Source organism: Charadrius vociferus, unplaced genomic scaffold (assembly GCF_000708025.1).
Source record: "Charadrius vociferus isolate BGI_N301 unplaced genomic scaffold, ASM70802v2 scaffold282, whole genome shotgun sequence".
NCBI classification, from domain to species: Eukaryota; Metazoa; Chordata; class Aves; order Charadriiformes; family Charadriidae; genus Charadrius; species Charadrius vociferus.
Genome location: NW_009647731.1, coordinates 10246324 through 10318412, shown reverse-complemented (window position 1 = coordinate 10318412; position 72089 = coordinate 10246324).

The following is a 72089-nucleotide window of genomic DNA, read 5'->3' as shown; positions in this document are numbered from 1 at the left end:
TGATATTTAAAATCAAGCAAGTGGGATTTTTTTTTTTTCTTGCAAAGGGAATGTATTTGGAGTCAAGATTCATTTAATCACAGCCTAACTTTATAATCTTAATAAGGATCTTTGCATTTCATGTTGTATTTTCAGAAAACAGTTAAATAAAATGCACTGATGAAAGAGATTCTATTTCCGGGACTTCAGAGTTCTGCTAAAATTAACATAAAAATAAAATCAGTATCTGAATTTCAGAGTGTGAAATAATTGGCACCTAGAACCCTATCAGCTTTATGCAAAAACATGTTTTTGATCAAAGGCTCAACTACATGTTTCCTTTCCCAAATGCTTTCAGCTCAAAATCTCAAAAATTATCCAGAAACCAAGTGAGTGTGTGTGGTCTAATCCAGTTCCACTGAACTTGCTGGACATGTAAATATAAATGTTCAAAGGTAGCAGTGCAAATGATGAAGAGAGCTCTAATGGCTGCCTGCAGTCTCACTTGCTTTTGACTAAGTGTCATCAAAGGAAAAACTTACCAAGCGATCTGCTGGTTTTCCCCCAAAATGTTTTCCTTAGCCTTAAGCATTTCTCTTTTTTTTTAAGGGTCCAAAAAGTGGAGGAAACGTAGAACAGATGATTGTTTTATTCACAAATTAAACTTAATTTCTATGGTGCTGATTTTATTCCATTCCTTTCTGATGTATTCCTAGCCTCAAGTGTCCGTGGCTGCTCTGACACAGGCGCTGCGTGGCTCTGGCCCTTATCTTTCCTTTTGCGTCCTTTCTTTGAATACTTCTGCTCCTGAACGTTCGCCCAACTCCTGGAATACCTTGCTGTAACTGAGTTCACAGCTGCGGTAGATTTGCCGTCTGCCATTGTTAGAGAGAATTTTCATTAAATTTAATTGTTTGGGTTTCCTGAGGTTTCAGGAAATTTCATTTAGAGTAGAATCATAGAATCATAAAATGGTTTAGGTTGGAAGGGACCTTGAAGATCATTGAGTTCCAACCCCCTTGCCATGGGCAGGGACACCTCCCACCAGCCCAGGTTGCCCAAAGCCATGTCCAGCCTGGCCTTGAACACCTCCAGGGATGGGGCCTCAACAACCTCTCTGGGCAACCTGCACCAGTGCCTTACAACCCTCAAAGTGAAAAATTTCTTCCTCATGTTTAATCTAAACCTGCCCTCTTCCAGTTTATATCCATTCCCCCTCGTCCTATCACTACATGCCCTAGCAAAAAGTCCTTCCCCAGCTCTCCTGTAGGCCCTTTAGGGACTGGAAGGCCGCAATAAGATCTCCCCGGAGCCTTCTCTTCTCCAGGCTGAACAGCCCCAGCTCTCTCAGCCTCTCCTCATAGGAGAGGTGCTCCAGCCCTTGGATCGTCCTCATGGCCCTCCTCTGGACATGATCCAGCGGCATTTAGGGACAGCTATTAAGAGAACAGCCGTCTGGCCAGTGATGTTCCTCTTGTGTCTGGTAAGAGTAATGCTGGCAGCCTCTGTCAAGGCTTCTTTTATCCCTTCTGGGGGCAGAAATCACACCCCACTGAGCTCAGTATGTGTCTGAGGAGACCTGGAATGACAGCGGGCATCTGGTCAACATGAGAAGAGCATGTTGAGCAGAGGACAGGATGAGCTTCCTACTGCAGCATTGCTGGTGGTGCTGTGTGACTCACGCTGCCTCTGGTTGCTGGAGATCCTGGGCGTAAGAGCGACAGATTGTGTCCTCGGTCTCTTTTAAATGTGGACGAGTATTTTCCTCTTCTGTCTGCCTTTGGTAGACTTCTGTAAAGGGAAACTCAAAAACTATTTAGGAGTTGGAACCATACAGTGTAATGATGCTGGACTACAATATTGGGATTGCTTAATCCTCGGAATGAGGGATGAAATGAATCATAAAAGATTTAAAGCTTTTGTAAAAAGAAGAGAGGATTATTCTGTTACCCAGGCAACATCTCTTCCAAGTATTGGTGCTGTGAAACAATTAACTGGAATAGTCTTGAACAGGTCAATTACCGCTGCATCAACCTTGAGTGTCATAATAGTTTGTTAAATACTTTGAAACATGGCATCAGAGAAGTCATAAATAAAACAGAGAGAGGGCTAATGAATAGGAAAGAGCTCAGCCTAGTGCTACTACAAAGTCGCCAACCTCTAAATCATACCACCTTATCTAATGCTGACCGACACAGTCCTCGGCATTAAACAGTACCCAGGGAGAGTGAGTTTATAAGAATCTACATCTTTGTCGCATTTCCCACCCAGTACAAGCTAAAGCAACACTTTTTTCCTTCCCCTTTTCTTTTGTCTGTACAGTTGACAAGGTCTTGAGACAGGGTTTGTCTGTCACTCTGCATTTGTACAGTCTTGTGTGCTCAGAACTCATGGAAGTTCCGAGTTAAATTGCAACCTAGAGGCCCTACGTGAAAATAGTAAGGCAAAAGAATAACACTGTACCCATCAATCCTGTAATATCCTGTACTCTGACAACGTGAAAAATCTCCTGAGAAATACATCAGATAAACACGCATAGATCTGAAATACGGGTGTAATCACTCACAGACAGAGGGAATGAGAATCCTAATCCCAAATATCTACATCCAATGCTCATGTGATTGATTTGGACTTCAAAAATTATTTTTTTTCCTAAGAAGGGAAATCAGAATTTGCACTAACATAACCCTGAGCTTTTTTAGTGGTGACTGTTGCTAAAGTTCAGACACTGGCTCTTGTGCCCACATATCTGCTGCAGGTAAGCACTGGAGTTGTGTGCCTGAGACGCAAGGCACTGGGCAATGGATAGCCATGCCACTAAATGATCCAGAAAATGGGCAAAAGAAGAGGAACTTGGAGTATTTCAGAGCTTTGGAAATGTCCTAGCAATCTGAGAAAGCGTTTGTTTACTATTTTATTAGGTGTGTACATAAAGTAGTATTTTTTCGTAGCTAATAAGTAATTTATCTACATCGGTGCATTTTATTCTGAGGTACAAGAGAAGAGCAACAGTGCCAAGCGATGTGCAGTTGGGATTTGAAATCTATGTGAAACAATGCAGTATACTCAAGATTGATAAATCAATCAGTGCTTCTGACAAGTTTAAGGAAAAAGAAATCTCTAAGACATGCTTCATGAAAAAATCATGGAAAATGAAGTGAAGACTGATCTTAAGAACCATCTGCAACTCCATGACTACAGCTAATGAAAATGTGAACGTGGTAATTTATTGAATTTGGTAAAGTGTATATTGAGAAATAAAACTGTCCTCATATATATTGCATAGTAAATGGATGGAAAAAAGTTTAATCCATGTTATTAATGTTTGGGGTTGTACAGGGTTTTTTTTAAACTAAATTCAGAAATTCAGATGTCCAGAAACCACAGTAACCGTGTGTATCATGTAAAGTGTTATTAATTGCTGCACATCAATATTTAGGTTGGATACAGCCCACAAGTGATTCTCATGAGAGCAAAACCCTTCAGTTATTCTTATTTCACAATGTATAACATTTTTATTAAATGGTTTTCACATTCTTTGGAAAATTATATATTAAGACTTGTCTGATTCTAACGTCCAGTGAAGTTTGGCAGTTGGTCTCAAAGTATGGTCCCTCTTCAAGGCTTTAGATGGAAGACATCCAGGGAAGATCTCACTATGGTGCAGAACAACTGTGGATAGTTCAGTGTGTGGCAGCGCAATCCGCATGTGGCAAGGAAACAAACAGCCTAGCGTATCAGCCCCTTGAACCGTGATGATTCCTGTGGCACTGTGCCTCCTGCACAAACCAGGATGGGAGTTCTGTGGTCTGTCCTGGTGTATGACTGAGGGGTACTGCGGAGTTTGAGCTCCTGAACCTCTTAGAAGCTCAAGGGAAACCGAAGGTGGTTTAAGGTTGGTAAGATAATGTAATATAAAGAATCAAATAAAAGGCTGAGATGGCCTGAGAAAGATAAAGTCCCTGTTTAAACGTAAACAGCATTAGCAAGCAGACAGTGATGTTATTTAAAGTAAGATTTTGTTCACCACATTTGATGGGCCTCCAGTCCTTGTGGCAGTTACTCAGCTGTCAGTTGATACCGTGGATGACTGCTGCTGCTCCAGGTTATGGATGTAATCCCACCGGTTCTTCTGAGAGCTATCAGCGGCTTCAGGTAATAGTTTCTGATAAGGCATTACATATTCAGTCTCAGTAGCAGCAGGAAAATTCTGGAAATATGATGCACAAAGCTTGCTTTCCTTCTTACTCAGCACAGCGATGACCTGTGACTTCCCTCTAGCTGTACCATGATTTCTTTTTCCTCTGGAGTAATTATAAATTCATCATAGGCAGGAACAAAAGATGCAGTTTTTGGAACACAAGGTGTAAGTGCACCAGAGTTCCTGATCAACTTGATTTGGGATTTGTCACTTTTCCAGTTTAAATAATGCAAAGAATTGTCACCTAGGAACCAGTCTGGAGGAATCACAAAATCTTGCAGCAGTCTGGCAGAACAAAATGATGTTCTATGCAATCTGTATATTGGCAGCAGAAAAAAAAAAAAATGCAGATTTGTGACAGACAGAGAGTAATTCTACACAGCTGCTGGAATCCAAATATTAAACAAACATTATTAAAAAATCTACTTCTGAAGTTGGTTCACTGATGATGCTTTACAGGTGACTTCTGTAGCTCTGGGGCATGCAGGGGAAGGACACTGATGGGTTCCAGGGGAAGGAATAGCAAACAGCCTTTGAGGTTTGCTTTAATGGTAAAAGAGGACTTTGGAAGAGGCTCAGAAAGCAAACCGGCGTGGTGAACAGCCCAGAAGCGCGGGTCGCTGGCTACAGGAATCCGTGCGGTTTGGATGGCCTCCGCCTCAGCAGAGGGGAACGTGTCTGTCTGTGGGACGGACTGGCCAGAGCAGGTAGAAGGCAGCTCTGCAGAAACATCACATGTGTGAGAAGAGGAAAGAAGTGGAAGTCGATGGCAATTAGTTTAGATTAGAGTCTGGGAACCATGGGAAAGGGAAAAATACGTGGTCAGAGGAGTGAAGGCAGGTCACGAGGGCTTTTACTGCAATAGGGCTGAGTCCTGCCGTGGCTGGGTTTCACAGGTTAAACTGATTTCTCATGTGGCACTATGTTACTGAACAAAATCAAGTGGTTCTTAGTATTTTTTCTATGATGGCATGTTACTGTTCAGGCTTCAGATTTTAAAGAACTTATGTAAATGTTTCCTGTAAGTACCATAATTATTTGATCTGACTTTGAAATAGTGCTGAAAAAGCAAGTTTTATGATCACTGATAAAGGTAATGTAGAGGTAAAAATCCTCACAAGACCCATCACATTTGAGATATAAAGTGTCATGTTCTTATAAATGTCTGCAGGGTAGGAAATGACTGAAATACTGTATCTATTAACAGACAAATACTGTGTATCCATACATATGAAAATCATCCTCTGAAGAGTCCATTTAAGAAAAATACTGACATTGTAGGAGAGATCAGACCCCTGCCTCACCAGCTATGAATAAAATGTATTCCATCACAGTCCTGTTTGAGCTGTATATGTTGGTTAATATTCTGTGGCATCAGCAGTATTCACCTATATTTCCCCTTCAGCGATAGTAAGAGAGAGTTGTGTCTTCGCTTTATTGGTGATTTTCTAAAATGGTCACATCCTCTTCTTTAAAGAAGATTCTTTAAAAAGTAAAATTGTTCTCCCAACGCGCAGCAGATGTCAGAGAAATAATAATAGCTGTTGTTTTAGTTCATTCTCATATATGCAAGATGCAGTTTGACTGGCTTCAGCCATGTGATAAATTGACTTTAAGGCCCTCCATCCTGTGGCAATATTCGCCTACCTCATTTTGTTTACCTTTCCATTTCTGACTTTTCTCTCTTCAGCACAGAAGAAAAACAAAGGCAGATTTAAAAAAAAAAACAACAACAAACAAACAAAAAAAAAACACACAAAAAAACCCGAAAAAAACCCCACAAAAAACCCCAAACAAAACCCAAACAACAAAACCACATACACAGCCCCCCCCAAAAAAACCAAACCCAAACAAAAAACCCCAGGCCTTCAGGGGTTAGCATGAAATTCTTTTTAGGAGTTTTATCAGTTAGAGACTTCTCGTGCCTCAGAAGTATGATCTCTGTTTGAGTAGGAATTATGATGAAATGCAGGACTAAAAAATCTCTGAAATCTAGGACTTCTGGAAGGATACAGTGTTCTTCCATGCCTCATTAAGATTGCGTGAAATGACCCAATCAGTGTTGAAAAAGTTCAGAAAAGATAAACTACTTGAGAATTTATGTATTTTTTTAACTCTGCTCATTGTAGGGTCATAGAGATAACAAGGAATGCATGTGGAAACAAATTTACAGGGCCATTTATACAGGAATGCACAAATGTGTAGTGATTTTTTCAGACAAGTAATATTTGGGAGCATCTGAGAACTGTTTTTTCATGGCAAACTGATGTGGAAATAACCTTTAAAAACAACACTGTGTGAGGTAATTTAAGAAGTCAGATTTTTCCAGAGTGGAATGTGGTTGGGGAATTTGAAATCTATAGCATTAAGTGGGATTTGGTTACACGTGAAAATGTACCTCTGTCTCTTTCTTGCACAAAAATTTCAGATTGTTGCCTTGAAACTCTGCCGTAAAGGAGTTGCTGTATTCCTGTACTGCAAATACTGAGGATGATTTCAGTTTTCTGTTGTTTCTCCTCTCCAAAGTATGACCCCCATGAGATCGGGAAGGAATGAATATATTCAGTTTGAAGCCAGTTCTCTCAGGCCATATTTACAATAATATACTTGATGACTGGCAGTCTTAGTGGGACATCAGTTGTGAGAGTAAGAAACCTTCGTTTCCAAACATTGTTATATGTAGCTATTTCTTTTTTTTTTTCCTTATAAGAACAATAAACCAAATTTCACTCTAAGCCAAATCTTCAATTCTGACAGTGCTGAGTGATAACAAAAGTACTTCTTCCATTAAAATGACAGCTGAACTTTTGCTTCTGCATTGATAATTTCTGTGCCTACATCCTAGAGAAACTGCTCCTCGTGCTGCACGCTTGGGCTGGCACAAAGGAGCATCCCAATCCTGAGGTCCCTACCACCAGAGCCTTCCCATCCAGCTTCGTTTGTTTTCCTAAATTATGAAAAAGCTGACAGTGGACTGAACACAAAGCAAAACTGTTTATCTTGATCATCTTTTGATGATGTGAGGGCTGGAGCACGTCTCCTATGAGGAGAGGCTGAGAGAGCTGGGGCTGTTCAGCCTGGAGAAGAGAAGGCTCCGGGGAGACCTTATTGCGGCCTTCCAGTCCCTAAAGGGCCTACAGGAGAGCTGGGGAAGGACTTTTTACTGGGGCATGTAGTGATAGGACAAGGGGGAATGGCTTTAACCTGGAAGAGAGCAGGTTTAGATTAAACATGAGGAAGAAATTTTTCACTTTGAGGGTTGTAAGGCACTGGCACAGGTTGCCCAGAGAGGTTGTTGAGTCCCCATCCCTGGAGGTGTTCAAGGCCAGGCTGGACGTGGCCTTGGGCAACCTGGGCTGGTGAGAGGTGTCCCTCCCTGCCCATGGCAGGGGGGGTGGAACTCGATGATCTTTCAGGTCCTTTCCAACCTAAACCATTCTATGATTCTATGATTCTTCCTCTGTGGAGTAAGGGGATATTTTCACTAATTCAACAAATACGCAGTTCACTTACAGCTGTTTTCATCTCACTTTGTAATGCATTTCTCTGCAAACTTTACCAGAGCTGGCAGCTCAACAAGCCGAGCTCCACACCCAAGCTCCTAAGAAGTTACTGAAGTATTGGAGAAGAGGCAGCAGGGAAATTCAAGGGATGAAGGGCTACAAGAAGACAATGAAGCGATGCTGAGCAGCATGACTAAGAGCTCAGCTGCTCCCAAACCAGGGGAAACATGAGTCTCTGGTAAACATAATTTTCACAGCCTGTCTTCAGCTACTCTTGAAAGGCTTCCTTAATTTTATTTCCTATTCCCCTGCAAGCTGTTTCTTCCAGCAATTTTGGAATTTCTGCTATGAGAAGAGATCTGATATTCAGTTTTAATGCAAATTAAACAGCCACTTTTTCACTGACAAGATCAATAGATGTAAAACTGTGAGCCCACAGCACCTTTTCTCTGCTTATCAATTCTGTTCCATCTTTATCCTTGTATTTTCATGTTCCTTCTCTTTGTCCCTCTTTGCTACATTTTGCACATACTGGGGGATACAGAGTTTTTCATGTAGTGGATTATTGTAGATGAGTTTTCCATGATAAAACAGTTCTCTAGCTCCCTATTCTCCACAGAATTTTAAATAAAATATCCCTGATTTGGAGACAGAAGGATCAAGCTGAATCACATCCCAGATGTGCAAGTTTCAGAGCAGAAAATATAAAAAAAAATTTAAATATTTAGCATGAGATATACAGTATTAAAACCAAAGGAGATTTGAAGTCAGAGTGGTGGTATTTACAAAGCACTCTTGATTTTGATACCAAAAAATGTTTAAACTGTTAAGAAAAATTATCTCAAATAAAACCAGAAGTTCCGATATCTAGCTTTCTAACTTTTTGTAGAACGTATCTCTGAAATTTTAATATGTACTACTCAAAAGTACAGACTTGCATTGGAACGGGTGCAAAGCACATTTTACATTTAAGTTTCTTTTGCTTCATAAATATGACTATTCTGACTTTTTAAGGCTTTCTAATAATAAACCTTTTTTTGTTGTATCGAGTATAATACTGATAGCCCTTACAGCGCCATTTTGAGCCTAGTGGGAGCCACAATCCTCCTGTCCCTAGCAATCAGCCTCTCAGTGCTTACTCACCCACCAGCGGGTGCTGAGGTTTCAGCTTCAGAGAGCTCAGGTGCAAAGACCTTTCGTTCCACTGTCTCTTCAGTAGAAGGAGAGTTGCCTTCTCTCGGCAAGAGGAAAGGTGGCCGAGGTAGGTTGCCTTCCATCTCCAGGAAAGGAGAAACCTTCCAGAAAGAGATACTACCACAGGTTAATCCTCCTCTTATTTGGCCTGACCTTTCATTCACGCTATACACACAATATCGTTGAGCACACAAAGTGTGCTGCAGACATAGACCCATAAGGGGTTTGTATTTGTCAAAATTGCTTTAAGTATGAAGTCTTAAATTCCAGAAGATTTTAAGTCCCCTGACCTTCCAGGGTGTAGAAATGCTAATTGGCATGTGGAAATCAACAAATTGGATAGATGCAGATGATTTGCATGGCCAACAGTCATGGTTTCTTGCACAATTTTAAGGAATAAAGCCAGTTTTGAAACATAATCTTGTATTTTGTAGGCCTTTGTAAAGTAATTTAAACACAAGTAATCTCAAGGGCTTGATTTTTGCATGTTATCGACAAGTATGTCTAATCCATTGTGCTACAATTTACTGAGGGATAATTGCTCATTTACAGAGGGGACCCAACCCCCCCAAACACACACACACAAAAAAACCTTAGCCAGTTTTTCCCCTCTAAATGATGTCACATTTCTTCAATTTATGCTTTATTTTCCATGTTTTTAAAACTTAGAAGAACCAATTATGCGACTCAAGAAAGTATTCTTGCAACAGATGAGACTATGCTGCCACTGTGAATATTTACACTGTTCTAGCACTCTTCATATCCTTATTTATGCATTAAATGTTGGTCAGTAATTTGACAATTATTTTAGCATGATTAGAAATTACACAAGGATGGTGGCAGGGAGGAATAAGAAGAGAACCAAATAGAAACCTGATTATTACCATTGGGATCGTGTAATTAAGCGCATTCCTCATTTCATTACAAAGTTCAATGAAAAGTACAACTGCACTATTCTTAACAGTCAGGAACCTTTTTTTTTTCTTTTTTTCCAATTTTCATGTTGATCTCCTCAGTCTTCAGAAGGGCTACTGGGCAAACCGAGTTCTTGCATCTTTGATTAGGTTGAAACCAATCTGATTTGCAATTTTTCAATATCTGTTCTCTTCAGTTGAGTGAGTCACTATCTGAGACACCTCAGTCTACAACAAGATTTAGTAATAAGCAATGTCAGATTGCAGATAGGTCACAAAATACTAGTAAATGCGGGGGAGGGAGAATGATGGGATTTTGTGTGAGTAGGTCTGAAGCAGGAATAGAAGAACTGTGCTACCCATATACTGTGTTTGCCGCTTACATAAAGGAGCCTTTACTGGTCACAGCTCAGCAGTACCCCAGATAGAAAAAGTTTGCCTTTGGTTAATTGTGATTCCTCCCATGCTATGAAGTGCTAACTGCAGCGGCAATTAGTCCTGTTCATTGTTTACTGCTGATGTCCATTGGTGTTAGTGGATAGGGAAGGCATCAACAATGGACATCTGCTTTAGAAGGAAAAGGTTTATCATTTTCTAATTGAAATAGAATACAACACTGATGTGTTGTACTGCACTTAAAATTCCTCATCATACCCCTTCTAAAAGAAAGAAGAATCCCGATGCTTATTTCACTGTACGAAAAACTGTCTCACAGGAGGATGAAGAGGCTCATCCAGGTCATCCGACAAACCGGTGGCACAGCTAGGAAAAATGCGAGTCTCTCATGTCCTAGTCTGATGCCATATCCGTGTTCCCTCAAATAAAAGGATTCACAAACAGCAGGAGGCTGTGTAGCAAAAACTCCTCATTAACTGATGCATTGTGGATTTCCTATCAACTCTTCTTTGAAAATCACTGTTTAGCTGTAAGTAACCCAGGCGTTTCCCAGAAAAGTACTCCTAACACTGAAACCACTTGCAGCTACTGGGATACAAAGCACATCTGTCAAAAGAAAATCCTCATTAATAAAGTATGAGAATTCTGGCTCTTTTACAAAGCCTTAATGTGACACAAAACCCCTTCTCATCGCTTGTGATAATTTTGCCTTTGAAAAGAATGAAGTTTTCTAATGGGAGCTCACATCAGTGGCGTTACTGCAAGGATGAATTTGATCCGTTCTTTTCTCTCTTAACAGCAATGAAGAAAGCAGGTGCACTGAGAAGAAATAGTTGCAAAAGACACGTGAGAGCAAACAAGGTATTCGAGCTCTTCTGGTTTTTTGCACAGACTGTGGAAGTGGAGCCGATGCTGCGCACAGACTGGGTTGGGAACGCTCTGCCATGCACGTTCGGCCAATCGCTCTCTCAGCAAAAGGGATGTTGCCTGGAAACAGCATTTGATTCATTTGCTCATGGCTTACCAAAATGCAGCCTACGTGTTAATCTTTTTCATATTAAGTAACCTCAGCCTTCGTATTCTGCTGAAAAAGTACAACAGCAGCAAATTAATTGTTTCAGTGAAAATTTTTTGCCTTTTCAACAAAGCCTCCAAATTTCCACAACAGCAATTGGTGTGAAACTTGAGACATTTACATTTTTAATTTTCCCTTGCCATGACTGCTTTTAATTAACAAAAATTATGGTGGCAGTGACTGGCACAAATAGATGGTGGAACTAATTACTAAGATGGCACGAGTTAAGATTTAAAATGTAGATTTGATTTTGGAAAAGAACAATATTAAAAAAAAAAAAAAATCAACCCTACAGCCTTTATAAAGATCACTGATTGCACCAGTGAGATGCGCTGTCTCTTACAGGAAAGTGGATTTTGTCAGCATATTTGCATGCAATAAATACTTTGTCATATTTACTGTAGTCTTTCCCAAAGGAAATTGCTCATACATTTGCGATTCCTATCCATCTCTTTGATTAAACAATTGAACCCCCTTGTAGCTTTTCTGTTTTTACATATTTTGATCCATTTGGTCACTGTAGGGATACGTTTTCAAAGCTGTCTAGAAGTATGCAAAGACTTTTGGAATTTTGATTGTATCACCTGGAGTCCTCAAAGGTAATGACATCTTCTAATTAACAAACAGCTCCGAGTATATTAAAATGTATTCCCACAAGTTCATTGTTGAGAACAAAAAAAAATTTAGAAATTAGCTTGACTTGATTTTTGGTATGCTTTATTGCTCTCATGGTTTTATATAGTAGTTATTTTCCAAACGTCAAAGAATAGGAAAAGAAAGACCAGAAATGGGAAGCAAAGTAGAAATGGAAAGAAAAGAACAGAGAAAGGACTGAAGAATGAGATTTCAGTCACATCTAGCAGTGATAAATCAAAGGTTTCCAAAAAGCTAGGTCGAATATATCTGTTGTTTTCCCCGGCTGTATTTTACCCATAAAGTCAGCAAGTGGCTGACTATTTTTCTGTGTAATCAGCGTAAATCATTTGGGTAAAAGTCCTATTTTGTGGACTAGCCATCTGGTACTATTCCTTCATACCTTAGTGTTAAAAAAGTTTGGATATTAGAAGTCTCTTCTTTTTCTTGAGTTTAAATATATATTCTACTTACATATTTCCCATCATATGCTGCACAATGCTAATTTTATATTCATGATACTTAATTTATTTTCTATGTTCCATAGATAACGTTTTTGGTAATGACCTTTTTAACTCACTCTTAGAAATTGTTGCTTTTTTAAAGAGCAAGTAGCAGATTCCCCAAATTTCTTCTGCTTCTAGCTCATGTTTAAGGTCCATGAGGGAGGAGGGGATCTGCTTTGTCGCAGTTTCAAGCCACGGGACTTCTTAGCCCTAAGGCTGAAGACTGGATAGTCACAAGTCAGAATGATGGAGCCTCCAGACTTTGTTTTGGATGCAAACTAAACATCTCTTCTCAGCACCTGAGAAGTGGGTTTTCTTTGAAATGATGGAAAAGTAGCCAGGATAACCTTCAGGGCACGAACTAGTTTAGAAAATCTCATTCTAGTATTGTCCAAAGCACGAACGGTAAAGGCTCCCCTCTGGATTAAAGTCTATCTTTGATTAATTTCAACCAATTTATCCATTTCATTACATTGAAAAATAGAACGTTTAGGTTAACACTTAGCATTATGACAAGTTTCCCAAAAGTCAGAAATTACGCCAACAATTTCAAACTTCTGCCAATTATCTGAGATATATGCAAAAGCACTGGGTTTAATAAAAAATTCTAGTCTAGCTGTAAAACAAGGATGCAATCGGCACGCAGCAGGACTTTATGTTCTTTTGCCTTAGCGTGATTTCATATATTTATTTGGTTGCATGAAAGATAACTATCAAAACGTGACCTACTAATTTCTAACGGAAGGTAATCAATGACCTAATGGCAGGTCTCTGGCACCTCCCGAGTGTCTCACAGAGGAGCTCAGGCTCCTGATCCAGAGCGCAGCAAGTGTGCATTCATTTCTTGGCCCATTCATATATATATATCTCCTATTGCCTAATACTGGGGTATTATTTCCATGAGCAGCTCCTGAGAAGGAATTAATCAATCATACTGTGGAGATGGCACATGCATCTAAACCCATCAACAGTATAAAGCTATAACTGATAGGATTAAGCAATCGAAGGGCAATTGATCTTTCAGGTCATAGACAGGACATAGGGTAATGTACTGCAAAATCCAGAGGTTTTCTAAGTAGTTTGGTTCTCTCACAGTTCAGACTAATAAAACCAATTGGTTTTTAAGGTGAATGAGGAAAACATACTACTTATCATAATACTATCTATTATGAAAAAAAAATAATACAGAACATCTTTGTTCTTACTGTCAGTAAAAGAAAATGCCTTAGTTCCACAGACCCTAAAGGGTGCAAGAAATGAAATTGTAGGAAGAAATTATTGTCTTCTCACCAAAATGATCAGGCAGAGGAAACAACCTGCAGCTCCCTGTAACGGTACCCTGTGATTTCTTTATTAATATTACTGTTGTAATAATAATGTATAATAAATCTTCTCAGCCAGAGAGAACTTGATGAACTGATGCTTACATAGTGTAAAATGATGTTCCTCTGCTGGAATGAATGCGGCTATGCTGAGTCATATGTGAAGTGTAAATTAACTGATTATTGTGAAAGTGGAAAAGAGAAACGACAGTGGCATTTTGGACAGACAGAAATTGCTCAGATTTGAAGGCTGCTAAATTTAAGGTTCCAGCATGCGCAGACAGCAATAACCAATCTTTCTTAACCACAGCCCCCCATGAACTCGACTGATGCCTCACACGAATGAAGACACTTGATAAAATCACGCTAAATCATTTCCTCAGAGTGAGAAGGAGAGTGAAGGGTGCTGCCCCAGACCTGACCCCAATATTAATTACAGTATATTTCCCCAGAAGTCGCCCATCACAATTTCACTTCAGAAAGTGGCTGCAAATGCCTCACTCTGCCGGGCAAATAGCACTTTTGGGGTGGAGATGGTCTTTAAGGAGTGTTTATAGCCTTCTCGGGCAGGGACCACTAGGCACTACTGGAGAGCTGTAAGAAATACAAGCTTAGGAAGCTCAGGCTATCTTAAAAAAAAACACTTTTTTTTTTTTTTTTATTTGCCTAGAAAGCAAATCCCTTTCAAGGACACTTGCTCAGTGAGACATCCTCACTGCTTGCATCCTTTTCTCCTCTGCAGGAAGAGCTCATGGTGCTAATGAGGACTACAGCCAACCCTCTAACCCCCTTCAGGTAAAAACCTGAATTTCCCACTGTTGTGAGATACAGCGGAAACCTGTACCCTTCACCCCTGGAGTGGAACAGAATGGAAATTTTCCTTTTGCTTTCCAAGTGTTCCCAAACTTCCTTATTTGCCTGAAAGAATCCCCTGTGAAATAGCAGTCTTGGCACTCACATTTTTATTTGGCATTTTTTTAAACACCTGTAATAAGGATAGACATCAATTGGATTTTATCTTTAGCTAAGCCTTACCTAAATCGTGATGTTTACTGTAAGTTACAAATTAGTTTATTAAAATGTCCTTCCTTACAGGCTCTCTTAAGGCATGCAGATCTGCTCACCAGTGCAGCACTGCCATTGTCTTCACTTACGTTGCGCAAAATATTTTAGCTTTCACCACAGAGCTGAAAACCAACTCAACATGTCTGTCTGGAAAATTCAGTTAAAACATCCCAGATTCCTTCCAAGAACCCAGTTTTGTCTTCAGACTGCTGAAATCGTATTACACTGAGGAATAAATTATAGAAAGTGCTAAGAACTGCCAACAGCCAGCACCAAAACCTCGCAAGCTTCTCTTACAGCTGAAGATCTGAAACTCCTCCAAAACAATAAATAAAAAACAAGATTCCTACTGCAGATTTTGATCATCTCAGAAAACTTAACTAATTTCAAGATTCTCAGAGATGTTTTGCACTGCATTTGTATTTATTACTATTCCTGAGTAGTTGCTTCCCAGTTGCAATCCCCCCAGTAAAAATCCTCTTGGAGACATTGGTAGAATACAGAGTTTTGGTTAAGAAACTCAGTTGACCTAAATCGAAATACATTGCTATAGTTCATCGAGTTTGTTTTAGTATGCTAATAGAAATACAGCTGGTGCACAGTGCTTTTTTGTTGTTGTGATTTTTAATCAAAATCAAGCATAAGCTTTCTAACAGCATATTAGTTCCTAGTCCGTGGTGATTTGCTGAGCTTAAAATTTGGAGGAAAAAAACCCTGTATTCAGAACTGCTGCTTTTCATTTCAACAAAGGTCTCCTGTAAGACCTTCATAATTTTGTACAGCTCCAGACTGTCAGCCCTGACAGTGATTAGAGCGCGAGCAAGCCTTGCAGTGAGGACAGCCGTGCTCCCAGTGACCCCGGTGCTGTGGCAGCATGTGCCCAGGTGGTTTTATTCCTGCTTTAGCTTTTCCTCTGCCCTTTGCTACCACCTGAAACAACGGCTGGTCAAGCTGCTTTGCCTCGTTAAGTGCTCAAATCCACACCCGATTCCCAAGTTCCAATGACCTGATTTTTCCCACAGGTTAAAAGATCCTGAGTTTGCTTAGTGCCTTTGGAAAACAGACTGTCCCGACGTGGTGTGTATTTATAGGTTTTCGATACCAAGTCTGAAAAATGTTGGCTTCCTTCTTTGGCTGAAAAGTGGGTTAATTATGAGAAGCATCTGCCAATCTTGAGAGCACAATTCTGTATTCCTGGCCACGTGACATTAAAGACATAAAATCCAACAATTTAAATTAGGAAGAACATTAGGAAACAAAGTTATTTAATTGCAACAGGGATTTCAATAAAAAAACTCTTTTTTTTTTTTTTTTTTTTCCCCTGAGATGAGCTGCTGAAAGTCTCAGGACATTATTTGCGAGACACGGAGGGTAATTCAGGTGAGCTGGCTAAGATTGCCTCTCTTTGTCACTACCCGACGGCAGGTTCCCAGCCAGCAGGTAGGATGGATGGCAACCACTCCATGCTGTCTGCCTCTGGAGTTTGTCTTCTGCCACTTCTGATGATCAAAGCAATCAGTGGCCTCACTCTCCAGGACCCCACTCCGGCACTGAGGGCAGGAAATCCCCAAAAAGGCAATGGCACAGGTAACAGCGACAGACTACAGTTTCCCTTACTCAAGGTCTGTGCAAACAGGGAACACAGCGGGAAGAGATGATGCTGATAAATTATCTGTGAACACTAACGCGCACCCTACAGAGAGGTGGGCAGATGAAGCCCCCATCTCTCTCTGTTTCCTCTCTTGTGAATAGATGGCACAGTTCAAGGAACAGCTCTCTAAACCGACAACTCCGAGACTCCAGCATTTTGTCTTAGAATAGATCAGCAAAAAAGAGCAAATAGATCTTTAATTTCTCCAGAATTCCTCATAACTTTTCACCAGAAGAACAGTTGTACGTCCTCAAGCAGCACAGGCTTCTTTATTAAATTGCTTGGTTGAATTTTTGAAAAATCAATTTACTACTTTTAAAGGTGCTGCATTGACAATCTGGCCAGTGACCTCGTGAGCTTCTCTGCTCTGTCCTGTCCGAGTTTTGTGCTGGAAGCACTGGTAGATATGGGAAAAGTCTTCTGTTTAATCTCAACAAGCTGTAGACAACACATACTCAGAGTATATAGTACTAGGGGTTTTTGCTAAACAATCATCAAGGATTCAGTTTTAAAATGGTGACTCAGAATAATTTACATAATATATAGCTCTGGGCCCTCAACATAAGAAGGACAAACCTGTTGGAGCAAGCCCAGAGGAGGCCACAAAGATGATCAGAGAGTTGGACCACCTCTGCTGTGAGGACAGGCTGAGAGAGCTGGGGGTGTTCAGCCTGGAGAAGGCTCCGGGGAGACCTTATAGCCCCTTTCAGTACCTAAAGGGACTACAGGAAAGCTGGGGGGAGACTCTTGAGCAGAGGTGGGAGTGATAGGACGAGGGGCAATGGTTTTAAACTGAAAGAGGGAGATTTAGATTAGATATCAGGAAGAAATTCTTTACTGCATGGGCGGTGAGCCCCTGGTGCAGGTTGCCCCGAGAAGCTGTGGATGCCCCATCCCTGGAGGTGTTCAAGGCCAGGTTAGACGGGGCTTGGAGCAACCTGGGCTGGGGGGAGGTGTCCCTGCCCAGGGCAGGGGGGTTGGAACTCAAGGAGCTTTAACATCCCTTCCAATTCTAACCATTCTATGATTCTAATACAAATTTAGAGCCTCTAATTTCATTCCACGATGTCCAGCAAGTCCTACATGGTCTCTGGGAAACTTATTATCTGAAAACATTTGCAAATGCTTTTAAAAAGTAGAATGACGTATTTGTAGGACATCATGCATAAACATGAATGCAAAACCATATACTTCTTTGCAGAAGGGACAACATCGGCAAAAGGGTGAAAGTACCATTCAAAATACTGGCTAAAACCCATGGGTGATATACAGATATCTTGAATTTGTATCCCCTGTAATTTCGTCTCAGTCTGAATATTTAGGAGAAGTTCATTTGAAAACCAAACAGATTCAGATTCAAACTAAGCTGCAACTTTTTTATGCTTAAACATTTTTTTTTTTTATTCTATTAGCTAGGCAGCAATTCATGGGGTGGGCGGGAAGGCAGGGGTGGCAAGGGGGATTTACTGCAGCTGGCATTTCTTTATACAGTCTGCCTCAGGAGACGTCATGGTGCCCGAAATGGTAGCAGACGTGTAGAAACTGCAACTAATGTACAATATTTTGCAGGTGTGCTGTAGCAGTGCCATACTGCACGATTAACAAGTAGAGTATATGTTAACCAGCTGATTGGGATTACCCTTTCTTTAAATAATGAAAGGAGCTCTTTTGTATCTACTGAAGCAGTCCCAAAGAGTAAATACAGACAGCTCTGCTTAATTAATTTGTATCTTTTCCACCATGAGTTTTAACCTCCCTATAATAAAACGTAGTAAGATTAAACTATGCCTTAATTCTTTGTTAAAAACATATAGCATTGGTAGAAAGATGCTGAATCTTTATTTTGCAGAAGTGGGTAGTATATTTTAAAATCTCATATGGCTGCTTTTGAAACAAATTGTAGTCCCAAGAGGTTACAATGTGAAAAAAAATTAAAAATTAGCATGATAATTTTGCTAGAGGGCTATCATCATTTAGATGCTTATTCCTTTTCTAACTATTTCATTTCCTCCTTATGTGACAAGTGTTAAACATACACCTTCCTGAAGTGTGGAAGAAGGAGAGGGTGGTATTGAAAGAACAGTAAATCATTTGTGACAGAAAATGTCCTATCTTGATGCTGTGGACAAAATTAGGGTCAGTGGGAAACAAACATTCGTATGGGTAAAATTAAAACTACTTTCCGCTACCGAAAAACCATCTGTTGGAGCACTGATAGACACTTACAAAGCTTTATTGCGAAGATGATGACTTTGGCAGCATTTTAATTGCATCTGTTATCCATGGGTGTGTGTCACCTAACAAACCATGTACAATAGCTGCATGAACGTTTCTTGAAAGTCTTCATTAACTGATGACATTAAGCTAATGATAAAATAATGATCTGTGCAGGACTAATGTTTTTACTGTAATTTAATAACCCAAGAAGAGTATATTTTGGATCACTTTAGTATTTCCTTTAAATAATTTCTAAAACTCTTTGATTTTTGCTAAGCTATTTTCTTCTCCCAGAATGCCCAGCGAAAGCAAGTACCATAGCGTTTTGCCTTTCCAGCGTGCAATCCACTGCGCTTTGATAAATAGCTGGTTGTGATGACATTTATGGTGGTAAACCTTGTCCATTTTTCAAAAGCCTGAGGCTTGAAGGGACCTTCCCACGCCAGTTGGTGTGGACTTTACAAGCTGCAGTAGAGCTGGACCCCGCGAGATGCTGAGTGTCAGCAATTTCCTGAGTGTTTGGACAGGGCAACGCAAAGCTTTTACAGCATCCTGGGACTGTGGATAGGGATGGAAAAATCCTAGTGCACTCCAGAAACATGAGAATTTCACCCTACTATAATCCTTAGCTTTCCTCAGCCCTTCCAGAGGCTGCACGTGCTCCACTGATGCAAAGCCTAAGTCTTTCCGGGCTCACTCTGAAGTAAAGGTGAGCCAAGGAGAGAAGCAACCTGAGCTGCAGGGACTGAGACAAGGCAACTTCCCCAAATCTCCGCCAAGCCTATAGCTGGGCAAGGAGTAACCGACCTCATCTTCAGCATCTGCAAGTCTCCCAACTACCAACCTCTTAATACTCTCTGCCAATGCTTTTTCCTTTAAGCTTTTCCGATCTTCCTAATCCAACAGTCCTCCAACCGTCGCTTCCTTATCAACCTAGCCAAAACGTTAGACAGACAGTGTCACTATAGCTCCCGTCCATCATTTTCCCATCTCACCAGCTACCCACTTGGCAGAACAGCCTGGCCAGCTGGCATCTTTTCACATACCCAAGTTTGGCTGCAGGCTCAGCTTGTTTCAGGGCAATTTTCTACAAAATACTCCATTTATGGATTTCAGTAAAGCTCCTTGCCTTGGATGTCCTGACTCTGAGCTGTAGATAACAGTTAGTTATTAGAGCTAGATAGAATAAACCAAGCAAAATATTTTCCATGATTCGAGGCATATGCAGCAATGAATTATTCATTATACCCTTCACAAGGGTCACAGGACACTGAACGTAGCAAATAATTAAGAACACTTAAAAATAGTAACTGCAGGTTTTTTTAGGTAGACTGAGTACTTTGAATGCATTCACTGTTTGAAAAGAGTCCTTAATTGCATGAACTAACTTACACTTTAAAAAGTAACTGAGTAATCCAGACGTGTAACTTCTGGGATGGTTCACGGAGAGAATGAACATAAACGGTTTAAGACAGTCAAAGTCATTCATGCAATATAAGCCAATTTTAGCTCTTACTCAGCTTTTATTGACTCCGTGTGTTCAGTGAGCCAAAGGATGCTCTCAGCTGCCACATGGCAAAGTTATTTCACTCCACATTTCCAGTAAAGCAAAACAGGTTATTGCCATTGACTCCTGTGGGTAGTCTCTCTAATTATATGTCAGAGAAAGATGCAATAATGACCTAGAATTTGGTAGCAGATATTTATTCCTCTTCCATAGCCTGCACAAAAGCTAACTAAATTCAGCAGAAAGAATTTCCATTAAGTAATTGGCTCCATATTAGGATTTTCATATGCTCATTATCTAAATGTGCTGTTTGGAAAGTTGATTTATTGCAGGTCAGAATTTGCTTATTCTTATGTATTTGCAGCACGGTTTGTTACTTCCATACTTAAGTGAAACATATGATCATGTAACTACTGATTTCTTACAGAAACATTAACTTTTCTTAGCAGAGCCTGAACATATTGGAAAAGGAATCTCATTCCCTATGCTTCAAATCACAGGGGTGAATGAAGAACATGAACTATTTTACATTTTGTCTCAAGAGAGTTATAAATAATGAATCTTCTACCACAGGGTCACTGCTATTTCTGTTTTTGACTCTAGGATGATAGCAAACCCCATTTTTCTTCCTATATATTCTCTCTCTCTCTCTTACATCACCATCAGAAATTCAGCTTTTGCCTAAATAACAGCAATCATCCTTCCTCATATAATTCTGTTTTTTCCCCCACAGAGAAGATTTTTCTCCACAGTTTGGTGGTGACTGACTGGATCTTTGGTGCCTTTTCCTCAAGACTACTTGTTAATCCCTAAAGGCATTCTCCAGTTTCCTTTCATCTGCTACCACCTCTTTGATCTTGGGGAGTCTTTATCTGTCTTAAAGCTATAAGCCAAATTTTCAGAATTAAAGCTGAAACTGCAACGGACAGAATGGAATAAAGATGCACATTGTTAGCTCTGACCATGCTGGAGTACAGAATAAAATAAAATATAACATCTCAACCGAACAAAAACACACTGCAGAACAGGAAAACAGAAAATAATCTAAGTAGCTGAAATCACACATTACTGTAAACACTGGGTTTTCTCTGCTGTGAGCCACACTAAATACGAGCCCTTGCTGCCTGGGTGGTTTTTCTAAATAGCCCCTCTTTAAAGGTATCCAGCTATGGCAGGAAGCTGAGTCCTTAAATCTCTCTCAACAAAAATGCATCTTAAAAATTAATACCTGTATCGTAAATAAAAGGTGCTAAGAAATTTGCTTGATGGGGTGTTTTTAAAGTTAGCCACCCTTTGTCATATGATTCAGTCTGCCCTGGGACGTCTTTGTCGTTGGGAATATGAATGCTGTTGAAGTGTGATCCAGTTAATGGAAAGTTATACACTCCTTGTCATTGAGCAGGAGACATAGCAAAGTGAAGAGCAGAGGTGCAGATGAAATGAAGTACCACGGGTAAAAGACATGCAGAAGAGTTGCAGAAAGACTTGGAGAAGGAGGAGAACCCCCTGGAGCAGCAGCAGCTATAGGACAATCATTGGTGGGCTGGTAGAGCGCAGAAGACTTATGTCTTTGTGTATTGAGGCACTACTGCTTTACCTTTTCGAGCCCAGAAAAAGCCAGGACACAGTTCTGTTCATTTATGACAGTAAGGACTTAGGACAGGGGCTATACCCAAACTCTCCAGTTTGCCAATGACATTACCAGTCCCTAAAGAGGGCCTGCAGGAGAGCTGGGGGAGGGCTTTTTACAAGGGCATGTAGTGATAGGACGAGGGGGAATGGCTTCAAACTGGAAGAAAGTAGATTTAGATTAGATATTAAGAAGAAATTTCTCACTTTGAGGGAGGTGAGCCCCTGGCGCAGGTTGCCCAGAGAAGCTGTGGCTGCCCTATCCCTGGAGGTGTTCAAGGCCAGGTTGGATGGGGCTTGGAGCAACCTGGGCTGGGGGGAGGTGTCCCTGCCCATGGCAGGGGGGTTGGAACTGGATGATCTTCAAAGCCCCTTCCAACCTAAACCATTCTATGATTTCTCTTGTTCTGTCATTTTGGGAGAGAGGAAGCTGGTGAGCTTTTTTCACTATTTTAGTGGAAAATCCATGTGCATATCTATATGCTGTGTTAGTCTATCCTCTCACCAGGCTGGTTTCTGTCCTCTTTACAGAAGCGCCAGGCTGGATGTTCTCTTCTTCCTCTGTGCAGGAGGAAAGTCCTATGTGGAGAGAAACCCACTGCAGAATAGCACGATGAAGCTGAACCTGGTGCCTGCGTGACCTCCTGGGCCCCTCTAGATGTGTGCCCTTCCCTCCTCAGGTTTTTTAATGTTTCCAAACTGGCTGCCTTTTTACACAGTCTGAAAATCTATATTTATAGCTACTCACAGAGAAGTCAGTTACTTCTCAGACTCCATAATAAATTGCCTTAGTTAATAACATTTTTCACAAGAATTATAGACTCCAATTTAATAGAGTTATAAAAGTATAACTTGAACTCTGTTGATTTCATTGTGAAGCAGAGAGATTTGGAAAGATTTAAGAACTGATAAGATTTTTTTGGACTGTAACGAACAATATTTTTTTAATCAACTTCTTATGTTTGGCGGATTAAAAGAATATAAGTGTTCTTCAGTCATACATTTCTGAGTATGCATGGACTGCAAAATAGTAATATAAAACCATAGAGAATGATAAACTAGACAAAGGCAGTGAAAAATATAGGTTAATGGGTTCTGATTACATTTTGTAATATGACCATTCTAAAATGAGATGTTCTAGCAAAATCAATCCTTGCGGCTCACTATGAAAGTGTTTAATATGAGGAAGCAAAACTTGTGAAGGTGCTGACCAGTTCTTAGCAATATCCATGCGACTATAATAAATTACACAAAGTTATTCATGCAGGAAATTACTCAGATTGTTACGGATCTCAGTTCTCCAGAATGTCTCTTGTATTAACAAGTAACTACACAGAGGTATCACTAATAAAAGGCACTGGACTGTGAGTTTTGAAGTAAGAATGTGCTAGCCATAAGATAAATACAAACCAGCTACTAGTAGTGAAACCCATCCCATTTTTCCTCCGTTACACCTCAGCTGTCTTGTAAAGGGACTGCATAAAATGAGTAATTCTGCTTCCAGTTCTGGGTTCTCTGTGGTGATTGCTCCAGAGTGCTGCTGATGTATTTTGTCTGTGTCTGTGCACGTGTGTATTAAGGAAGGGCTGGGAGCTCAGCATGGTTAGCTGCCACAGCTCAAGCCCACAAAAGGTCTACTTTAGTTTATCCGTATAACAGTGGTATCATTCGTTTTGCCACGCTGACCTTGGTGAAGGTAAGACGTGGTCTGTGGCAGGTTTTGATGAAATGGTAGGGACAGTCTCAGCTAGTGGTCTGTGCTTCCTCACCAGTGACATTTCCCAGCTCATAACCAGATGTGGTGCTCCATGAACAAGCAGGAATCTCCCTGGAAGCTCACGACTGTGAAGCTATACTGCACAGTATCTTGTTCTGGACTAGATGCTGCCATGCTCATCCCTAGTTTCTCTTTAGAGCTTGGAGGCTGAGGATGACCTGCTGTGTGGTGGCCTTTCTGGCACGAGGACCACACTGCAGCATGAGACTTCTTTAGGGAATTCTGCAGGAGACCAAAGATTAGGCCAGTGCGGGTCGTGCCATGGACAAACCTGCATGAGAGCTGGATGGACCCGCACAACGTACATTTTATATCAGGGCAAAGCCAGCAGGGACAAAGCCTCGATACTGGGGCAGAACTGTTTTTATGGTTGGAGTCATACTAACTACCGGCAATCCATGGTAACCTGACAAGATTATCTACCACTTTCACTTGTACTCATTTATTTCTTAAAGTAATTTTAGTTAAAATTTGTATTAAAACTTCACTAATGTGAGTTACAGCCACAGCTAGTTAAAGAAAAGGAAGAGAACATCCACGACACTGTTGGGATTTCCCAACATTCTTCTCCGACCTGTCTGTTTGGCCAAAATTTGAAATTTAAAAGCGAAGGGATCAGAATATTCCAAAATATTTTCATGTTTCAAGCAGACAGGGACATTTTCTGTTCCCTAGAAACCTTCCCCACAGCCTGCCTAGGTCAGGCTTTTTCCTCAAAGATTTGCTTTATTTGCTGTCAGTTTTACAGGGCTAACACCAGCACACTTTTCTGTGTATCAACACTGATCTTTCTTTTCCTCTCCCAAGCCAATTATTCAAATCATTAACTGTTAGTACTTAGTGAAATTTCTTGCTTCCAACCACATTAGCAGTCGATATCATTTGTCAGCCAGGTCAACTTTTAATGCATTTTCTAATTAACACAGCTTGTGCCAATAATATCTTTGGTGGAATTCTGCTTAATAGAATATTGAATATATATTCACTGCAGAGGTAAACACTGACCACCACATTTCTTTTCCCTGAAAGAGGGAAGAAATTCTGACCCTTTCAACATAATCAAATTTTGAAGACATCTATGTAAAAATGCTTGCATTCAGGATTGCTACGGACAGCAAGGACTGAACATATGACATCTGAGAATTGGCAGAAATTAAATATTGAATTATGTAGCAGAACAGGAGAAAACACATACATTTCCACCCCTCTGCAGTCTATTTTAATATCTATTAGCATGGTGCTTAACTGAGATGATTAACCTTGCCCTTGCAGCTATACCTTTTTGCGAAAGTACTTCCATCTCTGCTGGGTGGTGGATGTCAATAACACTGTACTGATGAGTGGGCTTAAAAGTGCTCATAAAGCACAGGGTGCTCTGCAGTTCATCTGCTTCCCAACTGCAGGGCTGATTTTTTACGCGGCTTTGACAGCACTGGCAAACGAGCTGTAGGTATAGTTGTGCCCAACATCTAAAAGCCTATTAAGTTGCTGATGTATGAGCACTCAGGAGCCCATACTGTGTGTGAGGACAGCCATCGGCCACAGCTGGAGTCAGCCTTGCTGGCTGTACGGACAGCACAGCTGGCCTTGCACCTGACCTTCTCAACCAATGTAAGCACATAGTGGTGGACTTTTAAGTCTCAGTTGAGAGTTAAGCACTCAGTGTTTGAAATGAGGCTGATTTCCCAAATCTGGATTGCAGAGTAAGCTCCACTAAGAATTAAACGCACAAAAGTATTTGACTTTCATCCCCAAAAGATATTAGCTGAGGACCCACCTCAAGTGAGTCTCAAGCGAGGTGGGGCCTCACCAGTGCTGAGTTCAGGGGGATGATCACTGCCCCAGTCCTGTTCACCACACTATTCCTGATGCAGGCCAGGATGCCATTGGACTTCTTGGCTACCTGGGCACGCTGCTGGCTCTTATTCAGCCGGCCATCCACCAGCACCCCCAGGTCCTTTTCTGTCGGGCAGCTTTCCAGCCACTCTTCTCCAAGCCTGTAGCGTTCATGGGGTTGGTGTGACCCAAGTGCAGGACCCGCACTTGGCCTTGTTGAACCTCATACAATTGGCCTCGGCCCATCGATCCAGCCTGCCCTCTGTAGAGCCTTCCTACCCTCAAGCAGGTGAACACTCCCACCCAACTTTGTATCCTTTGCAAACTTACGGAGGGTGCACTTTATTACTATAGTTTCCTTTAAACACTATTATTTATGCAGCTTTGAATAGCACCGAAGACATTTTTTAATATTCTGTGCTTTAAAGCACTGAATGTAAAACAGGTTACCCATAGGAATTTATTACTTAAGCTTCCTATTTCATCATATCATTTTGAAATCTAGTATTTTTATAATACAATTCACTGAATTACAGATTCATGGGGCTGTAAAGCAGTTTCCCAATAGAATGACTTTTTCAGATAATAACTCTTAAACCTCCAGAACTGCTGTGATGAGAACTTAAAGATGCCAACCTGTCCACAACCTCAGTGCCCTGTATGTGGTGTTATTTTGGTCAGGACTGCAAAGCTGTGGCCGATTTCTGATGGCCAGCTGACCTTCCTGGCAGCAAGGTTCAGAGACAGAAGAACCCCAGTGGGGGGGTTGTTGTAGTGTGCTATGCAAGGGCAAGCAGATGGCCCTACCAGTCCTCGCCTAACTCCCGTAGATATGTCAGATTAATTTTTCAAAGATATAGCCCAAAGGGTGAATACTAATTTATAGAAGTGTCACAATAATACTTGCAGGCTCCTCTATTTCTGTCTACTTTGGATCAAAATATTTCTTGCATTCCAACTTTAGTTAATGGCTTCACTGGAGAGTGTTTAATAAGAGAATGTCATCATTTAAATGGAAGTTTAAGCCCTTTCCTGAGCCAAATACTAGTTACCTGCGTCAGATATAGAAAGCACACAGGACAGACTGAGCCATCAAACTTACTAGAAGGGAAATGTTTGAGGTCTCTTAAGGCAGCGCCACACTCTTTTGTACAAACTGGACAGGGCAGATGCTGAATAGGTGTGAAGCCTTGAACCTAATAGATATCCTGAGCTGGCTTCTCCTTAACACAGTGTGGAGGCTTCGGGCTGGGTTCCCAGCCACTACTTTGTACAGAAAAATGTTTTGCTAAGGAAATAGCTTCAGCTGGAAACTGCTCTTTACATGACTATCCATGCAGCCCAACAAGCTCTGTAAGAGATTAACCATGTTCAAATTCAGATCAGAATGAAGCATGAAGCCTGAGGAACACCATTCACCTGTAAACTCAAAATCTGATTCAGGTCAGGTGCTTTCTTTTTGCGCAGAGTCTGTATTTTCTTTAGTGAAGAGTGTATCATGAAGGGGGAGATGGTCACCTGAGCAGAATGTTTGGTCTGAGGATCTGATGTTCTCACTCTAGGTACTTCTCTACGTGCTGGGGACTGGTCTGCAATGGACTGCATACCCATTTATGGTAGGAATGCATCTTCTGATTTTTCTTCTTCAAAAAGGATCCAGCTGTGAACTCCAAGACCACTCCACAACACAAACTTAAAAGTGGTGAAGGGGGATAAGTCTGAGTTGCTCTAAAATCTCACTGATGGCCTGAACTAAAATAATAATGCTGATGTGCCCATAAAAAAAAACATTGAGCAGCAACTATAGAAAGTTTTCCTTTTGCTGGTGGAGATTCTTCCACTGTTACCAATTTTCTGGACTATTTACTCTACATCAACCTCTCTGAAATGGGAAATGTTGATGCATTACAGTCCAAGTCAGGGAGAATTGGTTTAACAAAAGGTCATCCTCAAAGGGTAACTGCCAGCTTTCGGTGAGTGATGCCATTAGTGGCCTTTTTCATTGAGCCTGAATGGCATGAGCGGTGCTGCAGATTCATAATTTTAACAGGACAATCTAACTCCAGCTGTAGTGATTTTTTTTTCATTTTCATTTTTTTAAATCTCTTAAGTACTTCCCCACCCTTCGTATGCTCACTTCCTCCCTGACCTTGGAGAAATCAGCACTAACCTTTAACTTATTTTCTCTCCCTTTAAGGAAGTGGAAATAAAGCTTATCTAACTACAGCCTTAGCTTTCTGCTAAAAGCCTTGACAAGCAGATATCATAGGGATATGAATATTAAAGAAGAATCACAAGGTAATATAAAAGCTACACTTTCACCATTGACACAGAAGAGTAAGTACCAAAAGTGCTGAGATGCTATATAGCGAAGAATAATCAAAGAAGAAATTGCTGTTCAGAAGAGCTTCATAAAGCTGGTTAGGATGGAGGACTTTCAGATCCCAGTACGTTTCATTCACAGAACCAGACAATTTTAAAGTTCCTTTAAGTTAAATCCACAAATGTTATGTTTGAAGATGTTTGCAGTCATTTTTGCTGAAGTAAAAAAAAAAAAAAAGCAGCACAATAGGGCATCTTCATGTTTACCTGATTGTAAACAGACTTTTATGCAAAAAATATTCTCAGTCCTCATTTCAGCCCCATTACATTCAATACGACACTGAACCTCCTAGTGGGAAGTACTACTCTGCACTGCTCAGCTCTGACTAAAATCAAGAATCTTGTACTCCAACTAGATCGTGATGAAAATTGCCGTATTTGCTCTCCTTGACAAATATCTTGGTCCTGTACAGTGCACAACAAACCAACAGAGACTGCCTGTCTGCTAGCAGACAAGAATCCTTCTTCTTTTACTGATAACTAAAGTCAAAAGCGTGGGTGTTGCCTTTCCCATGTAAAAAATTTGGGAGTTATTTCTGTTATTTCTGCACGCCTCCAGCCTCAAACCTTTCGAAAGTGGATACTTTCTGTGTGGACAATATATGGGTGGTTATTCAGTAGGGAGCAGCATAGCCAGTTTACCATCATTTTTCCTTTGATCGTGAAAATGTTCCTGAGGTAGTGGTAGTACTCGAAATAGGTATTTCTGTATCACAAGAAGTCCCCACAGAAAACACAACTTGATGATGCTTGTGGTAGTGTGGCTTAATTTGCACTTCCAGTGCAGAAGGTGTCAAGATGCACGAGGATAAAGATTGTCACACAGATAGCCATAAGCTCCAAATGTCATCAACCTCTGTGCGTTTAAGATCTGGGTTCACATGTGGACTAAGCAGGGAATATCCATGGCATTTTGTCAAACACCGCAGTCTGGCCACATCAGTAAAGACCCAACCATGTCGCATTTCAAATAACACAGTGAAAGACAGGCTGACTGATGCCCAAATTACATACAATAAATAGAAAAAATGAGCTGGAATGGCTGTTCTTATCAGACAGCAATATCAACACGAGGTAACTAAAGAAAATTGATCACCATATATGTCTCACAGCCTAAGGAGACATTTATAAAGCAGCTAGAGCACTGCAAAGGAATACTCCGATCATGACAAAAAAGAAAAACAAACCTCCCAAAACCCCAAACAAGAAACCACCACACACCACAAAATTGCTTGGTTTGATATGAGCCCTGGCATCTACTAGATGCCATGTATTCACATCACTGACTCATGCCATGCCACAAGGAACCAGTCCTCAGATGCTCCATCTTGGAAACTGGCTCAGAGACGCTTTTCCATCGTTTTCAGTAAAGCCAAGATCAGAACTTTGATCAGATATTGATACATTGGACGAAAACTGAAATAATCATGTCATCACTTCTTATAGATCAGACCAAAACTGTCTCTTTGATTTTAGGTTATCAAGTCTGCATCTGGATCCTTAAGGTCCCTTTGTTACCTATTAAACCACCCTTGTTCATCAGCTCCATTTCGCAGCAGCCAGGAGAAACCTGGATTTAGCTCTAAAACACACTGTTCCTTTTACAATTAAGGCTAACACATTGAATGCAATAGATTTCTTCTTCACACTCCGCACCTGCACCATTACGCTGCAGGCTGTTGGCTAGCCTATCCTTGCTGGTTTACAAAAGACAAAACAACTGTCATTTGCCTGCAGGTTCCACAGTTTGTTTTTCCCTTTTTTTCCTCCCTTCCCTCCAGGATAATTTAGATTCTCAAAAGCCCTAATCTCAGGAATGGCCTGAACTGGGTGCCGCGCAACCTATGGTTGGGTTTGAGGCTGAAAGAGACAGCTGAAGCATGCTTTAGATTGTAAGGATACCCTTTAGCTAGAAAATGGTTGTCTTCCTTCTTAATCATATCATAGGATAAAGGTAAGGACAAAGGGTAGAAAAAGGAGGTGGAATTCCAAATAATATTTAGGTTATTGAATGCAATTTCCATCTGAGATAACCATGATGCATAATGAAAGAACATGGGAGTTACCTGAGCGCAGTGAAAGGAGATAAATTAGGTGTAGACAAAATAAATTAATTACATGGGAGGGGGGAACAGAAAGACAAGAGGCAGATGCTAGAGTTAGGGGATGAGAAAAATAGAAGCTACATGGACAGAAGCATGCTTAGTAGAGCACAGAGGGGAAAAGAGAGGGGATCTAGACTGGAAGCCTAAAAACAACCGTAAAAAAAAAGAAATCTCATTAAGGAAGGAAGAGGAAATACTTAAAAGGAAAAATAACTGCTAAAAGGAGATGAAAATCACAAGAGAAATCATATGTACTTGAAAGATTGTGAAGAAAAGAGATGATGAAATAACAGAATCTACATAAGACCAAAAATAGCCTGAGGGGGAAAATAGATGGAAAAAGAGAACTGGAAAGTAAAACAACAGAAAGTGTTCAAGCAGAGGGAAAAAAAAATAATCAAAAACGTGGATGGGGAGAAGAGAATATTGTACTATATTTTATAACAGGATGGAGCACACTTACCACTTCCAAGGTTTCCCACTTTTTTAGTCTGAGAAGATTTAAACTAAACAATGCAAGCAGTTTCCTGAAGCCCAGTCATGGGCTCCTGCTTTACAAGGATGTAATTTCTCCTATTTTTTTTTTCTCTTTTCAGATGTTGCCCCTTTCCATTACCTTAAAACCAGCTGACTCATAATCCCAAAGCAGCTGACCTCCTAACACCAGCTCCTGTTCACAGCAACCGCTGTTTGTGAGCAACAGCGAAGATAAAATATGGTCAAAATAGTGTCATTAGCAGCACATCCCTTTCTTGCCTGACTCCCAGCACCACTCATTGCAGATCTCGTTTTACTACCTTCAATTACGTTTCTACCCTTGAAGCAATAAAGTATATGCATGGTTTTATTTTAAAATTAATGTGTGGAATCGCTGTAATTAAGCACTAAATAAAATAATAAAAAAACCACATTTCAGCCTTCACTGGTGCTAATAAGAATCAGGTGTAGTTGCAGTGCTGTTATTCCAATATCAGATAGTAATTGAAAGCAAGAGTCACATGCAATTTGTTATTGACTATCACAAACAGTGCCAACGACATGTGAAAATAATTTACCTTCAGGTTTAAAAAGGTACTTTATTTATTTTTGAAGGAATATCCTTGCTTATTTCAAATATTCTTTTACACTACTTACTTCTATTCTTCAATAAAATAAAAACAACAGTCTGTTCTTGCACAGAGCAGTAATGTGCAGAGATATTAATCCTGAGGTGATCAAAGAGCAGGAGAGTCATAGATGTACCAAGACATTATTACCAAGTCATTATCAGTTTAACAATTGCATTTCCTCAAATAGAGAAGATTTTCAGCATAGTCTGAATTTAAATATGCTGAAGTCTGATGGAAGCCAAAATTGACACAAGCAGGTATAGGAGTGCTCTGCTGAGGGATTTTATCACCTGGTGTACATAGACTCAGAACTGTAAATATAATTATTTCATAACTCATTTACTTGGTAAAATTGATAGCAAAAGAATGCATGAGTTGTTTTATAGCTCCAACACGCAATAGATCCAACAAGTGATATAAACCAGAACCATATTTTATGTTCAAGCTTGCATAGCATCCTGTGTCAAAGAAGTTGCTTGTCATCTTCGCAGTCTTCAGACACATGCACACACCTCTGCAAGGAGATATTTTGGACTACTAGATAAATGGGATCATTAGCAATGCACACATAAATAGCTCATAGGTGGCTGTAGGGTCATGAATAGGGTTTCTGGTATTTTGTTTCCCTTTTTTTTTTTATCTTAGCTTAAATCTATCAAAGCAAATAAACTGATGAATGTGTCTAAAACATTGTTCATAGGAAATGCAATTTACTTGATCCTTTTTCAGGAAAAAAATAAGTAAAAGAGAGGCGGTCATAGTAGGGTTTAATGTCACAGTGAAAGCTTTTAGTCTCTCCTGAATCTCCTGCAGCCATCCATTTTTAAAAAAAAAATAATCTTTTAAGATGTGTGATTAGGGCTTTGGTTTATTTATTCTCTTGGTATCACAGATTTTCCTGTGATGGCTCATTTACTCTAGGAGAATCTGCTTCTGGACTTCAGAGGTTCCAACCCAATGTTCATAGCTCATGCTGGAGAACATGGGAAGGAGTTCAACGGTAAAGTGGTTTTAGCAGTGCACGGTTCTGTAATCTTAACTACTTCTACAGGTTAAAATGGATAAGAAGCAGCGTTTCCTCTGTACTATAATCCCACTCTTCCAGGAGACAGAATGGACTAGTAAATATCCCCTGTCCCTGACTTGGGGGCATCGTTTTTCCATCCTCATGAAAATATTGGGGGTGGGAGCACAAGGGTTGCCTCTGGCCTTTGCTTCGCTCCCAGGTAGCCCCATGAAAAGGATGCCATCACAGGCATTTTTCAAAGTTCATGTAAAGCTTTCTCGGATTTAGCTACCAGCTGCTCTTTTCACTGCCCTCCTCTGCTTCAAACAGCCACAGTTCCCCAATTTAGATGCAACACAGCAAAGTTTAATCCCACCCCATCCCTACTGTCCCCTAGTTACTTGGCTCTGGAAAGCTGTAAACTCACTCTAAGTAACTTTGATATTTTAATTGCTTTTGGAGAGTTTCCGTTCCAACGCGCTCTGACTGTGGCAGTGAAGCCATTCCAATGGCTAATTAATGCATTTACTTGCCCCTTGTCATTATGCAGTAAAATATGCTTTTCAGAAAAAGGCACGTTCCTCTGGATCACTGGGAATCACTGACAAAGAGCTTTTCCCTTTTTGAACAGCACCGAACAAGCCAAATTCAATGTTTCATACGCAACGCTCATGACCACCTTGGAGATTTTCAGTATATTGTTTGACTGCTCCTCATCAGAATATGTGTTTCTATGGCTCATTTTCTCTGAGCTATAGCTTTTGTTAATGATGATTTGCTTTCACTCTAAACAAAGTGAGAGTTTCAGTTCTTGGGTACCAGTGCAATTCATTACAACCTGCCTGTCACAGAAAGCAAATGCTGAGGCGGTTCGTGGATGAAATCCAACGGCACGCACCTATCTACAGCAAAAAGAAAAATGCTCGAGACAAAAAGCCCCATCTCATTGTATCAGTCTGTGTGTGTTTGAATAACCGTTCGCATATCCCTGCCTGGGGCTCTTGTGCCATCATTTTGTAACCCTCTGACAAGGACCATTTGGGTTTTTAATGTCTTCCCTATGGAAAGTAATTAAGGCAGATGAAAAACTTTGCGCTGCAGCGGTTTGGGGCTTTTCTTTTGCTACTAATTATTTTGATTGAAAAGGAAACCTTTGTTACAGCTCTTGGTACATTCAGGTATTTTATAGCTCTTCCTCTACAGCTGCTGGGAGCATTCATATTTGCTGGCATAACTGCCACAGCTCCTGGTTGCTGTTACACTGCAGGAGCAGCGCTTCAGCGGTGAAGGAAAGCTGCCCTGACGTTCCCTTCTTTTGTCTTGCCTGCCTGTATCTCCCAACACAGCTCACGGCTATGTTAGGCAATTATTGGAAAAGTTAATATAAGGAACCTTTTGGCCACTTGAAGAGGTCAAAAAAACAGAATAGAAAACAATCTTGCTGCTTTTTTTTTTTTTGTGTACTTCATTGCACTTCCCATTCACCTGGTTGTCCTTAATATACTGATATCTAAATATTACGTTTTCTAATCGGGGTCTTTCTGTAGAGATATCAGGCTGTTGTTTCCATCCAGCAGCCAATTCGAATCATTTGTTTTGCCTGACAAAAAACCAAAAATGCTTTCCAGAAGGTATTGGAAGGAAACAATTAACAGACGATCTTCCATGAATGCTCTTGACAACAGAATACATTTCATTATTGTTTGCCACCTCTTGTCTTCAGTACATAAGCAGACAAAGGTTTTCCCAGGGGTACATCTATGTTGACAAGTGGTGCTATACTGACAGGTTCAAATTAGTAGTTGACATGAATTACCATAAAACTTGGCATCTTTCCTCATCATCACTGAAAATGAAATTTAATTGAGGAAAGCAGCAGCAGGTGGAATTGAAGCTCGTCCTTTTAGAGCTCTAGTGATAAATACCGGAGATTTAGAAAATTAATACCGAGTTTAGAGAAAAGCTGATGTGCAAGAAGAAAAGATTGGAACAGCAATTGGCAAACTTGGATAACAGAAGAGTCCGGTGTTTTAACTATAGAGGTGAGTATGAGACAACAGCAGACAAAGTGCTTGGCTGAAAGCTAAACAGGACTTTTTGGCATGATAAAAAAAGATGGAAGAAATATTTGACATGAAAAGGGGTAAGCATAAGTTAGGGTAAAATGGTTTAGGTAAAAATAGCTGGAGAAAAACATTGACCAAAACTTGTCTGGCAACAGAAAGGATATGAATATTTTGGATACAAACTACTAATTTTTATTTCAAGAAGGGAAGGATTCTCTCTCCAAAAAGCAGGAGGCAAAGTGCTTGGAAATCTGTACTCATTTCCCTCTTCTGCCATGAGCTTTTTATGTGCCCTTGAGTCTTGAGCCCGCCACTTGTGCCAACATTTTCAAATGCAATTGTCCTAATTAGACCATGACTTTTAGATGGTCTACTGAGCATCTGAACATCTACAGCAACAGAGAGACACTTATAGCAAGGAAAAGAAAACTCATTAAACCCAGAAAACCACTGAAGAAATCTAATTTTCGGAGCTATCTGTTAATAAAGATTAGATGTAGAGCTGTAAACAAACAAACTCCATGTCTTTCTTTTTTAGGATTATTTGTTTGTGTGGATGTTAAAACCCTGAAGTTTTCCTGAACTTATGGGTGTGAATTGAACAATAAAACTTCAAAAGAAGTTCAAATAGGATTACCCAGGCTAAGTCTCATTTGTTAATACTCAGTTCTTTGTTGATGCATGTAGAACACTGCCTGTTGATAACAGCTGGGCAGATGGTACAAAAACCCCTTAGTCTCCAAAAAATCATGTTAGCACAGCTTCATTTAAGAGGCTAAAAGTGTTTGGTCTGCATTTTTGTACCCTAAAAATTAATCTCTTTAACATGGCTAGAAGAGCAATATTTTCCCCTCTGCATTCAGAGTAACTTTCCATGACAAACACTGCCCAAAACATTTAACTTATGAAGAACTGTTGGTTTTTTTCACCCCCTAACTTGTTCCATTTTCATATTCCACCAAGCACCTCTGCTACAGAGTTCCCAGGTTAAACTAAGCAAATCGTACGTGCATTTTCACTGTCCGCTCCTCATTTTCTTGGTTCTCAGCATGGGAGCAAGATTTGCAGAGATGCCATCACCTGGTCTGTACAAAGGTTCCTGGAGGATTTGTGGGAACCTAACACGAGTCACAGCCAGTGCTGCTTAAACCCGCTCTAATTAGAAGCAGTAGCTGCTGGAAAAAGAATATGGAACAGTAAAGCTTTTCTGTTTATTTCTTTTAAAGGTATAAAGTTTATTATGCCGTAAATGTACTTAGTCTGTTTTGTGCTTAATACTATCACTTAAAGAAACATCCTAGTCATTCTTTCTCACATGTACTTCAGGCAGTGACACTGAACTGCAGCATCACATTTCTGTGATCCTTCAATTTGGCTGAGGATTTCCTTAGCGACTTCTTTCTCACCGTTTTCACAGGAGGACTGAAACACTGTGGCCTATCTGTCAGATCTTTCTCCTTAACACAAAACATAAGCCGCTTTGCTCTGCCCTTATGTTTATCTTGCATTAAGAAAAATCAGTGGAGGCCGTTATTTATAAAGATATCAAAGTGCAAGCGAGGTTCTCACAGGTTGTCAGTTTATTGCTTTGCGTGGCAAAGTCCTTCCTCTCACTTACACTTTTAACCCATTGCAGTATTATTAAGGTGGCTCTATTCTCTGTGGCCAGCAGAAGCAGCAAGTTGTTAAGGTGCCGTGGCATTCCAGTGGCAGAGCAACGATTCAGATCTGCAGTTCCTACATTGCATTCCCAGGTGTCTCCGATGTGCCTGAAAGACACTGGCAGGACAATCGAGTGACTCCATCCCGTGTCACACAGGCACAAAGTCTTCCTGCTCCTCGGACCCAGGTGTCCCTTGGGCTCCACCATTGTTACATTAGACAATTCTCAACAGAAGAGACACACAGGTTGAACTTTCCGTGTGATGCAGCGCAAGCATTGCAGCCACATGCTGTCCACTACAACTGAAGCAAGGGAAATTGTATATTTCTCTTGGATTGCATCCAATATCTCCTTCTTAAGGATTGGATTCCTATATACTCATCTTGGAGGTGACTGATGAGAATCAGGTAGCTCCCAGTGGTGGCTTAGTTGATAAATTGGTTTTCATCTGAGGCACTACACCATGAGATCAGGTGGCCTCAGACTGGCATGGGACTCCTCTTAATTAGCCTGGCAGATTGATGGATTAGATAGTCAGCACGCACAGGGAAAAGAGAAACTTTCCAATGAGAAAGGAAATGGAAATATCTGGTAGGTCAATACTGAAAATCAGCACGAGAAGGAAACTGGTGAGAATGTCTGCTGAATAAGTAGGCAGGTTCAAAAGTAAACCAAGGGAAGCAGATACATGAGGGCATTGAACCATGGAATGGTTTAGGTTGGAAAGGACCTTGAAGATCACCTAGTTCCAACCCCCTGCCATGGGCAGGGACACCTCCTACTAGACCAGGTTGCCCAAGGCCACGTCCAGCCTGGCCTGGAACACCTCCAGGGATGGGACCTCAACAACCTCTCTGGGCAACCTGTGCCAGTGCCTCACCACCCTTAAAGTGGAGTGTTTGTTTTCCATCCTTCATTCCAGTATACTACTTAAACTTGTCTACTTGCCACTACAAAGGTTTCAGATACTTCTGTTCATAAAGCAGCTCTGTGTGGTGAGTTTACCCTTCCAAAAGGGAATGCAATGTGAAAACAGAATGGATCCTTTTTGTAGCTCAGTTGTGTTATTTCATTTTCCTTCCAAGTAATGGCTAATCCAGCCATCATCTGCTGCCGTTCAGGTACGGAGCTCCCCAGCTCCCCCGTGCCAGTCACTCTAGCCAGATCATTAACAGCAGAGCTGATTGTGTGCTCCTCTAACTGATACTTGGCTTTACACCAGAGGAATCCTTATGCCCAGTCATGAGAAGCATGCATAATATTAGACAGCTTTAGCTTTATTTTGTTTCTGATAAAATATGTTAGCCATTAAGTCCAATGATGGAAGCCAACTGTGTTCTCTTAGCCCACCATTTCTCCTTCAGTTTTTCATTTCATCTGTGCTAATATTTTGATTAGAGTCAAAACAACTATGTAATAGCTATTATTACATTTTCTACTGTAATTATTCCTGACTGCCACAGCCAGGATTCAGGATTTTGGTGTCCAAGACACTGTCAGCTACACTCAGAGGGTAAAATTTCTGTACAAGCCCCCGAGCCTACAGTTTTTATATAAGACAGGAGACACTGAAGAGCTGGGGCCAGCCAATAGGGTGAGAAATCATAGGGTCAATTTCCAGAGTCCTATAAGACAAGTCCAGAAAGGATAGAGAGATAAGAAAGAAAAGAAGAAGAGTTGAAGCCGTTAAACACGAGCCCCTTTCTGACCAGCCTGAGCTGGATGATGGCTTTGCAAGCTCTGCCTAGTCCCCCTGCCATATCACTGTCCAGCTACATATTGATTTGTCACATCCAAATCTGCAGCAGATATAGAATCACGTATTTCCACCGAGGTGAGCACAGCAGTCCTTCGGACCTGGCCAGTTTCTTGGCCCCAGTACTTTGCCTGCTCTCGAGGTAAATACACTCGCTGCTGCCATAATAGCATGTGCAATAATGAATAACAGGGCTTGGCTTGGTTTTTATCAAATAATGCTATCCCCATTAAGCTGAATTGTCCGTATTTCACTATCATGGTTTCATTTCAGTTTAAGATTTCCCCCATTTAAGATAATTTTTACAGATCTAGTTTTCCATTTATTTTCAGTTCCTTAATATTTTCCTTTGCCTAGTGAATGGGAATTATCCTGCAATGTCTGTGTTCTTCCAGCAATGCTCTACTTAGAGGGTACACAAACTCTTCTACATGTTGATATTTTGAAATCTGAGTTAATCACAGTAATTTCTATTCAAACAGGCATATCAAGAATAAAGCAAGAGGAGGCTGGATTTTTTGCTGTAGTGCCTGAAGATCTGCGTTAATTAAAGACATAGAGAGCCAACTTTTTGTAATTATTATTATTTTCTTCTTCAGATGTCCTTAGAATACGAAAGCAAAGCACAGTGTGTAGGAAAATGCAATAGCTTTTATTACATCAGCTGGTACATCCAAAAGGAACACACACAGCTGAAGACCAGGTATTTATTTGCCTAGCTGAGGCCAAGTGGCCTCTGTCAAGGACAGCGTGGATATCCTCGGATATCCTCCTGGACACTGGTCCCCCTCTCAACAGGGAGGGATCCCACCAGGGACAGCAGCAGAGTCCTCCCACAAGGACAAGAGGCAGTCTCTCTTGACCTCCCTGTAAGAAAAGTGATGAAGCTCTGCCCATGCTGCACCCAGCTATGGGCATGCCCATCATCAGCCTAGTAGTGGGTTTTTGCCCCTTTTTAAGTTACAGGAAGCCCACAGTGAGTAAAGGCTGATGCATGAAATAGCTATGACTGTTTCACCCCATCGCAATACACTAAAAAGCGCAATGGCAGAGAAATTGCAGGAAGTGTATGTTCAGGAGTAAAAAAACTAAAAAAAAAAATAAAATTCAAAATCCCCAAACCCACACAAACACAACCAAAAAAAAATATTCAAAAACACCCCAACCAGCAAAGGGTAGAATTTTGACTCCAAGTTCCCCATAGTCCCCCTGAGCTCTGAGTCATTAAGAAGACACTTAGGACCAAGAAATAGAGTATTTTAGTATTCAGAGTAATCCCCTGGAGTGCATTGGTGTTTTACAGGTTTTGACACTACAAATCCAAGATTTGAGGCAGCTCATAGGTGCCACTGTATTTTTACCAGGCACTTACTAGCTCTTTCATTGTACACAAGCCTGCCCTGGCTGCTGCAGCTCTCAGCCATTAACTAATAATTAAGAATATTTACTCCACTTCCCAATCTCTTATTTAACATGCCACAGCAGACCTCAGCCGTATTCAATATTCTCACTAGCCATGGCCAGTGAACATTGATTAACCAAAAATGGTTTAACACACAGAAACAACAAGCTCCAGGCTCCGATCTCTCCTGTGTCCAGAGGTCACTATGGACTCTGCACAAAAACGCTCTACCATCGAGGGGCGGGAGTAGATCACCTTTCAGAAAGGGGATGCAGCATCCCAAAGCAAGCATTGGGAAGCATCCGACTCCTCCCGGGTGTTCAAGGAACACAGAAGCAAGCAGGGATATTCTCTGAACCTCCCAGTTTGTGGATGAGAGCAGGTTAGCGAGACCCAAAGAAGAGGTAGCTCAGGACACAACACTCTGCCATGGGATCTTACTCACGCACCCAACACGGAAGCTACAGCGTAAGGCATAAGTCTGCTGGTCAGTATATTGATGGGGGGAACTTCATAATATCTTACAGTAAGAGACAGGCCATCTAGTCATCCCTGACACTAAAACCATTCCTGTGACGATGGCACGACTTCAAGGGTGGCTGCACACCGCCAATCCGTACATAAGCAATGATAAATTGCTTGGCATAGCTTGTATTTCACCATCTCTTCATGTGTAGGTGAACCAATATGACCAAAGATTTGGGATTACCAAAGGTTGCTTCTTTTAACAAGTTTTGGGGGGTTTTTTACATTTTCTATCCAGAACAGGTATTCTCCAACCAAATCATACACCTCTCTGCTTATTCCTAAAAGAGATTGCCAAACCCATTCGTAAGAAGTACAACTCAGCACAATATTTCCTGATTATATTACAACTCAGACAAATCTGTCACCAACCTGAGCTCACGAGCTTCCAATATTCTCATCGTACTGAGCGGAAACTAAGATTTTAAGCACACATTAGATAGTAGCAGTTACACAGATATTACACCTCAAGAACTCTAAACATCCACATACACCCAGAACGGTTAAGGTTAAATGTACTCAAACCCTTAAAACCCTGGCAACGCGCAGCATCTGCAACCAAATGTTAACTTTACTCCAAGGAAAAAATATGCAGAGAAACAAAAATGAAAAAATATGCTTAACTAGTGATAATTTTCTAAGTAGAAAATTAAGTTTTCCACTGCTTTCTCTTCTTTAGGGTTCTTAGAAGAGCTTCATTCGTCATTGAGCAAGCTCAGGTTTTCACTTTAGTTTTTCCCCATTTTGTTCCACAGATTCTGATCTTATCAGTTGCAAGTGCTGCAGACTTAAATCACATTTGGTATCTGCTGACGCCAGTACACATAATGAGCAAACCAAAAGTTACAGGATAAGTCAGAATTTCTTGATTTGAAGAAAATAGAAGCTCAGTGGGTGTGGGGGATAGGAGCGTGGAGGTGAAGAGCATGGGGAAAAGCAGCGGGAGCTTATATCTTCACAAGTCTGTAGAATTTACATAAGAAAAAAAGAAACTGTTTTCATTTTTGTGTTCAGTTCTTCAACAAGTCACAAGTGTAACATTCAAAAGTCAATAACTAGCTTATAAAATTTAATTCCCTTTGCCCCTGACAGAACTTTTCTTTCCCCCAGAAAATTCACAAGTTTCTGTAAAAGGAGTTGCAGAAAGGCAGTATTTTTTTAATCTAGCATCAACATACACAACATTAAAACCACTGAGATAACTTTTTTCCAATATTAAAAAAGAAAAAAGATATATTTTTTTTAATACATGCAGAGCTCAGAAGAAAAACAAATACCATCCCTGTTGCTTTCAGATTATGTATATATGGAATTAAAATGAACTTACGTTTTTTCTACTCCCGCATCAAAGTTGTGTTGTTAGACAGAGTCTTACGGGAAGCAGGAGGACGCACTATTGTGCTGATTTCAAAATCAGCAAGAATAGTAGCAAGGCTATTCAAAAGAATGTTATTTAAAAAAAAAAAAAAAGAAAAATAAAACTTTAAATGTTCTTATTAAAGAAAAAAAAGCACACACACAGAAAAAAAAATCCCAAACAGATAAATGCACATAGCCAAGTATAGCCGAGAATGTCCTTTGTGTAAACTGTGTCTTTGAAATGAGAGCAGTACCTGCTGAGGAGCTCTTTATAACCCCATTCCATCTGCTCTTTGGCACCAGTGGGTTCCTCTTGACTTCAGGTGCCCGTTTTTAGGGCAGCTGTTCCCTGCCCTTTACGTGGCTGCTGTGCCTCTGCTTTCGGGGGCTCAGCCCTCCTCCCGGCCATGGTTTATGAGCTCAGTGAGATCAGCCACAACCACGTAAGGCAAACACCTACGCTACGGTGTCTGGGTCCGCGGTGAGGAACGAGGGGAGGTGACCAGACACTGTACAGAAACGCTCTGTGGCACAGCATAGATGGGGTTTAAATCAAACTCTGACCTTCAGCATTGCACAGCTGATGGTCTGCAGTGCGTCTGTGGATAAAATTCTACTTTTGCTGCAGCAGAGAGCAAGTTCCTTTTAGTCTGTTCCTCCAAACAGCAGCATGAAGACTCCTGCCAAGGACTGCAAAGGGCATCCTATTTCGGGATTAGTGAGAAAATGTTTGTTTATGGTAAATACAGAGACATTTTTAAGAGACTCCGAGGGTAAAATGAAATCCTAAATATGGCTTTCTATGCACACATTGCGCTGCATAGCCAGAACCCAAAAGCCCTCACCCTAATATAGTAAACTTTCCATCTTGCATAAATATGGGTATGTTATCCCTGTGCTTCCTGCTTTTCCAAAGGAATCAGAAGCACTCAGTGTGGATGTATTAGGAGAACAAGAGACAATATTAAAATTTTTTTAAAAAGAAATCTGGTAAAGCCGTATAGTTTTAGATGTAGATTAGTAGGTCATCTGGAGTTGTCCAGTGTGTGTCTGGGTCACAGGGAGTTCACTTTTTACTTAGATTAGATTTTTTTTGGTAAATATTTGCTATCAAGGGTAGTTTAAAAGTGCAGTCCGCTTACCACCATTTTTTTGGGCTATTTATTTAAAGACAGACCAAGATTGGCAGGTGTTTACTGATGGAAATATGTGGGTCAGTGCACCAATTTGTGTAGAAGGAACCAAATCTGTGATTAACTAAAACTGATTTTGAAGCGAATTGTCTAGAGGACCTTCCACTGAACACAGTAAAATTTTCACCTCCATAACAAAAAACAATCACTGTCCGGTTGTCACGTGTGTACCTTGTGCTTAACACATGTATGGCTCCTCCTCCAGGGCACAGCCAGTATCTCTGGAAGGCTTTTGTATTTAACAAATATCCCCTCTCAGCCACTGCTATCTGATTCAATTTTCTTCTGACTGTCTGCCTCTGGGACTTTTTAATTTTCCAGGATGTGGTTTTTGTCTTTCAGCACACTGCCACTCATCACGGAGAGCTACAGTCCGTACCTTTGTGTGCAATAAACCTTTAGGGTGGAAGAGGAAAGGCGTATGGCTCGCTCTCTGACATTTCATTTCATCAGCTCTGCCAGATCTTTAAATATCCAGAGTACTTAGCTCATATTCATAGAGTCCTTCCAGCTCATTGAGGGTCTGTGATTCCCTCCTCAGCCAGCAGAAGGACTATGTGCTTTGAAAGATCCACTTTCCTCTGTTCTCTGCCAGGTAAGAACAGTTTGCACCGGTTTTCTCAGCTTTTCGTGCCATTCCCCATCTCTATGAGAGTCAAATATTGCTGCCAGCTGCGGTTCTGGGCTAAAAGTGCTTCCTCTCACTTCCAACATACATGGAGATATTTTTATAGCAGTGGCAGATTGAAAAAGATTAATTGGTGGGGGGAACTGGCTTCTGAAAGGATTGCGTTCCTGTCATGTTTACTTGCTTCCAGTCTCTTTTGTGGCCTGCCTGAAATGAAAGTAACCTGCTGGCCATACTATTTTGTTGTTAATGCTTGTTTCGTTACTGGCTCTGTCAACACTTTCAGAATATTCAGTTTTTTTTCTCCCAATGGAGGGCTCTGGTTCCCACTGGTGCAGACTGGTCTCCATCAGCCAGCTCACCAGCAGATCTTAAGTCACGCCAACAATTCATTAATATCGATTTGTTCCTGCTTATGCCCACAGCAGATACCTCCAAATTTGTACTATTTTGTCTCATTTATGTTACCTGATTCTCCTAAATTCCTGTGGTGTATTCAAGAAAACCATGTGCCACATTTCCCTCTGACTTGCAGGAGGCAACGAATTAAACAACTTGTTCTCACCGAATTCCTGTATTCTTACTGCGGTGACAAATTAACGCTGCTTGCTCCGGTGCAACCCCCTTCCCATCTTTCCGAGTTTGAAGGTGGTGAGTCTCCATTTCTTCTGAAATAGATACAGAAGCATGGGGAATGTACTCAGGGCTGTCACCTGTGGCTTTCAGCAACGATAAACCTTTGGCAGATGCTCCCATGGAAGCCACGTTGCTGCAGGCTCCATGGGGCTGCCTGAGGTGAAAGCTGGCTTCTCAGACATGTCCAGCCACGATGGTTTGGAACATCGTGTCTTCTGGTTTGCTGCTTCAGACAACTCCAGATTGCCATCAGAAATCTTTTTCACTGGCACAGATAATGAACCATTTCTACTTGGAAACGCAAAGCAGGGAGAAGTAGTTTTTGATTTTTGTCACATTTTCCACTAGAGGTGGACAGAACTTTTTTTCCTAGAGATTAAACCAATTTTGATGAAACTTTTTTCATTAAGGTTTTCCAGATCCAGGATGGAGCTTGTAGGAAAGATGAAAGAAAAAGGTAAAATAATCTGACCCCAGAAAAGCCAGGACTATTGATGCCTGGTCAAGCAAGATTTAACTGTTAACACACAAAAACCCAATAGGAGCAAAGCACCTGAGTTGTTTTAAACCACAACTTGCTAGTTTTCTATGTGTTGTAGGAAAATGGTATAACAAAATTCATTGCAAAACCTTATGAAAGTGAAGGTGATATTTAGTTTAATTCAAACTCAGTTATCACACTCCTCTTGTATGTGTGTATTCACAAGAAACAAAACATGTGCATCAAAACTGTGCCAGTGTCACCAGTGTGCGACACAGAGAGCAGGGTTTGTCAATACGTACCCACTCTATTGATTCTTCTGGAGCTCGCACACATGAACATTTCCATTCATTCTTTTATCCAGACCCATTTGACCATTTCTGGTGTAAATCTCTGCAATGCCATGGTTTTCCGCATTAGTCAGGGCCAAATTGTGACAAATGAGCAATTCACATCTTCCTGTAACTGCTGTAGAAAATTGAGACTCTGCTTTTTCCTGGTTTTAACCTTTTTTTAACCAACGACCAAGTGTTCTGTGGGCATAAATCATCACCAGAATATCTTAGTCCTGCTTGTTTGTTGAGATGAAGTTTCCTAAACCTATATGTATTTAAAAATTAATTCCTGCTTTTAAGGCACCATTGTCTTCAGGAAAATTAAGTATTTTTTCACATTGTACAGTTCTACTAATAATTTTTGAGTTCTCAAAACACATATAGTGTTGTAGCATTTTTCTATATAAATTGAGAGTCAGTGCCATGTAAGTTTTAGCAGTTCTCTCCCCTTCAGTGTCCTCTGACCTCGAACACAGTAGTACAACTAAAATCCTATCTCAAAAACCCCGAGGTGCTCCAGTATGTTTGGTACCAGTAGACCCATCCTCCCACCCACAGCGTGCTCCCAGCTGCATCACCAAGTGCTCTACCAGCTTCCAGCCCACCAAAACCACCACTTGATCTCTCAGATGAACAACTGAGGGTGTTCTCACACACCTTATGATCGCAACTATGTTGGGTAAAGCAAACAGCAGCCATGACCTGTCTGTCCTCTGACACTAGTTGCTCTGCAGCTTGGTTGGTGAGGCCCTGCGCGATTGCTTCTTGACCATTTTGAACAACAAAAGTTTGGTTTGTGAAGATCCAGCATTTAAGTCTGACCCACTCCTGCAATCCACAGCTGTTTTTCCTACAGAATGAGCTTTGATTGCTCTTTCTCTTGAGCTGGAAAGAGCGCTTGGCGTTTCCAGCCTTTAACAAGGCTTAGGTCTGAGATGGTCTTTTCATTCAAAAGTCCCCTAATGACAATCATCAAGGGCTTTCAGTGTGACAATCGCTTTCTAACAGTGAAAATCCAACTTAAATATTTGGGATGTGGAAACAATCACCCAAATTGCCCAAGCCAATGAAGAGCTGCAGCTTGTCTGGTGGAAAGAAAATGCCGGTGACGGTCAGTGACCACCCTACCAGGGTTAGTGCTGCACTTGTGAAAGGTCCTCACAGCTCCTCAGTTGAATGGTGTAGGAAGCGGATGGCTCTTCCCCCAGCCACCATCACCAAGCCCTGCTGTTTCTTACTGGTCTTCCCCCATGATGCAAAGAGTAACTCTCTGAGTTTACAGGGTAAAACAGAAGAGAATGGGAAGAGAAGCTCTCATGGTATTAACAAAGGAAGGAGCGTGTTCATGAGAAGGTGATTTCTCACAGATTTGCTGAGAGAAGCACTGCACTGCTTTTTCATACGATGAGAAACCACAGCTTTTGATTAAAAAAGGGGTATCTGGGCAGTCTTACGCTCATTTCCTACCCATCTTTCTGCTGTGTGCCCATCCAAAGCCACGAGGTGATCTAATCCGAGGATGGTCCTGGGGAAATACGCAATTCTGTGTTCTCGTGGCTTGCTAGTCACAAAATACACCTTAAGGACCCAATCTGGAGTCCTTATTTGAACAAAATACACCACACCATGTTTATGCTGCAGATTTGGAAGGTTTACGTCCTAAAAACAGGTGTGCTAGGGTAGAAGTGAATTATTCAGTCATCCACATCTGTTTCAGACACTGGTGGCTCAGGTGTGGCTCTGTATGGAGACTGCAAAACAGAGCTGTAGGTCAAGAAAATGAAACAATTCCACATCTAAGCACATGTTGAAGTTAAATGATCATCTCAATATCCATTGCAGCTATTGCATCACACTTGGATCCAGTAGAGCCATGCTTTGGAGGTTTCCTGAGCTGGAGGCACATTTGTATGAAAAGCTCAGGAGTAAATACGATCACCAGAAGCACATAGCTTGTTTGGTAACAATCCTGTTTAAATAGAAATAAGCAAAACCTCCTCCACATCCAAAATCTGGATATTATGATTTAATATTCCAGATTTGGGAGTGGTCTTCAGAAAAAAAAGTATCTAAAAATTTCCCACCTGACATAAACTGCGTATTTCTTATATTTTGCATTTTTGTCATTTTGTTTGGATATGGAATTGAAAAACCTAGCCAAAAAAAAATTGGAAGGATTTACGCTATCGTTGGCAGTACAGGAAAACTAGTATTTTCATGATTAACCTTGAAATGGGAAATCTTAGCGCTAACTCATTTTAGCCCACATTTATTTCATCAGGTATTATGTCAAAATGGGGAGCTAATTTTTCTCTTGGTGATTAAGAAAGTGTCCCAGACAACCAGCAAATCAGACAGGTCTGTCAGAGAGAAACTCAGTTCCTCATATTAAACCAGACCAGGCATTTCTGAAGCCCAAGAGGCACACGGGCTGAACGCTTGGAAAGGGGGATTTGCTATTTGGAATTGACTTGTCAATGACGAGGAGTATGTCATTGCGAAAGAAAATCGATGCGGAGAGATGGCAGTGGAGCTGAACAGTAAACAGTTGGTAAATGAACGCCCGTCTCCTTTGTGGTCTGATCCCAAAAACTCTTTGGTATTTTTTTTCTAGGAAATCAGACTGTGCTTATTCTTAATTTGAATTATGATTTCTTCAGGTGCTACAGATATTAGAAGCATCCACTCACCTTTGAATAATAAACCTAACCTGAAAGTAAAACTACCGACAATGCATGTTATAGACAGTCAGTCCGACTGGTGGATTCCTCATTAGGTTACAACAAATTTAAGCCAATGAATTTTTATTGTAAAGTTTTACTGTAAGGTGAGCAAAATCATGGTAGTGTTGCCCTCTGCATTCAACAAGATATTAAAAATAATGTGGTCTTTTGCAAAGTGTCACAAATTATGCATCACTTCTGAGAAGACTAAAACCAATCCTGATGCAGGAAGCTGCTAGCACTTAAATTAACATGGAGACAAAAGTAAAGTTTTATGTATGAAAGAGGGCAGAGAAAAACAAAGGACAAACAAAAAAGACCCTGCTTCCAAACTTCAGCAGCGAAAGCTGGTTAATACCATCCAATGCCAAATTCAAATCTGTAGTCCAAGCCAGAAACTTCCCTTGGCTCCATCTAGCAGCGCTGCTCTGCCAAGCAATAATTAACAATGCTGCTTGTACTCTGCACAAATATCATCATCACGGTCTCCTGCGTGCCCAGAATCACCGAGTGCTTCCCAAGATGTTCAGCACGACTCGGGGAGCTCAAGCTGAAGCTTCGTTGCCCCTTGACAAACTCCAGCACCCTTAAGGTGTTGAGGGGGGCCTTTCTTTCATACAGCAGCTCAGAAACACAAGCACAGACGGGTAACAGGTTCAATCAACAAAAGATTGTTATTGGGTTGTTTTCCTCTGGGGGGACGTGGTGGTGTAATGTCATTGGCTTTCCTCCTCACTCTTGCTGAAAAACGATGCTGAAGCAAAGCCCGGAACATTTCATTAACTATAAAGGTGCGACATTATCAGTTGCTGGAGAACTGCCCCGACTGAACCCATTTTCTCAAATAAACAAAATAGAATGAAGAAAACCTTTTAATGCAAGTAGGAAAGCAAAAAGGAGTTTCACCGGAGGAGGTATTCTGATGTAGTGATTTTAATCCCATATTTAATATACTTCACCTATTCTAGTTGTAGAAATGCATAATTATAGAGTCCAGCAGCTTAGATGAAGCAAGCAATGGATATTTGCATTTGTGTTTTGCAGCTGTGAAACTCATCTGACTTGTTACCTTTCAGTTTTTGAGAGCACTTAGTACAAACGTGCCCTGATCCATGACTGGGATTCTTAGGTTTTAGCACAGTACATCATCCTTGTTAATACTAACACAAGATATCCTTTAGCTACCATTCAGCTTCCCTTCCGTGTAAAGCAGCCCAGAACCTGGACAAAACCTCGGGATTTGTAATAATTAGCTCTGAATGTCAGGAAAATTATTAGCAGCTAAAAGGATGACTGTCGAGAGCCTCTCTTTCCTGAAATAAAGGGATGCACTTATTAATGATTGTAATTCAGGCAAAAGACTCTGGCCTTATACTTTTTCTCTTAGTGGCAGAGATTCTCTTCTGAATGAGTCCAGAGTACCCACACAGTTGGTTTTCTGCTCATAAAGCTCAGCATCATGGGAATCATGATATATTGTTCTAGGTTTAGGAAAAAATTTTTTATGAAGGCAGCATTACATATACAAACATGTAATAATAGATACACAGTGGCTTAGACAAAGCAAGGAATTGATATTGCATTTTCATTTTGCAGCTGTGAAACTGAGGTATGGAAAAATTAAATTAAATTCCCCTGAAACAGTTCAACCTCTTGGTGACAAGATCTTCCTTGGATGAAGACATGTAATATGTGCATATGTTTAAGACACATCTCTTCTTTACACACTGTTGTAATTCCTTTTAATAGGTGTCTGTGTCAGAAGTTGGAACTGATGTCAGGGACGATTTCAGGACGATGTTAATAATATTTGCACTGCAAATTCAGATAGGGTAGGAAAAGGGTGCAAAGCATGTTCATCTGCATTAGTAAATCCCATCACTGCCAAGCTTGACTACCAGAGAAAAAAGAAGTATAGAACGAATCAGAAATAGGGTGTAACTGACTGTACATCCCAAGTTGCCACAAAGTGTTTGAAAGATAAAAAGATTTAGCAGAAATTGTCAGCAAGAGGAATTCATTTGCAACTTAAGCTTGCTAAACCTTGTTCTACCCACCAGAAAAATAAAACTTTCTTGCCGCTAATTGCTTAAAAAAACCAACAAGTCTGCTCCTGTGGTGAGGAGGAGGGGGAGATGGAAAGATTGGGCTTTCTCAAAAAGCATCAGCACAGGGGAATGAGGGGGGAGAGGATCCTAACCCTGGAGCACAGAGCAGCTGAGTACATGCCATTGGATTCAGCCCCAGTACCAACTGCACCAAAACCATAGAAAATTTATTTCTTTTGGAAAAAAGGCAAAAGTACAAATCGTAGTGATTCCTTCAGAACAGAACACAGCTGCTCTGAACCTTGGTTCGAAAATTAGAGAAGTTGCAGAGATTTAAAACCTATAAAATTTCAGGTTCTAAATGTAAAACTGAGAACTTTGGCTCTGATTATTTATAATCATGGGGTGTTTTAGAGAAAAAAAAAGACATCGAGATTTGTGTAAAGTGACTTGAAGAAATCAGACATAGTCACATGCGTACTGCAGGCAGAGCTCTTGAAACAGCTTTGGGTAATGTTTCCAAAACTAATCTGTAGGTAAGAATGCTAATTACATTTTTGGTAATCTGAGTAAAAGTCATTAAATACTAAAACATGGTGCCACAGATGTGTACTGGAATCATCTCTGAAACCAAGCCATTTATGTGGCTAAGCGTGGATTTCAAAGTCTATGCGGTATTTAAAAACCTGATGGGCAATTTTGGCTGCCATTTTTAAGAAGAACCTAATAAATCTAGACCTCTAATTCTACAGAAATTCCCAAGATTCCCAAATAGACTGCAATGAACAAAAAAAAACCCCTAAACTCAAAGATTTAAATGACTGCATTTATTATGAGAGATAAAAGTACATTCCTCAAAGGAATTCATTAATGTAGTAAAGTTACTATCATACACTGAACTTTAATGGGTCTTTGAGCAAAGAAAGAACCCAGTGTTTGGCACTGCTATGTATATTTTCATCTTTTCAAAGATGCTGTTACAAAGGGGAAAAAAGATGGTCCTTTCATGTTATTTTCAGTCTGTAGTCACCGGGTTTTAAGCTATGTATATTTAAATGTTCATTATCAGACAGATGAAGTTAACAGAAGTATAGTATGTTTAGAAGTTGTCAGCTGACAAATCGCTGATGCTAGCCGGGAGGTCAGTGACCCTGTGTAGTGGCATCCTCCATCTATCTTCAGCAGGGTGACATCAACACCAAGTCATTAACCCCATTGATTAGATCATCTTCCTATAGATCTGTGGGGAGCACCTTCATCAGAGAATGAAGGACTAGTTTATTCATCTGTGACTTTCAGCCTTTTGGCACCTAATACTAGCTCTAAAAGTTAATGTGAGTATTGTAATAGAAGCATGTGGCTCCCAAGAACCTCAGTAAGGTATTTTCCAAACAGGTACATATGTAGCCTGACTGGCTGTACAGGCTACCTTTGCCTTGAGAGGACATTAGGTCGGGCTGCTAACAATCACCATCTGGAGATATCTTCTGCATCCATTGACCTGAAGTGAACAAGGATTGGGCAACTGTTTTTCCAAATCCCTAAGGCTGGCTGAGCCAAGCTGTAGTTTAACTTAACAAATTGTCTGCCAGCTGAGTCCTGTCTTAAAACTAAGTTAATTTTCATATATAATAATTTTGCCATGCCACAGACAGAAGGTGAGACAGTCCTCCTCAGGCTGTCATAGACAGTTACTTAGTTTGCACTATTCACCATGCCCATTAGAACATAAGAAACTGTTTCCAAAATAGTCAGTCTGCCCTCTTTTCTATTATTGATCATAACTTTTGACAGTATGGTATATTAAGCCAAAGACATTTTTCCCTATGTTCAGTTTTCTTTTTAACACAAGAATGAGAATGGTGACAAAACCATGGAAAATAGAGTGGCCATGAAGATTCAAAAGAGCTCACTCTCATTAGAGAAGATAGCACAAAATCTACTCAGAGCGCGAAAGGAAAATTATAATATTTAAGGGTCAGATTATTCTTTTGAACACCTTGGCTACAGCAATAGGTTTTGCCATGTCATTATGATACCTTTAAATAAAAAGGACCAATACAGATTCCCCATTTAATAGCCCAAATGAAAGTTTACAGTAAAATTTTTGGTGTTCGGCTGAAACAGCTTGAATATGAATTCAAGTGAAAGCAGACAAGAAGAGTTTCACTCTTAAATTACATTCTCTTAAAGGCCATTTGATCCTCGTCAGTCTAAAGAGGAGAGCTGACAGTGTACACAGACAGTAGAGCCTTTATCCTCTGGAAGTAATAAAAATGGATAACCTGACATTTTTCATAGATCTTTGGCTGCTACAAAATATTTGGGAAATAAAATACAAAACAAGTTCAAACTGCTTAGAGTGGCCAGTTGTCAGTGAAAGCTAGATAGATTTTTCTTGTGCGTTTGTTTTCTCCTTTACTTTGGTCTGCTTTTTGGATTGAGACATGTTAAAATAAGTTCTTGTTACACAAGAGGTAAAAAAAAGAGCATTACCATATTCAATTTCCCAGAAATGTCTATTGTAGCAGTAAAAGCAGATGGCACCAGAAACAAATGAACATCAACTATCCTTGAAGTGAAGTATGTCTAATTAGAACAGGTTGTTTTTGATGAGGATAATGACTTTTGAAAATTCATCATTTTTTATGCAATAAAAAGAAATTGCAGCAAACATTTTCAATAGCCTGTAATACTTGCATCCAGGCAGAGAGTTAATTTAATTGGTCTGCCAAGGGTTGATCTTGCAAAGGTCTGAGCACTTTCTAATTTCCCGCTGAACTGACAGAGAGATAAAGGCATTTGAAACTTTTTCGGGAGTCTGCTGGCAACACACACACACAACTGAACAGAGCTCAATTTGGTCAAAGGCATGGCTCTAACACTGCAGTGCCAAATGCTTTTTTTGACCTATTAGCTGGGCATTTATTGCTGAGCATTCTGAAAGACACATACCTACACCAAGTTCATTTCTGCCCAGGAACTGCTTTGTTTATGCTGAAAATGCAATATAGGGCTGTAGATGCTATGGCCATGGGTGCAAGTGATTTCCAGCGATCTGGATTTCAAGTATCTATTTATATTTATATATCTCTTTTTTTATCTATATGGAGCCGAGACTTAAGGTGTCCATTACCACACGGTTCTGAATGGAGAAAGGGTAGGTACAAGGCAGGACAATAAAACATTACCACACCTCTACCTTCTACTGCATAGATGTAAAAGAAATTCTCCTTACCTGCCTAGGAGTCTTACAGGGATTTTCAGGAGATTCTATTTGAAGAACAAGTTGTTACACCTATGATTTTTAAAGGTTTCGTTTATCTTTTGTATTATTTTCCTACACTCAGCTCAAAGAGAGCTTGGATTTTTCATGCTTGACTTCTCTCTCTGTCCTGTTGTAACTGCAGTCACTTCTCTCTTTGCCTTTTGCTGTGAAATTCCAGGATAGAAAATACAAAGGTAGCCCCATTCTGCATCTCGCTTTCATCATTTCGTCATTCTGAGGGATTTCCAGTGCTTCCCTTTCGAGCATTCTCCCTTGAGTCTCCAGGAATAATTGGACAGAAATGCCATTGATAACAAAAATCGATGTTAAGACTTTCTGAATCCCCATGTCTATTTGAAAAAGTGGTATTCTTGTTTCTTCTACAAACATTAAAAATCAGGCACCTGGAGACGAGAGATAACACAAATATTCTCTGGAACTGTCTCCTCCTCTCAAGCACTTCTGAGAATATGTAATTCACGTCAAACCCAAGCAGACTTGCAACTTCCTTGTCTCTGGTCATGGAAGTTAAAGCATGGATGAATATGGACATTAGCAATTCAGCTCAGGTTAATATGCCTGCTGTTTTTCAATAAAAACTGTAGGAAAAACAGCACCGCTCTCCCTCCAAAATGGCCCCATATCATTGAAGGACAAAGTTGAATAGGATTTGGCAGTTAAGATATGGAAATAAGCACTAGATAAATTGAGGAAAGTCCAGCTTCAGCTCCACAACTCTAAATAATAACTCAGTACAGATCACTTCTGAGTGTTTACCAAGAAATAAGTTTTTGTGAATGAAATTAATTTGTTTCTAATTCCATTAAGTACAGATGCATTTAATTGCATCTAAAATATTCAAACTTTTTAATATATACCAAAAGTCCAAGAAGCATTTTGTATGAGTTGGTCTCCATGCCTCACAAAAGCGTGTAAATATTATTTACAATTGGAACACTTAGATACAACTCAAAACTTAGAACACTTCTGATCTGAGGTTTTGGGTTGAAAACAACAAAGTTCTATTTTCAAAATATGCCTCAAAATTATTTTTAAAATATAAAATAAGTAATAACATAACCAACAAAGGGAAATCTGGATAAAAGAAAGATATTTTATCAAAAAAATACTTAGCTCTAACATAGCGTGAATATATACATGACATTTATTAGGAATAGAGCTATTGTAATGATGAATCCAGACTTGATGTTCAGGAATAGGATTTTGTCAGTATGAATAGAATAAGAAAAGAAAGAAACTTGCAAACATGAAGCCACTAGAGCATTACTGTGTAATATGAATATATTAATCTATGTCAATGAATTTTGTCTAGCTGAAGAATACTTATTTCCATATCACTTGCTGGAGATGATTACTTAACATTTTAGTTAATATTCAATGTTAATTAAATAGACGGGCTGACAGGAGAGACATGGCTCAACATCTTTTGCCTCTTCTCTCTCCTTTATTAAGGCAACTTTTGCCTCAGGACAGTGAAGGATTTTGCTACTTAACACTGGCATCATTAAGTGTATTAAGCATCATCTCATCAAAGAGACTGTGAATTTTCAAATGGTTTTCTATGAAGTTTTCTCGGTCTGCTCCTAAGTGCTGTAAGATATTTCATTACATTCAGTACAACTTTGCTGGGAAGAATATCCATCAAGTTCACATCCAAGATGACAGAAAGATTCAGCCAGAAAGAAGTTCTTTGATTTAGATATTTTGGGACCCCCTGGTTTGATTATAATTTTTTTTTTTTTTCCTGCTTACAAAGGTTTGTATAAGCCATAAAATACTTCACTGCTTCCCTAGGCTTACACAAGTCTGGGGCTTTTGTAGTTTTTGACAGCTGCAACACTGACAGCACTGTTGGATTTAATTAACCTGACAAAATGTCTGCTGGCCCTCTACTTCCAGAAGGAGAGCTTTTGTTCACCTGAGAAGACTCGAATACTAGAACAGGTCTGTGAATTGTGAAGTCTGAAGTTCACTGATGGATTTCCCTGTCTGTATCCACAAACAATAAGGAACCTGATTTGCATCTGTAACCTCCCATTGAGAGAGCAGGACAAAGACAGTTTAAGGTCACGCGCAACAGGTTTTATGTGAGTAAATATGGCAGCTAATCACGAAACATCCTGCCTAGCTTGGATGCTCTCTTCTGAGCTAGCTTGTAACACGCCGTAGCCTGGCAGGGATCATTGAAATGTTTCCGTATAATATGGTTGGCTGAGAGTTTTTCATTTCCAGAAAAATCAAATAACCCATAAAGCTCCCACAAAACTGGCTGGGAGCCTGTCACAGGGACCCCCTGGGTGCTGCTGCTCCATTCCCTCACTCTCTGGATATGTACAATTTCCTTTGCCGCTTTCTCATTGAAGCAATATGGGAAGGCGACCTAGATTTTCCCAAAATGCATTGCTAAAACCAGGCTTATGTGCAGACATGACTTTGCCACACAAGCATGGCCGGAACAGCAGCATATAGATGAGGTCTTGCTAAGTATTTTTCTGCTCCAGTCTCTGTAACGATTACTTTGATCTCTGAAGGCAATGGAAAGACATTAACAGGGCAAGGCATGTAACAGTAAATGGGATATGACAGCATCTTTCCTCTCACAACAGGTTTCCCTTGCTTATGATCTCTCTCACCCCCTTTTTCTTGGCTCTTGTCTCACAAAAATCTGCAGCTGGGCGGTTCAATATGTTTATTACCAGTGCTTCTCAATTTCATCTCTCTGGAGTCATGGCTTAAAAATGAAAAAAAAAATCCTGACTAACCCTCCAGATCTCTGCTGAAGGCTACAGCCAGGTCCTCTCAGCAGCGCGGGGTACGATAAGATGGAGCTGCCAAGTCCCATTCCTGGAGAAGCAGGTTCCAACACCAGCTGACTCTCTGCCAGGCTCCCCTTTTACCCGCGCAAATCACAGTCCCTGCTGGAAAGACTGGATGAAAACACCAGTAGTCTTGTAGTCCTTCAAATTCAGGCATGATGTTTCCTATCTGGTTCTTGTGCCCTGGTCTTAATGTGCTGGTCCCGTGCTTTCTGTGCTGGTTTCCCTCACAAAGATAATTTTGTTATGCTCAAATGGGAAAGCTCTTTTAGGCTTCCCCCATAAATCAAGCTCCTTATTCCTCCTCCTGTTCCAACTCACATTTATCTTCCTTTGCTCATTTGTATGCCCAGATTTGCACAGGGAACTCCAAATATAGCCGTGCCACTGCCTGCCATAAGACATGAGGATCTCCTCACCTTTGCGCTTTACATGGATGGAAACTCGTAGGGTTCTTCATGAGTTGAACAACAAGAAAAAAAAACAACAAAAAAACACATCAGTGAAGTGCCCTTGGTAATCTAGTAATTAAAATTCGAGGTGCTGAGATCACAGACATGGGAAGAAGGAATCCCACAGCCTTGTGTTTTTCCTTCAGCAATCACATAGCACAGCCTTTGCCTCACAGGAACCAGACCGTTTGAAAGGTGGTCTTATGGTCCCTTTCCAGTTATCCTCAGCTGCCACCATACATTATGAAATCTAGTTTAAAGGGACTCAGCTGAGCTGGGAAGGAAAGCGGCTCTGGATGTTGGAGCATATCTTCTGGAGAAGTGCATAATGCCACAGGGAAACATCATCTGACCTCCAAGGAAGTCCCTCTCATACCAAGAGGGATTGGGAGGATTTAAAGTGATATAAATTGATGATGCAGTTTCTTCCATAAGTAAACACTGGATCTTTGCCTTTGCCTATGGATAACGTGTGCATTTATAAATCCGTGGTAAATAGAACTGAAGCTGTTCGTGAGCGGTAGTACAAGGAAGTGCAAATATCATTAAAAAAAGAGGAAGGATTTCATTATTTTCACTAGTGCTCTACTTTTTAACTGATTGTATGACAAGCTTTTGAGAAAAAAGTTTTGAAAGCCCACCTCCCAAAGTCACTCCCAATGCTCAGAGAAGAGCAGGACATTTACGGAGAATAAAATTAATACTGATAGCTTAATTTAGCACTGTCACTTCCCACGATCAAGGCTTTCCTTGCCAGTGCTCATTCGTTTCCCATCACAGCCAGCACAACCAGCACAGACTTTACAAGCAGGGCTGAATAAACACGGACTTTATAAACTGACACCCTATAAGTCAGCCCTTGAAATAATTTTCTTCTCTGAGCAGCAGCTGTTCCTTTCCTGATGTACATGCATGAGCTCCAGCCAGCAGCCACGGGGCTCTCTGCGCTGGCCACAATGCCACCGTCTCCCCGACGCTGGTCGCATGCTGGGCATGTAATGTCAGCCCAGCAGGTCCTCCATACCTTAGGCTTTTCCATTTCTAGACTCAGTAGGTTTCCCAGAATAATTACATGCTTGAAATGCATTAGAGAATTTCTGTACTGGGACTGCCAGAAATAAAGGCAAAAATCTGTAGGCACACCTACTTCAGTTGCCCAAGAAATGGAAAATGCCAAAGGTTCCTTGACCTGCATCTGAAAGACGGGGACCATTACATGGTACAAAAGCTGAGCAAAAACGTGTTGCTTTGGTTTAGAGCAACTATTTTAACCTCTTTTTTTTTTATTATTATTTGTTAAATTTCTTAAAGATTAAAACTGAAAAAACTGCAAGTAACTTGTAAAGGATATTTCCATTTTCATCTTTTGCTGAAGCTTTTGTCTACAGTAGACATGAATTTGCAACAAATACCTGTCACTCTGAAATCATATTTTCCAGCAATAATCTATTTAGTAAAATGACTTTTCTGTGTGTGTTTTATTCCCTGGTTGTAGGCCGCCTCAGTTCTTTCTGCCCCTTCTCAAAAGAGTGCTGGGAAATGACCCCATGGGGACACTAAGACCTAAACAGGTTCTCACAGCCCAACGAGAAATACGTTGCAATCCCTCGGATCTCAGTGTTTTCTTAACTTGTAGAGTTTCCCCTCCCCGACTTGGATCTTTTCTGCAACATTAATGTATTTGGATTTATCCCCTTCCTGGGCCAGCTGCTATGGACTTGCTTGAGTCCAGACTCTTCAAAACCAGCACCCTGTAAGGCAGACTATATTGTCTACATTGGGAACAGATTAAAAGTAAAGTGTTCAGTTCTGGAGTTGGTATCTAATTAGAAGCAGTCTTCTTCCAGTGGCTGAAATCAGGAAAGACTGGAAATACTGAATTAACTGTGAAAAAACTGCTTTTGAATTCAGTTTTTAAAAATTCTGTCTGCTTTGTAGTTTCTTCCTTTGACTTCAATTGAGGCATTTTATTTTCTACTGGTGAAAAACATAGACTAGTGAGCAACAGATGTATACCTAAAAGAAACTCTGAGCTCGTATCAGAATACCATCTCAAGATCAAGCTCACTTCTAACAAAATCCCAGTAAAGTGCTAGGATTTTGAGATGGTTAGAAAAAAATCAGAGAAAAAATCAAGGCACTGACAGAGCTCTTCACAAGGGAAACTTGTAATCAGGAAAGCGCACAGTCAAGACGTATAATCACTCCAAATGTGAGAATGTAAAATACGAGAGTTTAGTAATAAAAACAGAGATCGCACATACAATGGAAGCTCATCAGCCAAAGAGGGAAAAGGATAAGTGGCAGCCTAACTGAAGAAATTCAAGACTTTACAGTGAGGTCCAAAAATAACGCACCTACAAATGTGGATGGGGACTGAAGGAGGGGTGCCTGTCGCATCCCACTTGTTTTCAACACTGGAAGAAAAGGTAGCATGCAGGGGGTAGCATAAATAAAGGTAAGAGGTGAAGAGATGGGGAAGTGATGAGAAGACTGACCTGGCGGTACACTTTGATCTGGAAAGTCATGTTCCATGAGGTGCTTTATCTGAGCACAGTACAGCCTCGCTAATCTGTGTTTCAACCAGGCATCCCATGGGAACAGCAAAAATCCATAACAGAAAAAGATAACAGTGAAGATACAAAATTCTCTGGAGCTTCTGTGTCCTCCTTGCTCTCATCTGATCATTGAAAAGCACTCCTTGCCCAAAGAATCACTTTGATTAAGAAAACTATGAATATAGTGAGGAACTCTTCTATTTTGGCAATTTATGCAGGGGTTTCCTAAGGTCAAAACACACATTTACCATTTTCTGTTTGCTTTTTATTTCTGATGCAAAAGAAATTTGTTTGTGTTACAATTCCTGGACTTTGCTAACTTATTCCCATTTTCTTATACATAATTTTTTTGCTACCTCTCTGGGGGCATTATATTCTCTGTGAAATCTACCTTGGCAAGCAAAAGTGTCGTGCACTGAATTTCTGGGAGAAAAAATGCTGCATTTTGTGAAGAAGCCAGAGAAAGTTGCCGTAAATCTGGGAGGAAGAGTTTGGTGTAAGGCCAGGATCCACGTGCTTCCATGTGATCAGGACTTGCCTTCTGCCCCCGGCTATGGGCCATTTCAGGCCTGGGCTGCCCATAGTTCACTGGGATGTTTCACTGGTGTCTACCAAGAAGAGATGAACATCTGGAAGCTCATCCCCATTTTTAACTTCTCAGTAACTGTTCCAAAGGGTTGCAAACACTGTGATTAAAATTATTTCTTAAATCAATGCTGCAAACTTACCCAAAGATACCTAAGGGTATGGAAAAGACTGAAGAAGAAGGGTCAGATTATGCTGTTCTGTTCTTATCCGAAACAGAAACAGATAAAGAGAAGCCAGTGTCTATGGAAAAGTGCTTTATTACACTTGTCAGTGAAACTTCTTTGTAGTTTCAGGAGATGCTATGTTTTTTAAGTGTTTCAATAAAGCACACAAAGGGAAGAAAAGCAATGATGTTACTGGCACGGGGCAGATTTGATGCCTGCTCATGTTTTTTCCCCATTTCTTTCAGAATTGGGGTGCTTTTATTTTTTCAGAGGTGAAATAGAGCAAAAGCAAGAACGGCAGCGTATTTTCCAGACAACGCAGGCTTTCTGCTTTTTATTTGCTAAAGCTTCCATACCTCCTCTCCTTGCAGCATGGGGATGATTTTTAAGAAATTAGCTGCAAAGGAAAGCTGACAGACAGCATTCCTCATCACCAGACAGCACAACTGCTAGGACGGAGCGAATTTCATACTCAGCTTGCCTGTCAGCCTTGAGGGGTTTCCAGGGGCAGGTTTTGTTTATTTAGTTTTCCAAGGTGTTAAGCAGAAACAAGAACTCTGGAGCACCCCAGACTAGCTCATTGTAAGGCTGCGTCTGCAGTGAGGCGATAACGTAAAGGAGAAAACAAACCCACATCTAATTGTGGGGTGAACAATTACGATATGGCATGGCCAATAGCTTAAATAGCTAATAATGTAAGCAGGGTATAATTTCAAATCGGGAAAGGGTTTTACTCAATGCTAATCAGCTGTCTCAATCAATTGAGGAAAAATTATGCGTGATTGTGTTGCAAAATTCCAAATCCTGGTCTGACCCCCTCTTGCAAGTTGTTTTGTTTGCTGGTATCTGCAAACAGCCACATGAGTGACTGGGTTTTATTAGAGAAGGAGTTTAGGGGATTCACAGATGAACAAATCTCTACATACAAATGAGTCTGAGTTTTACTTTACTTATTCCAGCTTTACATGTTGGAGAAAGGACGTGCCTCTATTCCACATAAGCAATAGCTTCAGGAAAGTCTGTCAAATTCTCTGAGTGTTCAGAGATCTTTAACAAATCCATCTGAACTCAGCCAACCCAGTTGCAAAATTGTTTTTTACTCCTTAGCTGTGGAACTAAGCAAAACCCCCTCGCTAAACCCATCATTTTTGTAGTTTACCCGTGGGAGTAGCAACTTCAGGATCTGCTTTGGTCTAGGATGAAGAAGAGACATTCCAGGTTCATCGTAACCATTTCTTGCTTGTCAAAACTTTAGAAGCAGGATGAGGTTTCTCTCACAGCCTTACCCACCCGGTCGAGGCACTGGCGTTGCTGAGTATGCAGTGACACAACTGCACTGTGGGAGAGATGGGAAAACATTGGGCCACAAAGATGAGGGGATGGAAGGTGGCTACAGGTCAGTGGCTGGTTTACTCTTGCGTTAGTGCCGTACCAGCCACGTAAAAACCTAGAGAAAGAGTTCATTCCTTACACTGAGAAAGAGCAAGAGAGTCATTTTTAAAGAATTCAATTTGAGAGTGAAGAAGAGTCTTCCTGGCTTCCAAAAAACAAGGGAGTCTGCTCCCAGGCCACGCTGCCACATCAGTGGTCAGGTAAGACCTCCTCAAAATCCCTTTCGCACACATCTAGTCCTAGAGAAGCAGCCTCCAACCCACCGTTACCATCAGACATGCAAGGACTGAGCAAGAAGGAAACCACGGAGGATGGAAGAAAGCAGCAGCTCTGGCCACAATCCTTATTTTGGGGGGTGCATTACAGTAGATTTGAGAGTTAATCCTATTGAATGAATTCAACCAGTATATCTCATTTATTTGCTAACAAGTCCCAAAGGTAGTAGATCCACACCTTGCCAAAAAACAACCTCCAGACATCACTAATAAAAACTAAACCTGAGAATTGCATAACTAATTTACCAAATATGAAGAAGAATGATGCTCAGCTCTTATAAATTCATGATTTTCGGCAAATACCTGGATCCACAGTTATATGTAATAACAGGGAACATCACAAAATCAACAATTAACAAGTGGCTTTGGCTACCAAGCAGCTAAAAATAAAGTGCTCATTTCCTTCCAAACAAGACGTACTCCCCGTCAAGTTTTTGGCAAACTAGAGTTTTGAAGTGGCACCTGTCGATCGTTCCAGTCTTCCTGACACATTTATGTCAAATCAAATATCAAGAGGAGCACCTTACCTTGGCTGTAAAACCGACCTCTTATGAAAGTTGCTAAAGTATTAAAATTATACGTAACAGCCACCATATAAAGATATTGGAAGTTATACTTTAATGAGTAAGAGTAAAACAGCAGAGAGATCACTTTTTTTAACGCATTTCTTTTTAAGTTGGATTTCTTCAGCTTTTGGTGCAAGAACTCTTGGGTTTGGTTTTGTTGGTTGTTTTTTTAATTGCCATCTTTGTGGACAGCATCGTGAATGGTGCTAACGTTTTTTCTATTGTTCATTAAAGATTCTGTAATATGAACTTAGTTGACACTGTTACTGAAGCCATACAGGACAGGAAAATTAGCAAGCTTATCTTTGCATAAACACGGGTTTTGCAAGGATAAAGTGCAACAGGAAGTTTTACCGTGTGATATAAAATAGGCAGTTGAGTGACTGAGACATTAACACGTGTCTGATAACTGTCTGAGCTGCACATTTGGATATTGGGCTATGAATTTAAACATGTAAATAAATTTCACCTTTGCATAGTATTACTTCATTATTTAAATTAGCCTTATTTGACCTCATTGGATGCACAAGAGGTGTGTGGCATTTTCCCTCTCTACAAAAAGCGACAATATGCTTGCAGTGGGAATGCTAACATATGGTCTGAAAGGAAAGCCATCAGCAAGAACCAAGCCCAAGTTCTCCAAGATATGTTACATACTGCATATGACTCTGTTGAGAAAAACCTGATGCTGACCTGAAAAGATGCACAATTCTGCGTCAGCTCAGACCTGTAGTACATTTTTCTCTAGGTGAAAGCTTTGCTTGATTTAATATTGCACTTGCTCAGAAAATCTTGTCACCTGCCTTCCTGTCTATCTTCTAAATTATTACTGCTGTTAAGCACTTCTGCTTAATAGGTTCCAGTTAGAAATACAAACTGCATCTTATCAAGTCCACTGATGAAGTAAAAACTGAAATGTCAAGAAAAGAGTTCAGGGAGAGAGGCAAGGAATGGAGTGAGGGGACTGTGATTAATCAGAAATTATTTACCTGGGCTGCCTTTACTCACCCTAGACATTTCCTGAAAACTTATATAAAGACAATTCTTTTGTGAGCAAAACTCATTGTGAGAGCAGTTATAGGCTGTTCTCCTGGGCAATATGCCAGCTCACAGACCATACTTGAAACAGCTATATTGCTGTGCTTAAAGAATATAGGTTCTCAATGTTTTCTTTACAATAGCACTTTAGCATATTTAAAAGGTTAAATGATCTAAAGAGAAATAAAAGCAATGGCTAGGCTACATTTTAATGCATTTTGTGAGTTAGTGTCCAGCTGCCAAACAGAACATTATCTTTCCCCGCAGTTTGTGATGAGATCAGGTATGGTTTGGTCTTTTCGGGCCCAGATTTTTTGCACAGCTGCAGAGTAAAGTGGTGCTGTAATTTGCCATGTATGATGTGCAAGGAGATCGGCCGAGGTGACCTAAGGAGCTCTTTCAGCCTTCAATTCCCTTGTATGCCAAAGGGGAGGAATAAAACACGTTGCCTGGGGTGTCGGGGGAGGGTGGTATGTGGAAATAAAAAGGGCAAAATAAACGAAGGCAGGATCTGTATCGCTGAAAGTTGCTCAAAGAAGATGAATCAAAAAATGGTCAGGTAGTTTGGATCGAAGAAGATGGGGAGATAAACTGGGTGACCTCTGAGGATCCCTTCTATCTGTTTGCAAATGATGTGTCAGACAGTACACCGACCACTTTTCAAGATGGCAACAGAAGTGTCTGCTTCCCTCTCCGTGCTCCTTTTTGCACAGCTGTCACACTCACAGGTACCAAATTCTTGTGTATGTTGGTTAGAGGAGTACTCCTTAGAGATGCTGACAGCCTTTTTTCTCTCTGTATGTCATGTCATGTGAGTATTTTCAAACCAGGACAGAGCGGTAGTTGCTACGTGTCAAGAAGGTAAGATCAACTTTCCTGAACAACATTCCTGAGAAACAGGCAGCAGAGGTAACAAGCATAATTGCCTGGTGATCCATTACGCAATAAAAATAAAAATAAAAATAAATAAAAAAAAAAAGAGAGAGAGAAGGACACAACTGATAGAAACTCAGGTGCATCATGATAGCAGGTCTAGTTTCCTGGCTAGCAGTGTTTCATATAGCACCCGTCACTCTGCTGCTTAACCACCTTGTAAACCACCAGCTTCTGCCACTGGTGCTGTTCAAGAGTGTTTTTAAAAAGCGACTAATTGCAGACAACTTTAACTAGAAATTCAAAAACTATCTAATTCTTTGAATAGTAGTGACCTTTGTCGATGATTTCAGGATAACACAGTATTAACGGAAGAGAATAAGTATTTAGGAGGTTCATCTTTGAGAAGAGTTAGTAGCTCTGAGAAGTGTGAGCTTTTTTCCTGGTTTATATATATTCTGTCTCTTGTCCCAAATTTTTATACTGTTCCCCATCCAAGAGTTTTCCATATAGTATCATTAGTCTGATGAAGTGGACTTTGAAGAAACTGGTCAGACCTTTATTTCCTGTACCGTAGCTTTTGTCTCTTATGAATAAATAATAATAATCTGGCACTCAGAGCAGAAAATAATCTGAGCAATTTTATCTAAAGGCAAAACCATTTTTTTTTAAATTTCCAATTAAAGCAAACCAGCAGAAGAAAAAGTCAAGTGTTCAAGGCCTATATCTTGTCATAATTTTTCAGTGTCAATGTAATGGAGTTCTGATTAGTAGGTTGCCCTCGTTTCTTCAAACGCTATTTTAGTCACTGACATATCATTGACTCTTTATTAATATGATAATTGTTTAAAAAGCGCTGACAAGGAACAAGAAAAAATCAAGGACAGTTAATCACGCAGTCTAATTATTTTTTAACATGGTAAATACGTACCGAGTCACAGCCTGGTTCTTCTTATCTAGGTCTGCAGACATGGGGAATTGCCAGACTTTCAGGGATCTGAGTGAGCCGAGGCTGCGGAAGGAAGGCTGGAGGTAGCAGTGCAGAAGCGCCCGTGGGGAAAGAAGGTACAGGCGCCCTGATCTCTGTCCCCACCAAGGGGAAGAACTGCTCTTCCAGGGTGTCACCAGCCCAGAGCTAGTTGTGGTTTAGTATCACTTCCTCTTTTTTCCTGTTTCCCCCCTACTCCTCAGCTTCCCCTGAAGGCTCTTCTGCTGATCTTTCTCTCTCTCTGGACCTGACAGCTCAAGTAATGGGTATTTATACACAGCATCATACATCACTGCTAGATACACCTTCAGTGACCTAAACTCTTTGACATCCGTTTGAAGACCTGTGTAAAATGAATCACTGCTCTTAGTGTCTAGTAAATAAGTCTGCACCTTTTATCGCTGCCAGAGTGGTAGTGTTAACCTGTTATTCCAGGTTAACTGTTGGGACAAGCTGATGAAGGAAGCATTCATGGTCACCCTGACTCACCTGGAGTCATGCAGTCTCCTTTCTCTGCCATTATTCTTTTTCATTAAACATATATGGTATTGTAAGTCCGGCATTGTGAGAAGGCACAAACAAAAGCAAAGAGGCCGGCGAGTCAGACCGCTAACATCGCTGAGAAGCAATCCTGCGATGTTTCCTGGGAGATTACACACTCACCAAGGGGACTGCAGTAGAGATGGATCAGAGGAGATAAAGTGGCAAAGCTGGATTCCTCCTTTCACTTCCTACAATTGAAGTTTTGTTTCCTTTATCCTACTTAAATATACTATTACTTATCAAACCGAATCTACAGGGGGAATAATTTTCTCTGTAGTTTATCTTTTTCTCATTTACTTTGTCAAACAAAATGTTCCTCGGCACCGGTTTGTTGAACACATGCAGTTGCACGGCAGTTTTAAATAGAGCTTAGCACTGTGCACTGCTGAGGTAATATCACGTTTGAGCCCTTTTCTGTTTCCACTCGATAATTGTTTGTCTTTGACTTTTAAAGTCTGTCAGACGTACCTATGACAACTGTGAAATCTATTGTGAAGACTAACACACTGGGCTGATAGTCCTGTTTTGATACCATTACTTTAACCTTAGCTGGGATGTGTTACGCTGCTGTGTGTTATATTGACCTGTCAGGAAACTATCAAAACCTTTGGCTTTAATGGACCCATGGAAGTAGGAAAGTGCAAAAAAATGGTTCCTTCTCACAGTAACGCGTCTGATCCAGTAGTGAGTAAGACCAAACCAGTGCGGCGAAGTAATGGATGAAAGGGCTCCACGTGTTCCCAAATGCAAACCCTACAATTCCTGAGCTTTGACCAACTATTCTCAAGTTTCCCCTGGTATCAAGACTACAGATTGAGATATCATGGCACTGTACTTGTGAAACTAAAGGAAAAGGTCTAGAAATATCATGGAAAGGTTTCATTATTTCTAAACTATGTTTTACACCGTTGAATGTCAGATTTAGGATGTGCTTAAGGTTTCTGCAGAAAGTAATTCAAGAGTTCCATGTGGGAATTTGAACCTGGCACAATCGCCTATGAAACTCAGAGGTGTTCACATTTCCAGTTATGGGTAACTTTCCTCTGAAGTCTCTGTTAACCAATTGCATCACATGTTTTTACGTGCTGGCTGTCAAACTGAAATTTCTTTTCATTTTTTTTTAGTTTCAGTGAGGGTAAACGTGATAGATTTTTCAAATATATAAAACATTATTGACAGAAGAAGAGGTGATTCTCCCTTAGCACCCTATAAGACAAGCAGTAGCTTTAAATTGTGATGAGGAAGTTCAGGTAGGGTAAAAGGACAAGACTAATAACAATGGAGTATAGGAAGAGATTACCAGAGGTGGCTGGGGTGTCTTTGTCACTGAGGGTTTCCATGAAGATGATGGTCTGTCTGGAAAGGTTTACATAATAGTCAGTTCTGCCGCAGGAGCAAAGATCTGAGCCAGCACCCTTCAGATGAACATCTGCTGTGACTGTAGTAAAGTCAATGTGGCTCCTATTTTAAGGGCTGAAGAGAAAATACTTCAGAGGACATTCAGTGTTGCCCCACGGACCAGCACTGAACCCCCTGGCAGCTCCAGGCAGTACTGCGGCATCACTGAGACGCTTGCCCAGAGCACCTCCGGGGTTCCCTGCCTTCAGTGGTGTGCTCTTATCTGGGGTGGCTGACACACCTGCTAGGACATGATGTTTGCAAAAATGCTACCGCTGCTGCAAGCGCAATGAGTAGCTGCTGAAGGCAGCACCACAGCATCAGCAGCCTGTGGCATTTCAAGATTTACATCGTACCGCAACCACCATCACATGGAAAAATTTTCTAATCCTCAATATGAGTGCAAATAATAAGGTCGTAATCTCTTAAGAAGCTGTAAGAAACCATTAATCCTTCTGTGGGTTTTCCATAAAGAAAGTAACGGTAACGGTAATACCTCACATCATATTTGTTTGTGGTTATTTGTATCAGTTTTTGTATCTGCATCTAAAATTGCTTTTTATTGAATTTTTTTTGTCATTAAAATGAAGTTATATCTGATGGGTTATAAATCAAGAGGTAATGGCTGAACTAAGCAAAGACTACAGTAAAATTGAATGATAAAATATTTTTAATTTTTCATTCTTGTCCACAATTTATTAATCCAAAACAACAAAACATCCTGCATTTGTAACTGTAATAACTTAATTAAAACTGTACTTTTGAATAAAGTTACAATTGCAAAAGGTATTTATATAAAGGACAACTTTTGCCCAGTTCTACTGTAACTTAGGTTTTGGTCACCACAATAATTTATCGAAGCTAGGGCCTCTAGTCAGGCACAATCATATATACCATGGTGAATGAAAAAACAATTATATAATTAAGGTATTTAGCTACTTTGAAAGTATCTTATTGAGCAGGCCATGTTACAGCCGAACTCTCTGCTTTGGAAATTGTTCACATCATCTGCTGTGGATCCTTGACTTTTCACCACCGTGGTGTTGTTTCTCACACAATTATTAACAGCTCAATTAAGAGGTAAGCATTTTTGAAGTAAATAAAGCAGAAATATTCCCTATATTGAAAAACGATCTTATCACCTACCTGGACTTCATTTCTTCCTTGTAACGGCATCTGTGTGTTTGCTTGTCCTATAGGCAAACCTTCACAGAATGGATGTCACGCGATTTATCTGCTGGTTCTAAAATGGGAATAATCACTGCAAGTAGTCTGTGTGTTGGATCTTGGTCAGTAGGGTCAGGGCATGGGGTGATGATCTGAATGGTTTTATGCTCTTCATAATGCTAACATTTCTTGCTATAAAAGGTAAAACCATAAAGCCATGGAATGCCGGTTTGTGTGGTGAATACTGTTCCCTGTTCACTGTCTTGCATGGCATTTTAAAAAGTGACAGGTTGGAAAGTGTGTGGACATGACAAATAATAAAAGAAAATGAAGTCTGAGTATTAGGTAACAGATCTGGAGCACTTAGTAAAAGTTTGGGGTTTTGAGGGTACGTATGACATACTGTCCACAGGACATACAGATTTTGAACTTCAGTTGTTGCCAGTTCATCCCTTTGAGTCCCTGCTAAATAACGCTGGTGTCACCTTCTGATATTTTGAGACTTTAAGTTACTAGAGATGCTCTTGTTCTGAAACAGGTTAAAAACAATGGATAAAGGCAAACCCTTTGGAATCACGGAACTTCCTTTGCAAAAATGTCCATGTCAATGTTCATCTTAATTTTGATTTCTGTTCAGAGCACGTCATCTCTTCTTCCTACCTTTCCCTGAAGTTTCAGAGGAACTGACACTCTCCTTTACTTTTCACCCTAAACTGCATCAAGGTGCTATATGCCTCGTTAAACAGGCAATTTATTCAACACCAGGGATGGTCATATTTTATTAAGAGCTGTAGTAATTGTTATACAATATGGACAGACAGAAAATCCTTATACACACACTTAAATATTTTCTTAAGTATTTTGGAAACTTCTGGGAGAAGATTTGATATATAGTTGTAGATATAAACCGTTTCACTTGCTTGCCACACTATAAAATACAGCTTCAGAATGTTCAGACTTTCCCCTAAATATTAATTTTAATTATCAGCAGTCTAAATCCATAATTGAAAAAAATAAATCTGGGAATTTTTTGTGTGCAGTCTTTGGCTTAAAGCATACTTAGGCAATAGCTTGTATAAATAAAAAAGGCAGTGTGGTAATTGCACCTCAGGTAGAGCAACATGCATAATATATATAGATTTTACTGAATCCAATTACTGAAAAATCCTTCTTCTTTTTAGAAACAGTCCTTTAGCTGAAATTTCAAAATGTCAGAACATGGCTATCCCTTTGAGATATTTAACCTAGGCTGCCCACATCAAATGAGCAATTACTTTTTTAGATAGGATTTCCTTTGATTCATATTCTCTGGCCCTTTTAGTTAGAATCTTTCAAGTATTTTTAATTAAACAAAAAAAAATCCCAAACAACACCCTAGGTAATGCTTGGCAAATTAAGGTCCTAGTGGTTTGTTTAATTTAGTCTAAGACTAGTTGTTCATGATGAATAAAAATAGCTCAGATTATTAAAACACAAGAGAAAAGACATGAGGGAAAACAAATGGCTAAAGAAGATGTGCAGTGTCTCTGAATTTTAACAACAAGTTTTGTTGATAAGGACTCAGGATTAATTATGTTTTATTACTCTACCAATCCACAAGGAAAAAATGTGCTCTAGAAAAGAATTCTGTTCCTTCTTAAAACTTCTGCCTGCGCAGAATTTATTGTCCGTCTAAGTTACTGCCTATTACTTTGTGTACTTTCAAGAACATCTGACAGAACAAGAACAAGAAACATCAGGTCTAGGAAAACTCAGAATGATACATTGATTTTATCTATTTACAAAACAATTTTTAGCATTTCCTAACATGGATGAGGCTAACAACTTCATTCTTCTTCACAAATACAGGTGGTTCTTTTATGCTTATATTTCTACTCCATGTCATTTTTCTATGTCTTTATTACTATTGCAACTTGATGATGTACTTAGTTACTAAAACCCACTCAGAATGGGTCTGAGCACTCTGAGTTGGTCCAGAGGAAGGCCACGAGGATGATCTGAGAGCTGGAGCACCTCTCCTATGAGGAGAGGCCGAGAGAGTTGGGGTTGTTTAGCCTGGAGAAGAGAAGGCTCCGGGGAGATCTTATTGCGGCCTTCCAGTACCTAAAGGGGCTACAGGAGAGCTGGGGAGGGACTTTTTACTGGGGCATGTAGTGAGAGGATGAGGGGGAATGGATATAAACTGGAAGAGGGGAGATTTAGAATAGATATTAGGAAGAAATCACTCTGAGGGTGGTGAGGCACTGGAACAGGCTGGCCAGGGAAGTTGTGGAAGCTCCATCTCTGGAGGTGTTCAAGGCCAGGCTGGACGGGGCTTTGAGCAACCTGGGCTGGTGGGAGGTGTCCCTGCCCATGGCAGGGGGGTTGGCAGTAGATGATCTTTAAGGTCCCTTCCAACCTAAATCATTCTATGATTCTATGAAATATAAATAGAAACCAGAAAAAAAGTATTTTTCTCTTCTTTCTAATGAACCAATAGGTTTTCTGGACAATAGAATAGTTCTGTATATTGATATACCAAAATTTACTTCACTGGTATCAAGCAAAGTACCTAGACCTAATTTTTCCATGCATGCCTTTCTATAGAGTTCAAGAATTACAAGAGTCAAGAAAATAATCCTAGAAATCTGGCTTTTCAGTTGATTTCTTTAAACAGCAGGATGTGTGAAAAAATTTTACTTTTTGATATTGTACTCTGATGGACTGAAAAACCATGATGAGGAGGACAACAAAACCAGAAAGATAGCAAACTGGGAGATTAAGTTCTATAAGGCTTCAGAGGGACTGTTTTCCGAAATAGGCTTTTAGCGGAAGTCTGACCTTTCAAAATTTTATATTCAAGTAAAAAAAAGAAAAAAAAGAAAAGAAAAGAAAAGAAAAAAGTTACCAAAATCTAATTAGGAAGGATGTAACCTGATTTCTGTGAAGAACAAAATGGAATAATGTCACAAGGGAAAGAATCTCCAGAGATGTATTTTAAAGAGCTTCTCTCATAAACATTAAAAGGAAAGAAGTTAAAATTAGAGCTGAATAAAATGTTCATAATGAGATTAAATGGCCAGGCAAAGCTGAAAAAAAAAAAACCAAAAAACTTAGGAAAGTGTGTACACTTATCTTAGACACTGATTTCCAGGACGAGGTTTTATTTACAGGTACACCCTGACTCACCATTGCATAAAAGTGATTTTCTGTAAAAACTTATAACAAAGAGCAGCTCCACTGATGTCGATATCTTGCCCAGATTTTCTCACCAGCATCAGTGGGAGTAAAATAAACAAAACAGAAGCTTTTTCTCTCCAAATCAATTTCTTATCCCTGATCTTAATTATTTTAGCCACCTGCCTTTGTTAATACTAAGTTAAATGAAGTCTGCAACCCATATTTTTTTCAGTTTTTACAAAAACAATCGAACATATTTTTTTTTTGTCAAATACGTTTGCGTAGATGCTTTTTTGCCTTAAAGAGCCCCACTTCACCATACTTCTATAATAAGCATTTAGAAAAGAAAAGCAACACTGTGAGATTTCCATCAGACTGATATTCCGATATTCTCAACTGGCATGAAACTTTTCTATCCTGTCGGGTCTCTTACCATGTGATTGCTCTTCAGATTTGCTTCTGCTGCTCCTGATGCTCCAGCTGAGGCTGGAGGCAGGGCCAACCTGCTCTTCTGCCTTTCCCCAAGGCAGGGGACCTCACCACAAACTGGAAGCTAGTTGACATCTGTCAACTCAAAGGGTCGTTGACTGCACAGAATATACTTGTTCCCGACATCTTTTTTCCAGCTCTCGGTGAATATACCGGGAAATGAAAAGATGGAACAAATGTGTCTCCTAATTACAGAATTAATATAGTGCAAGGACATACAAACTGGCCATGGTGTGCACGGAGGTAAGTCTGAGGATACCCAGTCTGCAGCAAAGAAAGAGCAGGGTATGTCTTCAGACATTACTTATCACATTCCAAAGGCAAAGTTGTTTAAAACACGTATAATGTGAAAGAAAGCATAGTATCATAGCTACAGAGGGCTCATAGGTCAGATATACTGATTCAGCTGTAGCTGATTACTTAAACAAATGGGGGTTTGTGAGTGTTAGTGGCGCTCCTGACGCACATCAGCCTAGCGGAGGTTATAGCATTTGAATGTGGAAATTTGATGCAGAACCATTACAAAGGCACAGGAACCCTCACACAACCATCAAAGCATGAAGCACAGGTTCTTCAGGCTCCGTCACGAATGTGTCGGTACATATTGGGAGCTTGAATTTCAGTCCATGCACATGCATAACCTTTTGCTTGCCGCCAAGTGCTGGAAAGGAAAAGTTGCAAATGCAATTAAGTGAGAGGCTTTCCTTAAATTTACTAAAATTTGGGTCAAACATCCTGTATTTCGGCTCCTTTACTCTCAAGAGCAGAACGTCGAGGTGTGTGGTATTAGGAAGAAATGTAGATGCTTCAGGAACGTATGCAGCTGTATATGGTATTCACGTGTTAACAAAGCTCCTCGCCGTACCTTTGCCATGTGCTCAGTGCTATGCAGGAGTAACTGGATGCCTGTTTAGCCACTCTCTGAACAGGTTCCCCTGCCAGCTACTCTGATTGTCATTTATTTCCCTGTGCTTTTTAATAAGCTGCTCAGGACCGAGGCATTAACACACTGCATGTGTTGGCCAATAATTGCAAGGGATGATGCAATTGATGATGCCAAGCCTGAGCTCAACTACATCTTCTGCTAAAGTACAGTGCCCAGCTTTGCTGGAAGCTCGTTTATTGTCACTGGGCAAGGACACAGATCAGGCAATCCTCTCCACAATCTGGGCTATCTCATTTGGGGTAACCACAGAACCCTTGAGAAAGGGAGATGTGCCTGAATGGTATACTTCCAAATGCCAGTATCCCAAGGCTTGTGAAAGGTAATACTGCACCTGCTTCCTTTCGTTGCCTATTTTTTGCCTTTACCGACTAATATCAGAAAGAATCTGATTAATCCCCTCTTCATCATACGCTTCAGTGTAGTGAACTTTTGATAACGGACCAAATCTACTTCCCTCCATTCTGTCACCAGTGGAGGTGGCAACTCATGCCAAGTCTGATGAAAATGGAGAAGCTTCAGCGGAGATATAAAAATCACCATATGGGATACGTTGTGATATGGAAATC